The sequence below is a fragment of the Delphinus delphis genome, chromosome 8 (assembly GCF_949987515.2).
Source record: "Delphinus delphis chromosome 8, mDelDel1.2, whole genome shotgun sequence".
Lineage (NCBI taxonomy): Eukaryota > Metazoa > Chordata > Mammalia > Artiodactyla > Delphinidae > Delphinus > Delphinus delphis.
In genome coordinates, this window is record NC_082690.1 from 11,266,406 (window position 1) to 11,338,494 (window position 72,089).

The following is a 72,089-nucleotide window of genomic DNA, read 5'->3' on the forward strand; positions in this document are numbered from 1 at the left end:
AAGGAGAGGAAAGTAATTCACATAGATGTGGAAAAACAAATGTTTGCTGAGCCTGGCAGAGATAATGGGACCCAGAGTGGACTCTGATCCCTGCCAAGTTTCCCATCACACCTAGCCTATATTGTTTGCAGATATCTCTTGTGGTAGCTCGATTCTGGGAACAGGCCCTTTGTCTAAATTCTTTGGGCAGCTAAGGGGGAGGTAAAAAGAAACATTTCTTAAGTCTTCTATTTCTTAACATCATCAGTCTAAAATAATCCTCATGCCAAAGAGACACATTTTGGGGTGGCAGATTTTGCTCCCCTACACAATTAAATAGAGGAAAATAAAAGAGATTTGATTATAAATTCATCTTAGTGGCAAACTGAAAATCCGTTCTCTTAATCTAGTGACTTACCGGGCTTAGCCTTACTGCTAGAAATTTTATGCTCTGCCTTTTGAATACCTAATCCCTTTTTTTGTTTGTTTCCTTGCTTGTTTTCATAGTTAAATACTGTAAGGAAGTCCTTGATCCTCTTGGGTTAAATTTTAAAGTTAAGTTTTGTTAGTAACACACTCCAACCACAAGGGGGAGTGCAAGAAACACACATGCCACCCTCCCTTTCACTTTTACCCTCCCCTCCAGTCACAGGAGGAATAATTAACAAGTTCACTGTATTGCACAATATAGGGGTCACTGCTCACACTGTAGTCTATCATATTTCAAATTCAAGACCTATCAGGGCCTAGGTGTTCTGGTGCTTTGGATTTGATAAGTGAACGAGTTAAAATTTTTGAGTTTAAGAATCCTAGGATTCCTGTCTATATATGGCTGGTGCAGTTAAGAGAAGCCTGTGGTCTCCTACCACTGAAGACAGTGCCCTTCACCAACTATAATTCCCACATTAAGACATTACTGGTATAAGGAAAAGGGGCAGGAAGTTCTTATTGCCGGCCTGGGGCTCTAGGTTTTAGGCACAAATGATCCTTCTTTCCCTGGGGAGTTTCCCTTGGATTTTTTTCCATGTTTCTTCTTTTCTTAATCTTTAAATGCTTTTTTCTTTAATTTAATTTTATTTTTTTATACAGCAGGTTCTTATTAGTCATCCATTTTATACACATCAGTGTATACACGTCAATCCCAATCTCCCAATTCATCCCACCACCACCACTCCCGCCACTTCCCGCCCTTGGTGTCCGTACGTTTGTTCTCTACATCTGTGTCTCTATTTCTGCCCTGCATACTGGTTCATCTGTACCATTTTCTAGTTCCACATATATGCATTAATATACGATATTTGTTTTTCTCTTTCTGACTTACTTCACTCTGTATGACAGTCTCTAGATCCATCCACGTCTCTACAAATGACCCAATTTCGTTCCTTTTTATGGCTGAGTAATATTCCATTGTATATATGTACCACATCTTCTTTATCCATTCGTCTGTCGATGGGCATTTAGGATGCTTCCATGACCTGGCTATTGCAAACAGTGCTGCAATGAACATTGGGGTGCATGTGTCTTTTTGAATTATGGTGTCCTTGGGGTATACGCCCAGTAGTGGGATTGCTGGGTCATATGGTAATTCTATTTTTAGTTTTTTGTTTGTTTTTTTTGTGTTTTTTTTTTGCAGTACACGGGCCTCTCACTGTTGTGGCCTCTCCTGTTGTGGAGCACAGGCTCCAGACGCGCAGGCTCAGCAGCCATGGCTCACGGGCCCAGCCACTCCGTGGCATGTGGGATCTTCCTGGACTGGGGCATGAACCCATGTCCCCTGCATCGGCAGGTGGACTCTCAACCACTGCGCCACCAGGGAAGCCCTATTTTTAGTTTTTTAAGGAACCTCCATACTGTTCTCCATAGTGGCTGTATCAATTTACATTCTCACCAACAGTGCAAGGGGGTTCCCTTTTCTCCACACCCTCTCCAGCATTTGTTGCTTGTAGGTTTTCTGATGATACCCATTCTAACTGGTGTGAGGTGATACCTCATTGTAGTTTTGATTTGCATTTCTCCAACAATTAGTGATGTTGAGCAGCTTTTCATGTGCCTCTTGGCCATCTGTATGTCTTCCATGGAGAAATGTCTATTTAGGTCTTCTGCCCATTTTTGGATTGGGTTGTTTGTTTTTTTAATATTGAGCTGCACGAGCTGTTTATATATTTTAGAGATTAATCCTTTGTCTGTTGATTCGTTTCCAAATATTTTCTCCCATTCTCAGGGTTGTCTTTTCGTCTTGTTTGTGGTTTCCTTTGCTGTGCAAAAGCTTTTAAGTTTCATTAGGTCCCATTTGTTTATTTTTGTTTTTATTTCCATTACTCTAGGAGATGGATCTACAAATATCTTGCTGTGATTTATGTCATAGAGTGTTCTTCCTATGTTTTCCTCCAAGAGTTTTATAGTGCCCAGTTTTACATTTAGGCCTCTAATCCATTTTGAGTTTATTTTTGTGTATGGTGTAGGGAGTGTTCTAATTTCATTCTTTTACATGTAGCTGTCCAATTTTCCCAGCACCACTTATTGAAGAGACTGTCTTTTCTCCATTGTATATCCTTGCCTCCTTTGTCATAGATTAGTTGACCATAGGTGCATGGGTTTACCTCTGGGCTTTCTATCCTTTTCCATTGATCTCTATTTCTGTTTTTGTGCCAGTACCATATTGTCTTGATTACTGTAGCTTTGTAGTATAGTCTGAAGTCAGGGAGTCTGATTCCTCCAGCTCCATTTTTTTCCCTCAAGACTGCTTTGGCTATTCGGGGTCTCTTCTGTCTCCATACAAATTTGAAGATTTTCTGTTCTAGTTCTGTAAAAAATGCAATTGGTAATTTGAAAGGGATTGCATTGAATCTGTAGCTTGCTTTGGGTAGTATAGTCAACCACTGTGCCACCAGGGAAGGCCTCCCTTCTATGCTTCTTTATGCCGTCAGAGTGGTAAGATATCAAGGATCACTATTAGAGTGTGAACTTAAGGTTCACACTTTAAAATAAGTTGGTTGTGTTTTCTATGCTATCAGTCTTTGTCCAAATGTACAATGGTGATTCTCAATGTCAGGGAGGGGAAAATTTCCCCCTCCACCCCTGTCGAGTTCTTATGGCTGCACTAATAATAAAGCTACTTTTAGTCAGGAATCTTCCTCCTCTAATAGGCAAGAGCAGCCTTGGCATGCCTCACATCATCCAGCTCAACCCATCAAAGAAATACAATGAGATTGGCTTCCAGAGCCAGTAACAAAGAGCTTTCCTTTTCTTGCCTGTATCCTCTAGAGACTTATGGGAGAGGCTGCAGCTGCTGAAGACAGCTGGTCACAAAATTGAGAATTGGGAATCATGGGTCCCAGCCATCTCTCTTTCTATTGATTTCCAACTTAGACACAAATATTAAAATTCTGACGGAAGTGTATTGAGCAAACATGAGTAATTAATGTTTTTATTGTTTACAGATTGTGTCCTGAACAAAAAGAATTTAGTGAGGAAGACTTTAGACTTTAGTTTAAAATAGGTGGCATTTGAAAATTTTAATAACTCACATAGCAATTTATTCCCAACTTCCAATCTAGAAGTGTCCTGGTTTTGGAACAGAATCTGAGTCACAGAATGGAAGACTGAAATTTCATTTAACAAAGCATGATTTTTAAGAAATTGAAAGACAGACATCTTGGGACTTCCCTGGTGGCCCGGGAAGACTGGGAGTTAAGACTCCAAGCTCCCAGTGCCAGGGACCCAGGTTCAATCCCTGGTCAGGGTACTAGATCTCGCATGCTGCAACTAAAAAAAAAAAGAGCCCACATGCCGCAACTAAAAGACCCTGCATGCCGCAACAAAGATCTCGCACACGGCAATGAGGATCCCGCGTGCCGCAACTAAGACCTGGTGCAGCCAAATAAATAAATATTAAAAAAAAAAAAGAAGAAGTCTTCTATATCAGATGTGACAAGGAGGTCATGCATGAGCCAATCCTATAATCTCCTAGAAGTATTCTCATTTCCATGAATATCATTAAGGTGTAGGTTATATAAACTTGGAATTTGGTCCTGGGTCATAAGGCATGTTGATAGGAAGTCTAACTGTGCTCTCTGTTCTTCATGCATGAGAACATACTGCAACTAAACAATGCCAAAAAAGGTGCTGGCAGAAGAAACACACAGCTGTCTCCTACATATGAACCAAAACTGGGATTGACAGAAATAAGAGCAGCTGACAGGAACAGCTGAGGCTGGTGACAAACTGATGCAGATTAAAGAAGTAAAAACCTGACCAGAGATTAACTCTGGGAAACCTGAAAATGACAAACTACATTGTGGTTTAGAAATAATCCTTGAATAAAAGTCAGTTATCCTGGGTTCCAACCATGGTTCAGCCACAAAGTAGATCAGTAGCTTCATGCAAGTCACTAAATTTCTATTTTTCTCAGTTGCCTCAATTATAAAATAAGTTGGTTGTGTTTTCTATGCTGTCAGTCTTTGTCCAAATGTACAATGGTGATTCTCAATGTCAGGGAGGGGAAAATTTCCCCCTCCACCCCTGTCGAGTTCTTATGGCTGCACTAATAATAAAATTGGCAAAGGACAGAGTAACAGGAGAAAGAGAAACAAGTTTAATCCATGTACACAGAGGTCTCATAAATACAGGACCTAAGAAATGGCCAAAGGAGGCAATTTTATACTTTTTTAGACAAAGAAAAAATAAATTTGAAAGAAATTGCCAGGACAAAGAAACTTAGGTTTCAGTGCTTAATTAGTAAGAAGCTTAAGCAAAATTTGGGCTTGGGTAATAAATTAGCAAAAAAGTAACCAGATTTGCTTATACAGGCTTCTTGGCCTGAAATTATCTATCTCTGGTGATAAGAATGTCTTTCTACTGCCCAGTACAGGGAGGGCATCTTTCTATAGGACATTTATTTCCTGATTTCAGAGATACAGAAAGCCAAATTGTTCCTCTTGTATTGGCCATTTCTCAAGTAACTTAATTTCAAAATAATAAATATGCCATTGAGTCCTATTTTGGGATGGCCTGCCCTAGGCCCCAATGTCAAACTAAAATATGCATACAAATTTTCTAAAGAACTTGTTAAAAATGCAGGTTCTAATTCACTGATTTTGAGTGGGACCCAATGTTTTGTATTTCCAATCAGCTCCCATCAGATTTGATGTTATTTATTTGCATATCACACTTTGTATAGTAAGACTCTTGAATTTGTTGGTTCGGTTTTCCTGGTAGGATCAACCAAAAAGGAAACAGAGTTGTTTGATTGGCCCTTTTAAACTATAGGATGGCCCTTTTTTTTTTTTTTGCAGTACACGGGCCTCTCCCTGCTGTGGCCTCTCCCATTGCGGAGCACAGGCTCCGGACCCGCAGGCTCAGCGGCCATGGCTCACGCTCAGCGGCCATGGCTCATGGGCCCAGCCGCTCCACATCATGTGGGATCTTCCCGGACCGGGGCACGAACCCGTGTCCCCTGCATCAGTAGGCGGACTCTCAACCACTGCGCCACCAGGGAAGCCCCCCTTTTAAACTATAAAGAGTCAAGTGAGTAGAACAGAGATTGGGCCAGGAAATGTGAAAAGGACGCAAGCACTACTGAAAATTATAAACAACTGAAATCAGGGTTTACCATGCAAATTGTGTCAAATATCTAAAGATATGAGGATTGCTAAAACTTTTGAGTCAGAAAAGAACAACAGCCCTAGGGAAAATTCATTTGTAAAGTGAATTATACTGCTAATGATAAAGAAATTAGCAAACCTATAGACAACATCATGCTAAACAGGGAAAGCTGAAGGCATTTCCTCTCAAAGACAAGACAAGGATGCCCACTCTCACTCCTTTTATTCAACTTAGTATTGGAGGTCTTAGCCACAACAATCAAACAACAAAATAAAATTCTACTTCAAAAAACAAAGAAACAAACAAACTCATAGAAAAAGAGATCAGATTAGTGGCTGGGGGGACAGGGGAATTGGATGAAGATTGTCAAAAGGTACAAACTTCCAGTCATAAGATAAATAAGCATTAGGGATACAATGTACAACATGACTGATATAATTAACACTGCTGTATGGTATATATGAAAGCTGTTAATAGAGTAAATCCTAAGAGTTCTCATCATAAGGAAAAATAAATCTTTTTTTTTGCCACACTGCGCAGCATGCAGGATCTTAGTTCCCTGACCAGGGATCAAACCCACACCCCCTGCAGTGGAAGTGCAGAGTCTTAAGCACTGGACGGCCAGGGAAGTCCCTACTTAGTGGTAATTATTTCATGATGTATGTAAGTCAAATCATTATACTGTGCCCCTTGAACTCATACAGTGCTGTATGTTAATTATATCTCATTAAAACTAGAAGTGGGGGCTTCCCTGGTGGCTCACTGGTTGAGAGTCCGCCTGCCGATGCAGGGGACACGGGTTCATGCCTGGTCCAAGAAGATCCCACATGCCGCAGAGCGGCTGGGCCCGTGAGCCATGGCTGCTGAGCCTGCGCGTCCGGAGCCTGTGCTCTGCAATGGGAGAGGCCACGGCAGTGAGAGGCCCGCGTACCGCAAAAAAAAAAAAAACTAGAAGGGAAAAAAAAAGAAATTAGAAAACCAGTTTATCATGATAGCTCTGAGCATAACAGATAATCTGATTAACAGGGTATCGTTGAAAACATCCAGGTTGATCAGGAAGCTCTGTTTCTTTTTTCTTTTTCCCCCTTTCTTCCTTCCTTTCCTTCATTTCCTTTTTCTGGCTCTCAGGTGGAGAGAATTAATGAACTATACACCTCAGGCCATGACACACTATCAGGATTGATCTAGGCAAGGCCCTCATCTCTCTTAATCCCTTTGATTCCTCTTCCCCACCACCATTTCTTGCCTCTCCCCACAAACAATAATTATTTGTGTAAGTTTCTGTATAATGTGTATTGCTATTTGGTGTTGACCAAGATGACCTTAATTTTCTCAGCTTGATCAAACTTTACACTGGGGGTTGGGACGTTTTCCTAACTCTTGACCTCTGACTTTTCTTAGAGCATTTATTTAAGAAAACTTGTAACTGTACTTTCTTTCTCTGCCCCTTTGAAAAATGCAAATCTTTTTTTTCTTTTATTATTCTTTCTGTTCTTTTCATCTTTTTTTAAAAATTGAAGTACAGTTGATTTACAAAGTTATGTTAGTTTCAGGTATACAGCAGAGTGCTTCAGTTATACATATATATGTATATGTATATTTTTCAGATTCTTTTCTATTATAGGTTATTACAAGATATTGAATGTAGTTCCCTATCCTTGTTGTTTGCCTATTTTATCTACAATAGTGTGTATCTGTTAATCCCAAACTCCTAATTTATCCCTCCACCCACTACTTTCCCCTTGGTAACCATAAGTTTGTTTCCTATGTCTATGAGTCTATTTCTGTTTTGTAAATAAGTTCATCTGTACCATTTTTTTGGATTCCACATGTGTGACATCATATGATATTTGCCTTTCTCTGTTTGACTTATTTCATTTAATAGATAATCTCTAGGCCCATCCATGTTGCTGCAAATGGCATTATTTCATTCTCTCTTTTTTTTTTTCCATTATCTTTTATGGCTGATGTGTATATATATATATACCACATCTTATTGATCCATTCATCTGTCAATGGACATTTAAGTTGCTTCCATGGCTTGGCTACTGTAAATAGGAGATGCAAATCTTTATAAAAGCCTCTTGCCAATTTTACAACCCAGGAAAGTCTTTCTCAAGGACATGGGAGCCATCCCTTTGAAGTGTAATCATCAAAGAACATAGCTTCCCTTTCTCCCAGTCTCTGTGGAAGGGTAGGAGTCTAATTCAATGAGGGCCAATTAGCAAACACAGATGGCATAATCACAGAAAGGACATTTGCAAACTCAGAAGTAACTCTATATGCTTGACATAACCCATTGACCAGCCTCCCCAAAAACACTTCCTATCATTTGTCCACTAGCTCACCCTAGTGCTTAAAACACTTCCACCCTTTGTTTCAGCAGAGTTGAGTTCAGACAGGGTACTGGCCTCTCTCTCCTATGGTAATAGCCTTGAATAAATTCTTCCTTGCCTGTTTAACTTTGTCCAGTATATTTTTTTTTCTTTGACAGTGTGCATATTTTTAATTTACTTAAAGGGAATTATTTTATATATCATATTGCACTTCTCACTTTTTTTTTAACTGAGAACTATATTTCATGGATGTAAGCATGTTTTTATAAGTATATCTAGTCTAGTCCTCCTAACTGTGGCTTCATAATCTGCAGTCTGCTTTACCACCACTTTCCTATCGACGCTTACTTGTTTTACTTTGCATTTCTCTAAATACTGACTAATTGGACAATATCTTTAAGTGCACATTGTTCTCTGGGTTTCCTGTAAATTACCTGTGCCTATTTTCCACTCATTTTTCTATCAGGATCTCTGTCATATTCTTGTTGATTTGTAGTAGTTCCATAATTACTCTGGATATTGATACTTTCTTGTTTATAAAAACTACAAGTATCTTCTCCCAATTGGTCATTTGTTTAGTCAACTTGTTCATAGTGTACATTGTTTAGAAGAAATGCTTAACTTTGAGGTAACTCAAATTTATCAATTCTTTGCCTTGTGGTTTATGATTTTGAACTTTAGTTGAACATCAAAACAAAAGCACCCACTCCAGACTACAAAGTCATTCTCCTATATTTTCTTCTATTGGCCTTACAGTTTTATTTTTCACATTGAGGACTTTAATCTCTCTGGAGTCTTCCTTTATATGAAATGTTTCATATGGATACAGTCTCGGTGTTCTCTTCTGTTTGGTACTCTATAACCCCATTCAATTTGAGATTTTTTTCCCTAATTCTAGGAAATGTCTCCATTATTTCCTCAAATACAACCACTTTCCTTTTTTTCTCTCTCCCACTGGGACTCGTCCATATCTCTGGGCTTTTTATTTTTAATATGTTCTATCTTATGACTTCCTCTTGCCTTCTGGAGGATCCTCAGCATGGTCTTTCAACTCACTAGTGGTTTTCCAGTTACATCCATCCTACAATTTACTGTGTTTTTTATTTTAATTACTATATTTTACATACTAACATTTCCCATTTGGTTCTTATTTGTGATTTCCTCTGAATTTTTTATTTTTCTAGTATTTTCCCTTATCTCTTTGAATATTCTTTTTTATTTTGTTTTTATTTATTTATTTTTTATTTTTTTTAACATCTTTATTGGGGTATAATTGCTTTACAATGGTGTGTTAGTTTCTGCTCTACAACAAAGCGAATCAGCTATACATACACACACGCTCCCACATCTCCTCCCTCCTGTGTCTCCCTCCCTCCCACCCTCCCCATCCCACCCCTCCAGGCTGTCACAAAGCACCAAGCCAATATCCCTGTGCCATGCGGCTGCTTCCAACTAGCTATCTACCTTACTACGTTTGTTAGTGTGTATATGTCCATGACTCTCTCTCACCCTGTCACAGCTCACCCTTTTTCCTCCCCATAACCTCAATCTTTGAGTATTCTTATTTTGCACATTTTAAATTCTCACTATTAGTAATTCTACTTCAAGTGATATATGGTGTTCGGTTCGTCTTTTTTTTTTTTTTTAATAGAAAGTTTAGTCCTCATCTATTACTTACTTGTGAACTCATGTACCCCTAGAAACATCAACTGCTCTTCTGGTAATTCATGGTGGTGAAGAGCCAAATGTCAGGTACTAGTCCACACCAATCTGATTAAGGTAAGGAAGTGGTCTGCAAACTATGGCCCATGGGCCAAATCAAACCCACTATTTTTGTAAATAAAGTTTATTGGAGCACAGAAACCCCCATTTGTTTACATACTGCCTATGGCTGTTAGCACAACAAGGGCAGAGTTGAGTAGTTTCAGGAGAGACCAAATGGCTCACAAAGCCTAAAATATTTACTACCTGACACTTTACAGAAAAAAGTAGTTGACTCCTGATTTAAGAAGTAGAGAGGGTTTAGACCAAGTGTGGAAAAGGGCCAAACTACCATGATTCCCTGTCATCACTTCTAATTGCTGCTGCCCCATCAGGCAACACCTCTGATCTGGATTTCATCTTTGAGCTGGCTCTCCTAGGCTGTAATGCACAAGCCTTGATGGTTTGCCAGAACAGTGAAGGCAGGAAGGCCTATGTTTTGCCGGTCAGCTCACACCTGTTTCCATCAGCTCATCACTCAGTCCAGGTTTTTGCACTGCCCTGGTATTTCATGGTTGAACTGCCGCTACTTATTTCTGTCATGATAGAGCAGGCAATGATTGTTGAAAGGCACTGCAGGTGAAAAGCAAAGGGAATTTACAAGTGATCCTCCAATCTAGCTTCACAGTGCCTCCTCTTCCTGACCCAGGAATGAAGTTGCACCTATCCACCCACCTCCTCCCAAGAAAAAAAAAAAAGACAACCTTCTATTTCCCTGGAGGTTTTCATGCATGATTTTTGTTGTTCCATGGTAATTGTTGTTTGATTCTGGAAGCCATGCTTCCCTCTTGCTTCTTTGGTTTCTCCCAGATTGTTTTTCTGTGAGGGAGCCAACAACCCATGTTGACAGAAACCAGAAGTCTCCAACATTTATACAGATTAAGCTGATCTCCATGGCAACATCTTTTCTAAGTCCTTCTCCACTTATTCCTAGTCCCTCCCACCATACAAAACCCATTAATCTAGAAGGAGTGGAGCCAAGAGATAAGGAAGAGTAAAACTTTCAGTGATTTTTCTTCAGGAGTTTCGTCTAGTGATCCTTCCTTCTCATGGGCCCCCGACAGCTTATGAAATATGTCACCTGCTTTTATGGACTGAATTGTGTCCCCCCCCAACCCAGAATTGGTACGTTGAGGTCCTCAATCTGACTATTTGGAGATAGAGCCTTTAAGGAGGCAATTAAGGTTAAACGAGGTAATCAGGGAGAGACCTAATCCAATGGGACCCGTGTCCGTAAGAAGAGGAAGAGACTCCCAGAGCATATGGACAGAGAGGTTATGTAAGAAAGGCACAGGAAGAAATGGCCGTCTACAAGCCGGGAAACAAAACCTCACAAGAAACCAACCCTGCCAGCACTTTGACCTTGGACTTTCAGCCTACAGAACTATGAGAAAATAAATTTCTGCTATTTAAGCCACCCATTCTGTGGTCTTCTGTTATGGCAGCCTGAGCAGACTAAAATACCTGCCAGTTAGCACTAAAACGTGCCTAGAGGAATCTCGGAGCTTATAACATCCTGATGGCAAGGATGCTGCTTATAAAACATGTCTTCCCCAATATCTGGCATATACTTATCATACCAAATTTCATACATCTTACATCACAAATGCAGAGAAGGGGGGAATTCCCTGGCAGTCCAGTGGTGAGGACTTGGCGCTTTCACTGCTGAGGCCCGGGTTCAATCCCTGGTCGGGGAACTAAGATCCTGCAAGCCCCGTGGCACAGCCAGAACAAACAACAACAACAAAATGCAGAGAAGGAAAAGAACTCCGTTAAAGTATTCGAGGCAAAAGAAGAAAAAACAACTTCTCTGTTAGAGAAACGGACGGACGCTAAATACTTACCTCCACATACCATGACCCCACCTTGCCAGATAAGGAATGTCTTAAACATAGATAAAGAAGGCAAGTTAATGGAAAAGAATTATTCACCCTTCAAGCACAGTTAGGGAGTACCATTAGAACTTGTGAGACATTTGGGGGAATCCATCCTGTGCTTTATCACAGATAAAGAAAGGCAAGACATTAAAAAGCTTGGAAAGAAGAAAGAGACAATGAGCACAGTGAAGAGAGGCTTACATAACCATTTACATGTGGGTGTCTCCTGTCCAGTCCTCTCAGTATATTGCACATAAAAAGATAATATCCATGAATCATCTTGAATTTTCTCAAATCCTTTAAATGAAGAGAAAAGTAGTGTGGGCTCCCTAAATATATGACTTGATTGCAACATAAGAGAAAAAACTAGAAATCAAGCCAGATGAAATTTTCTTACCTGGAAAATAAAAGTCAGCATACAAATTGCCTATATTGCACCATACTACACCCATTCTCCTTTTAGGTTTCAGTTGACGTGACTGTTACACTCAGAAATTCTCCTCTGATAAAGAAAGTGGGGTGCTGAATGGCTACCTCCACCTGCAATGCAAAGCAAATGCCAGGGAAAGGAGTGTCCCTTGCCTAAATACATCCCTCCCCCATACACAAAACAATTCCCTACCCATAATTTGTGGATCATAAGTACTTGTCAAATGACAAAAATAAATAAAACTAACTATGGCATAAGAGACAGATGAAAGTGGAAATGTCTCCTTTACTGCTGATCGAGTTGATAGGAGAACATGGCTTTGACTTGCCTATACTTCATCCAAGAATTAGAGGTCACACGCTCTGGTTATGAGCAGTGCTGCAAACGGAGATGGGTACCTCATCAGACATAGAACTTGTTCGACTAAGCTTACACATGATGAGAACACAGCCTGAGATCCAGTGCACCCTCTCCAGAGAGAGAAAACTCCAGAAAGGCTAGGTCAAACATGTTCAATCTTTACTCCCAAACATGTCAATCAGATAAGTCAGTTCTAATCCTTCTGTTAAGCATGGGTGACAGTCTCTTTACAAGATAACATGCCTCCAGGAATTCTTTGTTCCTTTTTGCTCCTTAACTTATTAAATTGGATGCTTGCCACATTAATTTTCAGTCTTTCTGCTTTTCTAGGGAGCAATTCTAAGCATTTTCTAGGGAGCAATTCCAGGCATTTAAAAAAATCCCTTTGATTATACTACTTTAGCTATATTGCGTGTATTTTCATATATAGGGGGGCAAATTTTGCCACCACAAAATGTGTCTCTTTGGCATGAAGATTAATTTAGGCTGATTATTTTTAAGAAATAGAAGATTCGGGAAGTGTTTCATGTTACCTCCCCCTTAACTACCTAAAAGAATTTAGATAAAGGGCCTGTTCCCAGAGTAGAGTTATCACCAGAGATATCTGCAAAGAATATAGGCTAGGTGTGGTGGGAAACCTGGCAAGAGCCTAGAGATCGGAGTCCACTCTGGGTCCCACTGTCACTTCACAATCCAGCAAACATTTGTTTACCAAACATTTGTTTTTCCATCTCCATGTGAATTACCTTCCTCCTCTTCCGGGTCACAAACCATTACCCCCAATGTCCTCCTTTTTTTTTTTTTTAATATTTATTTATTTATTTATTTTGGCTGCACCGTGTCTTAGTTGCAGCATGTGGGATCTAGTTCCCCAACCAGGGATCAAACCCGGACCCCCTGCATTGGGAGCGCGGAGTCTTACCCACTGGACCACCAGGGTAGTCCCCCAGTGTCCTCTTTTGTTTTTAGATGAAGATGGGTATTTGAGGTGAGGGCTTCAGCTATTTTGGCAAGTTATTCAGTTTTCCTGGGTCTCTCCCATGTATGTGTGTTAAACTTTGTGTCAGGGAGAGGAAAATATCCCCCATTTACTTCTGTTGAGTTCTTGTGGCTGGACTAATAACAAAATTGACACAAGACAGTTAAAGAGGAGAAAAAGAAACAAGTTTAATTCATGTTCCTGGAAGTCTTATAGATATGGGACCTAAAAAGTGGCCAGAGTAGGCAACTTTGTAATTCTCAGACAAAGAAAAACTAAATTTGAGAGAAATTGACAGGACTAAGAAACTTATGTTTAACACTGGTAAATTAGTAAAGAAGTTACAAGTGTTGTTTATATAGGTTTCTCAGCCCTGAATTCCCTGTCTCTGGTGATAAGGATATCTTTCCACTTCCCTGTACAGGGAGGGCACCTTTCACATGGGAGACTTATTTCCTGCTTTCAGGGAGAGAGAGAGGAGGGTAAAAGTGTCCCTCTTGCATTGGCCATTTCTTAAGTAACTTTACTTCAAAATAATCAATATGCCGTTGAAGCATAGGGTGTCCTGTCCTGAGCCCCATTTGTTTTTCTCCTATTAATCTGTTTCATGTCAATTTAATTCTTAGATCAGCCAGAAGCACCCAGAAGGGTAGGGGGGAGGTTTTTGTCCTCTTCCAAAGATGCATAGTATTTTCATTATCATTCAGTTCCAAGCATTTCCTTTTTTGGCGGGGGGCTGTGCCACGTGGCATGTGGCATCTTAGTTCCCCCAGCCAGGGATTGAACCCACGCCCCCTGCAGAGTCTTAACCATTGGACTGCCAGGGAAGTCCCAATTTGTATTCTTTTTAGATTCCATATATAAGTGAAATCATATGCTATTTGTCTTACTACATCTGACATTTCACTTAGCATAATACCCTCTAGGACCATCCATGTTGTCACAAATGGCAAGATTTCATTACTTTTTATGACTGAATATTCCATTTTATGTATATGACACATCTTTTTTATCCATTCACCTATTGATGGGCACTTAGGTTGCTTCCAAATCTTGGCTATTGTAAACAATGCTGCAATGACCATAGGAGTGCATATATTGTTTCACATTAGTGTTTTTGTTTTCTTTGGAACATTACCCATAAGTAGAACTGCTGGATCATATAATGGTTCTATTTTTAAGTATTTGAGAAACATCCCTACTATTTTCTATAGTGGCTGCACCAATTTACATTCCCACCAACAGTGCGTGAGGGTTCTCTTTCCTCTACATCCTGACCAACACTTGACATTTATTGTTTTTTTGATAATAGTCACTCTGACAGGTGTGAGGTGAGATCTCATTGTGGTTTTGATTTGCATTTCCCTGAGGATTAGTGATGTTGTTCATCTTTTCATGAGTCTGTTGGCCATTTGTATGTCTTTTTTGGAAAAATGTCTGTTCGGGTACTCTGTCTAATTTTTTTTTTTGGCCACGCCACACAGCTTGTGGGATCTTACTTCCCCAACCAGGGATTGAACCTGTGCCCCCTGCAGTGAAAGCACAGAGTTCTAACCAGTGGACTACCAGGGAATTCCCTGTCCATTTTTTAATCAGGTTGTTTGTTTTTTGATATTAAGTTATATGAATTGTTTATATATTTTGGATATGAAACCCTTATTGGGTATATCGTTTGCAAATATCTTCTCCCATTCAGTAGGCAGACATTTCATTTTGTTGATAGTTTCCTTCACTGCATAAAATCTTTTAGTTTGATGCAGTATCATTTGTTTATTTTTGCTTTTGTTTCCCTTGCCTAGGAAGACAGATCCAAAAAAATTGATATGACCAATGTCAAAGAGTGTACTGTCTATGTTTTCTTCTAGGAGTTTTATGGTTTCAGGCCTTACATTTAAGTCTTTATTCCATTTTGAGTTTATTTTTGTTTATGGTATGAGAAAGTAGTACAGTTCAATTCTTTTGCAGGTAGCTGTCCAGTTTTCCAACATCATTATTGAAGAGGCTGCCTTTTCTTCCTTGTATATTCTTGCCAATTTTGTCATAGATTAATTGACCATATAAGTGTGTGTACATTTCTGGACTCTCTATTCTGTTCCATTGACCTATATGTCTCTTTTTCTGCCAGTACCATACTGTTTTGGTAACTGTAGCTTTGTAATATAGTTTCAAATCTGGGAGCATGAGACTTCCAGCTTTGTTCCTCTTTCTCCAGATTGTTTGGCTATTTGAGGTCTTTTACATTTCCATACAAATTTTAGAATTATTGGTTCCAGTTCTGTGAAAAACGCCATTGGTGTTTTGATAGGGTGCATTGAATCTGTGGATTTTCCTTGGGGACTGTGGTCGTTTTAACAATATTAATTCTTCCAATTCTTGAACACAGTGTACCTTCAAATTCTTTCATCAGTGTCTTATAGTTTTCCAAGCTCAGTTCTTTCACTTCCTTGGTTGGATTTATTCCTAGATATTTTTTTATTCTTAATATAATTATAAATCATATCACTTTCTTAATTTCTCTTTCTGATAGTTCATTGTTAGTGTACAGATTTCTGTGTATTAATTTTGTATCCTGCAACTTTACTGAATTCATTTATTAGTTCTAATGTATTTTGGTAGCATCTTTAGGATTTTCTACATATACTATGTCATCTGCAAACAGTGACAATTTTACCTCTTCTTTTCCAATTTATATTCCTTTTATTTCTTCTTTTTGTTTGATTGCTGTGCTAGGACTTCCAATACTATGTTGAATATGTGTCTTGTTCCTGGTCTTGGAAAAAATGTTTTCAGCTTTTCACCATTGACCATGGCTGTGGGCTGTCATATATAGTCTTTATTATGCTTAAGTATGTTCTCCTTATATCCAGTTTGTTGAGAGTTCTTACTATACATTGATGTTGAATTTTGTCAAAATTCTGCCTCTATTAAGATGATCATATGATTTTTATTTTTCAATTTGTATTCTGCTGCTTTTGGATGGAGTGTTCTATATACATCTATTAAGTCCATCTGGTCTAATGTGTCCTTTTTTTAATATATAAATTTATTTATTTATTTTTGGCTGTGTTGGATCTTCTGTGCAAGGGCTTTCTCTAGTTGCGGCAGGCGGGGGCCACTCTTCATCACGGTGCGTGGGCCTTTCACAGTCGCGGCCTCTCTTGTTGCGGAGCACAAGCTCCAGACGCGCAGGCTCAGTAGTTGTGGCTCACAGGCCCAGTCACTCCACGGCACGTGGGATTTTCCCAGACCAGGGCTCGAACCCGTGTCCCCTGCATTGGCAGGCAGATTCTCAACCACTGCGCCACCAGGGTAGCCCTAATGTGTCCTTTAATGCCATAATTTCCTTCTTGATTTTCTGACTTTGAGGAAACAGAGATGGTACCCACAATAGAGCTCATTGTTGCTCACTGCTTCCTTACCAACACTGGAGTTTGAAGGTACATCTTTCTCCTGGATCTGAGCTCTCCAGGCTTTATTCAGAATCTATTTAATGATTTCATCTTTCTGGTTAAGGCTTTGTTCTGTAATAAATACTCATTTGGCACTTTAATCTGATTTTGATATCAGACTCTTTCAGCCAAAGCTGGCTGAAAATGCTTTCAGCCCAGTTCCTTCAGGAGGGGGCTGCTTCAAATAAAATTGTGCCAGTTTTCAGCCTTTGGTCTCTTCCTTTGGAAGGGCTGTCCTCTGGAGATTGGCTTTAAAAAGACTTCAGCCTGGCTCCTCTAGAACCAAGCTGTCTTCTTAGGACTGGCTGGGATTGGTGTGCAAGCTTTTTAAATTGAGCCTTTCTGCTGTAAGCTGCTTAAGCCATTTGAAAATTGTTCTTTACTCTAGAGGAAAAACCTCTAGAGGTTTCTAGAGGAAATGGGATCCCAGTTGTCTAAGTATGTTGAAGGTGCCTCCCCTACAGGGAGTCCACCTGATTTTATGTTTAAAACCATGGTCATTCCTCATGTGCATTTCTGATTAAATGGACCATCCCGACCAAAGGCAATTTCGAACAGCAGTGGCCTTTATGGGGAACTTTTGCAATCCCTACATTTATTTTCCTTAAAATCGAATTGGACTACAATAGCTCAAAAATTTCCAGAACTGAGTGGAATGCTTATTTCAGTTGGTATTTTGGGGCTTCCCAGTGCTATCAGGAGTCTAAAATTGCCTCTCTAAAAAATAAGATTTTAAGATTAACTGAGGCAAACAAATGATTAAAGAAAGATAAAATGGCTTCCAAAGCCTCAGACTCTTCTTTCTTGGCTTCTTTGTCTGAGGCTCTGCCTCTGGTGCCATCTTCCTCCTTCCCTTCTACTGCCTGTGGCTCCACTACATCTTCAACTCCCCTATACAAATTCTCACCAAATTTCCCCTTTTCTTTGAAACTCTCTCCACTCCCTTTTCCTCTAAACTTGTCAGAACATATCCTTTTAAAATTAAGCCTTCTGAGGATCCAGAGGTTAAACATTCTTAGACTTCCTGGACTAAGGCTGAACCGTGAGCCGTAATCAAACACTTCCCCAAAGAAACCAAAGATCCTCAGCTTTGCTGAGAAATTGAACACAGTCACCCAAACTTATCAACTTGGTTTCTCTGACTTACATCAGCTAGTTCATATGCTTGTTGGTGAAGGCCGGGCCAGCACTGGATGAAAACTGAAACTGGGAATGTTCTGGAATGTCTCTAGAATTACAACCAGGAGACTAGCCCACTAACATACATTGATTGCACCCTCGCAGAAGGTAAAACTGCAAATATCTATACAGATGGCTGCTATGCATTTGAGATAGTTTATGACTTTGGCATGCTGTGGAAACAGAGGATTCTTGACCTTGGGGGAAGTGGGGGTTGGGAGGAGAACCAGATTAAGAATGAAAATTAGGTCAACAGGTTGTTGGAATCATTCAACTTCCATCTGTCCTAACCATCATTAAGGTGAGTGGACATTCGAAATTAAATTCAGATGAAATCAAAGGAAATAATTTAGCTAATAAGACCACAAGGAGAGCTGCCTTATGAGCTATCCAACCTGAAACTGTTAGAGCAAATTTGGACTACATTCCAAAAGAGGACCTAGTGAAAACTATCAAATATGTCCAATCTGGGGCACCACATGAAGAAAGGCTTCATTGGGTTGTATTTTTAGCCTGTTAACTAATTTATGGTATGATCCAAATAGAAGATCTGTCTTGCCAGAGTCCATTCAAAGACCGCTGATGGAAATGACTCATTGGATGACCCACTGGGCAGCAGATAAACTTGTAAGTTTTATGAAACAATACTGGTGGGGAAATATTTCTAAGGCCACCAGAGAAGCACAATTAGCTTGTGCTGTATGTCCTAAATACAACCCAGGGAAAACTACCCAAACTGCCACTGGACACTTTAACTTGCCTAAAGGGCTTTCTAAAGGATGGTGAAGGGATTTTATCCAGTTGCCTCCTTCCCAAAGCTATAAATTTCTTCTTGTTATGGCTTGCGTGTTTGCTTATTGGATTGAAGCATTCCCTTGCTGACAGCCTACCACTTCAGCAGTTGCAAAAATATTGTTAGAAAATAATTATACCCACCTGGAGCATACCCTCAGCACTGCATAGTGCATGACGCAGACACTGAAGTTAGAAACAGCTTTAAAACAAATACTATAAATATAATATTTAACTTTTTAAATATGGCCATAATGAATGAACAGATGGGGAAATTTCTGCAGAAAAATGGAAATATTCAAAAGAACAGTATGCAAACTCTAGAACTGAAAAGGAAAATGTCTGGAATAAAAAAGCCATTGGGTGGACTTAACAATAGAATGCAATGATAGAATAAAGCCTCAGTGACCTTAAAGACAGAACAATAGAGCTTGTTCTAGTTAATGAAATAGATTTGTTTTTAATTTTTTAAAAAAGTACAGAACCTCAGCAACCTCTGGAACAATATCAGGCATACATGTATATTAATTATCCCAATTCCATTTAAATTCCAACATAAATGGACATTCATTATAAAAATGCCATACAAACTATTTTTAGTCATGAAATTTTGTTTAGGGACTTCACTGGTGGCACAGTGATTAAGAATCCACTTGCCAATGCAGGGGACACAGGTTCAATCCCTGGTCCGGGAAGATCCCACATGCCACGGAGCAGCTAAGCCCGTGCACCACAACTACTGAGCCTGCATTCTAGAGCCCGCAAGCACAACTACTGAGCCCACATGCCGCAACTACTGAAGCCTGCGCACCTAGAGCCCATGCTCTGCAACAAGAGAAGCCACCGCAATGAGAAGCCCTCGCACCGCAAAGAAGAGTAGCCTTTGTTCCCTGCAACTAGAGAAAGCCCATATGCAGCAATGAAGACTCAAAGCAACCCAAAATAAAATAAATAAATAAAAATTTTTGTTTAACTGCATTGATAAATATGATATTCTTATTCCACAGAATCTGAGAGATCAGAAACATTTCCAAAGAGAAGTTCAGGTTCTCTATAAATAATGAGAAAGTAAAAAGAAATGCTTCAAAGAAATGAGACACCTGACTGCAGTCCCAGCCTCTCTTTCCCAGTTCCTCCTTTTTCTTTATTTTTTGGCCATTACACCATTGCATGACTTGTTTGTAATTATAAAAGTTAATGTGAGATTTGTATAGCTCAGAATGATAAAGTGTTTCTTGTCCGGGGGGGTGGGTGGAGGGACAGGTAGAAGATAGAAGAATTTAAGGTAATTGCTACCTAAAAACCAATCAACATCTTTTTTTTTTTTTTTTTTTTTTGCCCCGTTGCGGAGCACAGGCTCCGGACGCGCAGGCTCAGCGTCCATGGCTCACGGGCCCAGCCGCTCCGCGGCATGTGGGATCTTCCTGGACCGGGGCACGAACCCCTGTCCCCTGCATTGGCAGGCGGACTCTCAACCACTGCGTCACCAGGGAAGCCCCAATCAACATCTTTGATGGCACCCTGCCATTGAGGGTCTGTCCCTCCATTCCAGTCCCCTCCATTTTCTTGTCCTCCTCCAGTGTATTTTCTCTGAACTTCACTACAGCCTAAAATACTTCTGTGCAGAAACACGCAGTTGAAGATAATATAGGCGATACTTGGTAAAACGATGTGGTCTTTAAAATATTTATTCTGTCCACGGTCTCATATTTTACCTTCCACAATATTCTTGGTTCCATCACCTTCTTCATAAGAGCCCTAGTGCCTTCTCCTTCTCCTAATAGCTGCCTATCACGCACTCTAGAAGAAATATTTATGTTCTAAGTTTAAAAATGCTCTTCCAAAGCTATTTGCTTGTTCAACTTTATTTCCTGGGAAATCCAACCCAATCACATCTTGTATGGTCTCTTAAAGCAAGACCTGAAGATGAAGATTTGAAAAAAAAGGGCTTCCAGAGCCTCATCACCCTGTAAGTCTGCAGCTGCAGGGTAAGCTCGGACAAGCTTGGCTAAGGCAGGCCTGCCTGCAGCTGTTGGGGAACTATTCCCAGGAGTTTCTAGAGCTGAAGGTTCTTCTTGCCAAGTTCTCAGTATGTGATTCCTCTCCTGCCAGAACAGAAATCCACCCAAAACATCCTCTCCCAACAGTTTTCACTCCTCTCCACTTTCCTCAAGGCCCTCTTTACCTCCCTGAAATTTCATGATTCCTTTCTTTCAATGTTTTTGCCAATTTTCATAATAAGGCATACCGTTTTTTTCCTTTTACAACTTTTTTTTCTAAGTATAAATTAATGCATGGTCATCACAAAAATAATTGTAAAATTGAAAAGACATATAAAAGCACTTAACTTCTCTCACCCAGAGACAAATTATTTTAATTTTTTACTGAGTGGTTCCTTTTAGGTTCAAGTCCATTAGAGAGTGTAATCCCAATAAGTGTCTGAGTGAATTAGACACCCAACAGTGACTTTGCATCTTGAATGTAGAGCCTTATGGGGAGGCACTGTAATTAAAGGTATGAGGAATATTTTTTTTTTTGTTTTTTTTGTTTTGTTTTGGTTTTGGCCACACTGCACAGCTTGCAGGATCCTAGTTCCCCAACAAGGGATCGAACCCATGCCCCCTGCAATGGAAGCACAGAGTCCTAACACTGGACCACCAGGGAATTCCTCAAGTTGGTTCTTCTGCAGTAAGAATTTTTCCTTATGATTCCATATATTTCCACCTCCATACATCCCCCAGTCATCTGGACTTTTCTTAATCTTATTTTATTTTTTGAGATGACTCTGAATGCTTAACTTGAACTAACTTCAAGTGTCCTCTTAGAATTCAGGCTTGTTCTGTCATATCTTGAGACCTGGAAGGGATGGTGAAGTCAGGGATTTATTTGCCTGAAAACTATTTGGAAGAAATGTGAGGGGGGCTTGAGTTCTTGTAGAGCAGATATTTATTAAACCAAAGAAAGTTTGCTTTTAGTGACTATTACTTTGGTCCTGTTTATCCAGGATTGTAATCACATGGAATACTTGGCTGAGAAGATCTTTATGCCTTTTTCCTAAGTCATGAAGACTAAAGAACAAATAGTGTATTGGGGGGAATTTGTGAAGGAAATGATTATTGAATAGAATCTTCATGTTTGTAGACTCTTCACTTTGGGGTGAGATAGGGCTTGATAAAGAGGAAGGAGGACATTTCAAGTGGGGTGAATATCGTACCAAAGCTAAGTGATGAAGTAAAAATAAACTTTACATTTTTAAGAAAATTGATATTGCCAACTGAAAAAAATTACACAGCCTAAAAGTTAAGAGGTATGTTTTATTCAGCGGACATTCTGAGGACTTCAAGCCTGGGACACAGCATCTCAGATAACACTGAGAAACTGTTCTGAAGAGGCAAGGGGGGAGACAGGATGTATAGTTTTTGTAACAAAAGACCAGGTAGTCAGACCATCAAAAGATTACTGTTAATTAAAGAAAACCAGACATCTCAATTTCAGGAATTTAGCACTTTTCTATGTATGGGAAGGTGCGAGAGTCTGGGCTCCTTTGATACGCAGCTCAGCTATCTGAGGCTAGCATCCTGTTCCTTCTCATCCTGAGTCTCCTCAAAGTGCACCACCCGGTTGGCTGCAGCAGTTGACGGCTAGGTGGTGGGCATCCTGTTTCTTTTCTTTTTTAAAAAATAAATTAATTAATTAATTTTTTAAACATCTTTATTGGAATATAATTGCTTTACAATAGTGTGTTAGTTTCTGCTTTATGACAAAGTGAATCAGTTATACATATACATATGTTCCCATATCTCTTCCCTCTTGCATCCCCCTCCCTCCCACCCTCCCTATCCCACCCCTCTAGGTGGTCACAAAGCACCGAGCTGATCTCCCTGTGCTATGCGGCTGCTTCCCACTAGCTATCTATTTTACGTTTGGTAGTGTATATATGTCCATGCCACTCTCTCACTTTGTCACAGCTTACCCTTCCCCCTCCCCATATCCTCAAGTCCATTCTCTAGTAGGTCTGTGTCTTTATTCCTGTCTTACCCCTAGGTACTTCATGACCTTTTTCTTTTTTTTTTTTTCTTAGATTCCGTATATATGTGTTAGCATACAGTATTTGTTTTTCTCTTTTTGACTTACTTTTTTCTCTTTCTGTCATACTCTGTATGACAGACTCTAGGTCCATCCACCTCACTACAAATAACTCAATTTCGTTTCTTTTTATGGCTGAGTAATATTCCATTGTATATATGTGCCACATCTTCCTTATCCATTCATCTGTTGATGGACATTTAGGTTGCTTCCACATCCTGGCTATTGTAAATAGAGCTGCAATGAACATTGTGGTACATGACTCTTTTTGAATTATGGTTTTCTCAGGGTATATGCCCAGTAGTGGGATTGCTGGGTCGTATGGTAGTTCTATTTGTAGTTTTTTAAGGAACCTCCATACAGTTCTCCATAGTGGCTGTATCAATTTACATTCCCACCAACAGTGCAAGAGTGTTCCCTTTTCTCCACACCCTCTCCAGCATTTATTGTTTGTAGATTTTTTGATGATGGCCATTCTGACCGGTGTGAGATGATATCTCATTGTAGTTTATTTATTTATTTTTGGCTGCGTTGGGTCTTCTTTGTTGCACCCAGGCTTTCTCTAGCTGTGGCGAGCGGGGGTTACTCTTTGTTGTGGTGCACGGCCTTCTTACTGCGGTGGCTTCTCTTGTTGCAGAGCACAGGCTCTAGGTGCACGGGCTTCAGTAGCTGTGGCGCACGGACTTAGTTGCTCCATGGCATGTGGGATCTTCCCGGACCAGGGATCGAACCCATGTCCCCTGCATTCGCAGGCAGACTCCTAAACACTGTACCACCAGGGAAGTCCCTGGGCGTTCTGTTTCTATCCTGAGTTTCCTCAGGGCTCACCATCTGGGGTGGCTGTAACGTGGTGGTTTGATGGCTGCAACATCCTTTGTTTACTGATATGGCCGGCAGTATTTTAGTTCACAATATTATAATGGTTAAACATTGGGTCTGAGGCTTTATAAAAGGAAAGAAGTTTACCTGCTTGGACCTTGGTTTTCTAGGAAGTTAGGGCTGAAGTCCAATTTACTTACTTATGTAATAGCAATATGGCATCAGTGTCTCTATCACTTTTGAATCCCTGTCACTGCTCCTGGCTCACCCTCTACTGACATCAACTCCACCTGTCCAGTTTCCTTAGCTAACTGATAACATGCTCATTGATGTATCTGCAGGAATAACTTTGTGTTACCCTACTAATTTGGATGTTTGAATTTAAAGGAGAATTATAGGAGACAGAATAATCTAAGGCCAAAAATAATTACTCTGCAATGGTAGATTTTCAGGTAGATAACAGAGGTAGATGATTTTGGACAGGTGACTACCTTGCTACTGCTAAACTTCTGATCAGAACATTTCATTGTCTGACTTCATGCAAGGCAATTCCTGGGTGTCTTTCTACAGTAGAAAACAGTGGTATCCTCAACCATTATAGGCTTATAGATGCTGATTCCTACCATTTACCCTGAATTTGATCACCTGTGCCTAACTTATAGCACAGGACAGTCAAAACCACAAGAAGTGATGATTCAGTGCAAAAACTGCAAAGAGCTCATTTGTTCCTAATGTTTACATATCCTAGAATTACATTAGATTTCTGTCTTATAGAAATATGCACTTAGGACCTTGTTTCCCTCACAAAGTTGTTGTGAAATTAACTAGAGCTATGTCACTTGGGAAATTAAAAGCACTATACAAGTGCTATGAACGTTTTGTCTGTTTCATACAGTCTATTGTGATCCCAAGCTATTTTACTACATATGTGCTAGCTCCTATTCATCTTATTTACCTTTTCTGCCAGACTCCAAGAAATAGTAGTGATTCGTGGTTATTTACAGCAGAGAAGATAGCTGGGGAGAATCTGAAGTTGGCAATTAACATAGCCATTGGAAGAATAACAGATGGAATAAGATAAAACTTCAGAGGACTCCAAGAGATGAGAATAGACCATAACAGAGAATCTGGGGCAGATGATACTCAGGAGCCAAGCAGGTAGGCGCTCAGCATCCAAATTGATCATCAACCAGCAGTAAAGATTCCAGCTACCAGGATGGTGTCGGAACAAGACTCCAACCCTGAGAGGGGATCCTGGAGAAGCCCAGTTACTACAGATTCAAGTTGGGGTTGGGGGGAGGCTGAGGAACGAAGAAAACATGTGGGCCTCAGGATGCAGGCAAAGCTCAGTCTTCAGAACTCACTGAGACTAGGAACTGAACCACTTCAATGTTAGGAGCTGACCACTCTCCTGCTGCAGGTCAGGTTTGATCATGGGAATGAGATGAAGAACGGCATCTAAAGAGGGTCATCTAGCTCTGGCAAAGGGACATGAGAAAGCCAGGAATAGATTTGAACCTAACATTTCCTTCTATTTCATAACACCATTTTGCAGTTCCTTTTGTACCTCTTAATCTAGAAATGCCTCCTCTTCCTCCAGAAATGCTGTTTTCTCAAACCCAAACTATGGGTTTCAAACTATGCTGAAACTATGTTTTCTGGGTTGAAATCTGTCATTTACTAGTTGTAGGACCAAGTTACTTCACTGTTATGTGTCTCACTTTCTTCATCTACAATATAAAATGAAATAATAATAGTAACATTAACACACAGGCTTGTTGTAAAGATTACAAGAACTTAATGCTTGTAAAAAGCACTTAGAATAGTACCTGGCATACAGTAAGAGCACTATGCAAATGTTTGCTTTGATTATCATTTTTTAAATTTTTTACTGAAATATAGTTGATTTACAATGTTGTTTTAGTTTCAGGTGCACAGCAAAGTGATTCAGCTATACATACTCATACATATATATTCCTCTTCAGATTCTTTTCCATTACAGGCCATTACAAGATATTCAGTACAGTTCCCTGTGCTATACAGTAGGTCCTTGTTGATTATCTATTTTATATATAGCAGTGTGTGTATTTTAAACCCAAGCCCCTAATTTATCCCTCCCCCACTTCCTTCTTTGGTAACCATAAGTTTGTTTTCTATGTCCATGAGTCTGTTTCTGTTTTGTAAATAAGTTCATTTGTATCATATTTTTAGATTCCACATGTAAGTGATGTCACCTGATATTTGTCTTTCTCTGTCTGACTTAGTTCACTTAGTATGAAAGTCTCTAGGTGCATCCATGTTGCTGCAAATGGCATTATTTCTTTTTTATGGCTGAGTAATATTCCATTGTGTGTGTGTGTGTGTGTGTGTGTGTGTGTGTGTGTGTGTGTGTGTGTGTATATACACCACATCTTTATTCATTCATCTGTCAATGGACTCTTAGGTTGCTTCACTTTGATTATCATTACCTTTATTTTTTATTTTATTTTAAAAAATGTATAATTTTAAAAAATCTTTATTTTTAACTTTGAGAAATGCATACTTCCATCAGATTTGGGTCCTCTACAAATTTTGTGCTTAAATTTGTAATCTCAGCTTGAAACCATTGCAGAGCAGAAAACTGACACATCAGAATAACACTCTGAATCTGTAAATGTAGTGAAGACTTGATCTGACTTCTAAAAGGGCACTGGGAAATTTTCTAACTCCTTTCTGATTCTGTACACCACTTCTCACTTTTGTACCTAGTAATTATTTTCAAAGCCCAGAAATTTCACCAGCCATTCTGAGGCACTTGAGTTCTGAAACAAAAGATGGCATTTCATGTTTTGAGAGCTAGGAAAAACCAAGATTTTTTTCTTAGTGATGGTTGCCCATTCAGAGGAAACTCTAACATGAGTCATCTTCCTGGGAGATGATGGTTTAATCTTTTCGGTGTTTGCATGATGGACCCAGACTTGTGGTAGCTAAAACACATAGAGGGAGGCCATCTTTAAGAAAAACATAACATGTATACCTTTAGATTTCCTCTAACACGGTTAACTGAAATGTATTTTTAATTTATTTATGTTTTAAAGAAGTCACTTTTAGCTTCACAACATATTATTTGTAATGCATAAATGTATATGCTTCTGTCAAATTTAAGATAAACTGCTACAGTGCCTTTGTGATAGTGTATGCTGCATTGCAGAGAATACGCCTGATGGTAGAGAATTTCTGCCTTGAGTAGACATCATTGATACTGTCTGCTTATAGTTTCATGTGACCAATTATGGGAAGAATTTTTCACAGACTCTCTCTTGCTCTTGTTTCTGGCTCTGAACATTTTAAATCTTGCCTCTCCTCCATTATCCATTGTTGGGGAAATATAATTAAAAACAAAATCTCCCAACCCAGAAAACCTCTCCACAAAGGCAGTAGAGAAAGAAAATACTTTTATTATTAAGTAAGCATTAAACCAGAATATGATGCGTATCACAGGCAGCCCGCTGCGAGTTTGCTAAAACAGAAAGAAACCTCAACCTTTCATATAACCAAGCAAACAAAATCCGTTACATACATATTTTCAAGATAAACAATAACTAGTCTCCAAGTAAGAGGATTGGATAGCACAATTTGTAAGACACAGTTCATCCTAGATTCATCTGGTAATTGGAGTGACCATCTGTGTTCGCTAATTGGATTTATCCAGAGGAAAAACAAACTTCTCATATCTTTATGACAGGAGAGAGTTTTGCAACTTGGAGGAAAACACCCAAGTAAGTTAGGCTTCTACCCTCCCACAGAAACTGTGAGAGAGAGCTCTATCTCCTTTGCAGTTTACATTTCAAAGGGATGGCTCCCAGGTCCTTGAGAAAGACAGTTCTGGGTCAGAAAGCTGGCAAGAGGCTTACTTAGCTTCTAAAAAATGTATATACATTTCAATGAGACAAAGCAAAATGTTACAATTAGAAGTGTTCTAAAGTCTGTGCTCCAAGAAAAGGGAGAAGAAAGAAGTCTCTTTCCTTATTTTCGACAGGGAAAATTAGCCTCTTATATTTGTATTTGTCCTCACACCACATATTCCAGTGCTTGCTAGAAAAACCTCTAGTCCTGTTCTCTCAGATCATGACACCCAGGTGAGTCAGCCTGGAGAGTATTCTGTAGGGGAGCAGAATTTATCGCCCCAAAATATAGTAAGTCCCCAGCATACAAACGAGTTCTGTTCCAAGAGCATCTTCGTAAGTCCAATTTGTTCGTAAGTCCAACAAAGTTAGCCTAGGTACCCAACTAACACAATCGGCTACATAGTACTGTACTGTAATAGGTTTAAAACACTTTTCACACAAATAGTACATAACAAACAAACACAAAAAATAAACATTTTTAATCTTACAGTACAGTACCTTGAAAAGTACAGTAGTACAGTACAACAGCTGGCATACAGGGGCTGGCATTGAGTGAAGAGGCAAGAAGGGTTACTGACTGGAGGAGGGAGAGGAGGTGGGAGATGGTAGAGCTGAAGGGTCGTCAGCAATAGGAGATGGAAGGCAAGCTGCAATGTCACTCACACCTGACAGTGATGGCACAGGTTCTGGTTCCTTGCTGGATTCAATTCTATCTACCCTCTTGAAAAAACGATCCAGGGATGTCTGGGTAGTAGCTCTTTTTTTCTCATCATAGATGACACGGTAACACTGGATAGCGTTCTGAACGGCTGCTGCAACCTTCAGGTACTGTGCTATGTTCAGGTCCTGTGCCTCAGAAACTAACAGTGCCTCCTCAAATAAAGAAAATCCCCTTGCCATTTCCTGCATCATGAATCTCTTCGGTTGGAGACAGGAGATGGGCGGGCTGCAGGTCAGGCATTTACAACTGGCCTCCCATTCCCATTTCATGGGGCAGGAAGAAGGTGGACTTCAGGCCGGACACTTACAACTAGCCTCCTGTTTGCATTTCCTGAGACAGGAGATAGGTGGGCTCCAGGTTAGGCATTTACAGTCAGCCTCCTGTTTGCTCTTTGAAATAGAAATAACAACAGAAACAGGGTAAATAGCCATGCTTTGTCTCCTGTGGACACCTTAAGATAACAGTCATGGTAGGAACAGAGAGGGGCTAAACCCTGTAGGAGTAAAGGACCAAGAGATCACATATTCCCCCTCCTTGGGGCAAAGGAGACACTGCACATGCGCAGAATGGCTACTTGGGGGTCAAAAGGCAGGGGACGCCAGACCACGATAAGTCTTGCTACTTTCCTCCCAGATGCCCTTGCACTAAAATCCATCTTGGCTGAGGGGTGTGTGCACACTTAGGGGACGGTCCTGAGACAAATTAGCAAGGGAGGCAAAACAAGACGATTGGCCAGAGGGAAGACAAAGACCCAGAAAACTGTCCCCTTACAAATGCTTTAAGCTTTCCAAAGGCACCACTCTCACAGCTCTCTCGCAGAGTTCGCCCATGCGTCTCTCTGCACGGACTCTGCTTTTCCAATAAATGCTTTACTTTTCTCTTTACCTTCCACCTCCTTGTCAGAATTTTCTTGTCAAGGCAGGCAAGGACTGGGGATGTAGGCTTTAGCCTCTGGCCTTCGTGGTCTAGTGGTTAGAACTCCTGGTTTACACCCAGGTGACCAGGGTTCGATTCCCAGTCAGGGAACTAAGGTCTCGCTTCCAGCTACTGCTCCCTGCTGTTGTTTACTGCAAGCTATGGCTCACTGCTGTGTGTGTCCAAAATCAGATTCTTCAGTTGCTTCTTCTTCCTCTTGTCTCGCTTCATCCTTTCTCTGGGCCTCCAATGCCACCTTTTCGCCTCGCTCCACTCTCTCAATTATTTTCACCTTTGTTTCCATCGTTATCCCTTGGCACTTCTTAGCAGCACCAGCTACATCGCCGCTGCTTTTATACTTGCTTTAGGACATCCTGCGCTTGAAATAAAGGTACTGTATTACTGTACTCCTCACCGTACTGTACAGTAAAGTACACAAAAGCACAATCACTTGTGTAGAGGGTGCACGCATGTGACAATGTACGCCAGACACGTGAACTAACTTACGTGATTGGACATGTGAGTGCATGTTTGCATCTTTGAAAGTTCGGAACTTGAAGGTTCATATGTAGGGACTTACTGTATGTCTCTTTGGCATAAGGATTATTTTAGGCTGATTATTTTAAAGAAAGTGCAGATATGGGAGAAGCTCTGAAAACTAAGTAGAAGTTACCCTTTTGTAAGAGACATTTACATGTGTAAGGGAAATGTTCGTTTGGAAGGGTCTCCATCCCTGTACCAGGAAGAGGGAGGATGACCTTCTCTCTAGAAACTCTTATCAATGCAGAAGGCAAGAACTTAAATTTGTGTAACAATTTTACCCTCCTTTACTCTGCTTTTCCTGGTAACCTCCCTTAACTGGCTCCACCCAATCCCAACAACTTTTGTCTTTAGCTGAAGATGGTGTTTTAGGTGGTGGTGAAACAGGAGGGAAGGGGGCAGGGCACAATCTTTAAAGGAATGACATAGGACATGACAAAAACTGGTTAAAACCAACTAAGTCCAATATGGTGGAAGATTGGACTTCCAGTAGACCTTGAACCTCATTATACACATATTGTAATACATCAGCATGCTAAATGACATATCCATAGGTGCCATGACAGTTCTGAAGCCAACCATAAAAGGTCAAAAAGTGGGCAGTGGCCCAATTCCTGGAAATCCCGCCCCTTCCCTGAAATAGTTGGAATAATCCTCCCACTCATTAGCCGATGAAATTACCCAGCCGGTAAAAACTAACCACTCCATATTTCGGGACCTCTTGCCTTCTGAGATGGCCCACACTCTGTCTGTGGAGTGTGTTTCTCTCTAAATGAATCTATTTCTTACCTATCACTTTGTCTTTCACTGAATTTTTTCTGCAGTGAGACATCAAGAACCTGAGCTTCATTAAGTCCTGAGACCAGGTGTGTGATCTCAATTAAAAGACCTTGGGTTCAAGTCCCAATCTGGGTTGCACAGTTTCAGTGACTTTGGCCATTTTGATGAGTTACTCAGTGTCCTGGGTCTCTCCCATGTATACGGAAGGTATACATGTTATTAAACTACTGGTTGTTTCTTTCCTGTTAATCTCTCTTATGTCAATTTGATTATTAGACCAGTCAAAGAACGTAGAAGGGTAGGAGGAACATTTTCCTTCCCCAACAATTCCTAGTAACAGTTCCTATGGCTATTTCGTTCCTTCATAATAAAGTTCTCCATTTAATCCTGGTCCTCTCATTCCCCAAGCGCACAAGCATACAAGAAGAGAACATGAAGGGGGCAAGGGAAAGATGGCTGGGTCAGGACAGTGCACAGGCGTCACTTTATCCTGTACCTGGAACATCACTGTATCTGTCCTGCTGATAAGCCAACCCTACCTTACCAGATTTCTACCAATCACACGTGGTGATTTTTCTCTCAGAGTTTATGGAGTGATTTCCTGTAATTCACGTCATTCAAGGACCACCTCAGCTTCCAACTATATTTATAAATATTCTATTATGAATGGGCTTTGTTTCCCATTACAGCTCTCAGACCTAAATTACATCATGATATATGCTCTAGCAGTCTGATTTAAATATCCAAATACTACAAGATAGATAAGAAGTTTGCTGAATACCATATAACAAGAGGATGGCCTGATCAAAACATATAGATGAGTTCAGTACGGTTTTATTATTTTATTCCACAATGGATCAAAAGAATTCTTATTTAAGCAGGATATCTAATTGAATATATTCTGGTCAGTACTGGGACTGAGTAGCTTTACACAAAAGAAAGAATAAGTTAAGAAAAACTGAGGTTCTCCCCTTAAGAATAAAAGACATCCCACATGCCGCGGAGCAACTAGGCCCGTGTGCCACAACTACTGAGCCTGCGTTCTAGAGCCCGCGAGCCACAACTACTGAGCCCATGAGCCACAACTACTGAAGCCCGTGTGCCACAACAAGAGAAGCAATGAGAGGCCCACGCACTGCAACAAAGAGTAGCCCCTGCTCACGATAACTAGAGAAAGCCTGTGCGCAGCAACAGAGACCCAATGCAGCCAAAAAAATAGATAAAAATAAAATAAAATAAATTTAAAAAGTAAAGAGAATTGTAACATATGGAGAGAAATGCCAGTCTTCTCACTAAATTAAAAAAAAAAAAGGAACTGTATCCATAATTACTGATGTAAATCAGAGCTACAAACATTCCCAAAGGAGACTTTGCAATCCTCTTCTTAACCAATTAAATGATGGCTTCATTACCATGCATTATTTGTGCAAAACTTCTCCTTATCCTAGATCTAGCCTGTCCCTTTTTAACTCTGTGTGGGGTTGCACCCCACAGGCCTACAAGGCCTGCACTTGCCTAGCTTTAAGAACAACCAAAGAGCCCAGAGTCAGCAACAGAGACATCAGTGGTTTAATGGATGGGAGAATCTTACACATCTGAAACAAGGTCCTAGAGGGACACCCCACAGTGTGCAGAGAGGTGGGCAGGACAGACATGGTGGCAGTCTTCGTTCCCGGAGGAGAAGGCGAAATTACCAGTTACAGAGAAAGTGATGTCAGGTGGACTCATTAGTTACCAGGGAAACCAGCAGAGGGGCACGCCCCTCACTGCCACTTTGATAAGAACAAGCACTAGCGGGGGCTTGGGGCAAGTGGGAAGGTCAGTCTTGTGCATAAGATATAGATGAAGCAGGCACTGGTCGGGCAGGGAGTGCACAGAGAGCAAGAGAACAGCCATCTTGAGTGGCCTGACCATACACTCAGAAAGACAGAAGTCACGTTTGAGTGATACAGCTCTCTCTTACTTGTCAAGCAATAAATTCAACTTGACTTTTTCAGTTCTAATGATCCTCATATGCACTACAAAACCCCAAGAGGAGGACAGAGTATATGCCTTTCCCAAGCTTATCTGGCCACAGACCACTTTTCTCAATGTGCCTTAGACTGAAGATTCCCTGCTCTCTTCCTTGAGGTATATCTCTAAATTCATCTGTTTTTATCAGGTATTCACAATACCCAACTAACTTAGAAATAAAATTTTAAAAATCTAAGACAAGAAAATCTGAAGTATACTACAGAAGAATTTGGAGATAATTATGTATGTACCACAGTATCTAGTGCCTGAAAAATTGGTTCACCATGCTGTGAATTAAAATTGCTCCTTGCAAGTTTAAATGACTCCAACTATATATATAGCTCTTTCAGAGCCATCCACTTTGTGTACTTGGTATTCAGCTAGTCTTGGACTGAACAACTAAGTAAGTAGAACTCCAAGAGGAGGACAGCTGAACTCATTCTTTGATTTTTTTGGAAAATAATCTCTCTCTATCCTATGTGCAGAAGCAGCTGTTTTCCTAAAAATTAGTTTTTTGCTCTCCATCAAATATTATTAAAGAAATAACCTCCTCGTCTCCACACTGAGGCTTTAGTCCAAGCCCTTGACCTTGTCGGGGAGGAAGTGATTTTCTTCTGCCCTTCTAGGTTCTTCTGGCTGGTCTAAGAAACAGATTGACATGAGACAGATTAAAAGGAGAAAATCAAACAAAAGTTTAATAACATGTACACATGGGAGAGACCCAGGAAAACCGAGTAACTTGCCAAAAAGGCCAAAGCCCTTACCTTAAAAATCATCTTCAGCTAAAGACAAAAGAGGTTGGGGGTAGTGGTTTGGGACCTCAAAGGGGAAGAAGGCAATTCACAAGGAGATGGAAAAGCAAATGTTTAGTAAACAAATGTTTGTGGACCAAGCAGAGACAATGGGACCCAGAGTGGGCTCCGATCTCTAGGCCCTGCCAGCTTTCCCCACCATACCTAGCCCATAATCTTTGCAGACATTTCTGGTGATAGCTCTATTCTGGAAATGATGCCAAAAGCTTGGCTTCTCTGCCCTGGTGCTGGATTGAATCTCGGAGACAAGAGTTTTGGGTGAAGTAGAAAAGGATAGCTTTATTGCTTTGCCAGGCAAAGGGGGCCACAGCAGGCTACTGCCCTGAAAAATTATGTGTCCCGACCCAGGAGGATCTGATGAGGGTTTTATAACAACAGTTCCAGGGTGGGGCTGACCATAAGATCAGGTGTGCACAGGGCCTGCCCTCCCTTAATCTCATCTCAGGTGGTCAGGTCTCCTAATCTTGATGTTTCTCTGGTCCCTTTAATCTTGCCTTTAATCTTGGAACTCAGGGAAGGTCATGGAGGCTGGAGTCTGGCCTACAAGAAACAGGGGACAAAAAAAGCCCTCTGTGTCCTGGAACCCCACAAGCCCTTTATCTAAATTCTTTAGGCAGCTAAGGGGGAGATAAAGAGAAAGACTTCTTGAGTTCTCTGTTTCTTAAAAATCATCAGCCTGAAGTCTCCTCATGCCAGAAAGTCACATTTTGGGGGTGGCAAATTTTGCTCCCAATACAACTTACAATAATACAGCTTCCTAAATTACCTCTCCACATCCGCTCTTGGACCCCTTCATTCTCCTCAGTGGCCAGAAGAAACTTATGAAAATATGTCAATTAATTAATTATAACCCTTCTATGACTGCCCATCACCTTTAGCAGTTAATTTTGGTCTATAAGACCATTGGTCTATCAGATCTGATCCCTGTCCACAATACGAGGCCCACCTCACACATTTCTCTATTACTGTTTGGCCCCAGACACACTATTCTTCTTTCAGTTTCTCCAATACCCCGAACTCCTTCCTTCCTGCCTCAGGGCCCTTGCACACACACTATTCCCCATCACTTCAAGTATTCTCTCTTACTCACCCTACCTCCCACCCCACCCCCAATCTCAGCCTGCCTGGTCATTCTTCAGAGCTCTGCTCAAAGGTCACTACTCAAGGAAGCTTCCCCTAACCCTCTCTACCAGCACTTCCACCAGGACTGGGTTTGCCTCTTGGTGGGTGTCGTGTCAAAAGACAGAACGAAACCAAAGATTAGAAGCAGGAAGGATTGATTACTCCCAGCAAACAAGGAGAACACTGGGGATCTTTCCCAAAGCAGTATCTCCCTGAACAGCAAAATTGGGGGAGGTTTAAGCTAAGGGTTCATGCATATTCATGAAGAGGCTTGGAAGGTGAATGCATACTTATGAAGGGGTTTGGACCATGCATGCATATTCATGAAGGGGCTTGAGCAGAGGAGAATTCAGCATAGAATTGGGGCAAAGGTTGACAGAGTCCAGGCTCTAGGTGACCAAAGTCAGAAAAGGTCAGCAAAGGTCAGCACCATTCCTTAGGTTCCAGTTAATCTGGTGGTTGAGTGCTCCAGGGGGTTTGAATTCTGCAAAACAGCTCAAGAATGTGCTTCGGGCTGATATTTACCTTTGAAACAGAACTGGGAGTCTTTACAGCTGATACATTGTCTCTGATACGCTTACCCTGGCCTGGTAATAGCTGTTTGTTTTTACCTTCTTTTGTTCCCTTAAAATCATTATTACTGAGATCTATTCTTTTGCAAGGGCAGGCATTGTGGTCAGGCTTAGATCACAAAGTGGTTTAGGCCTAAAATGACTTCTCGGGAATTCCCTGGCGGTCAAGGTTTAGGATTCAACTCTCACTGTGGAGGGCCCGAGTTCAGTCCCTGGTCAGGGAACTAAGATCTGGCTAGATGCGCGGCACAGCCAAAATAATAATAATAAAATAAAATGACTTCTCTTATGTTATGTCTAGTTTTCTTCCTCCAGGGACCCCCTACCCTATCTGCTTTACAGGACCTTTAGTTATAAGCTCTCACAGCACACTGTACTTCTCCTCTGTAGAAATTAAATCATGATTTATAATGTAAATTATTTAAATTTCTTTCCTTCCAAACTCCTTCATATCATACACACACACCACATGAAAAGTTAGCTCCAGGGGAAGTTAGTTAACAGGGGTTAGCATCGTCTTATTTCAGTAGGTCCCGGGGCTATGTGCTCTTGGTCATCAAGTAGCTAACTTCTTCCATTTAATGGGGGTTTTAGCATCTGTAAAACAACTCAGTAAATGTAACAATATCAGTGCATCAGATATTGTTATCTAGGTACTTCAGAGTGGAGCTAAAGCACAGGACCTGGGGGAAGGGTTCTGTCCCGGCCAAGGCTCCATAATGTCCTGCGCCATTACAATATGAGGGACCAGATAACTGGACCGACAGAACACGTTACATCATGCATGGATAATATCCTCTGTAGTTCTATTCTGTAAATATCCCATACTCCACGTCTTGAAAGAGGAATTTAATTACCATAGATAATATTAGATTAGAATCCCCAATTTATACCATCCACAAAAATACTGTACAAAGAACAAAAAAAATAGAAAAAAAAAAAATAGGAGGAAGCCCTGATGACTTTTGTGTAGAAAAGATGTTCTTAAATAAGACACAAAATTCAAAGCCACTAAGAGAAAGTGTGTATTGAGAAATGGAATATTTCCTGCCATATCAGTAAACAAAGGATGTCACTGTCATCAGCGATTGTAGCCACCACCTGCAGTGAACTGGTGAGCCCTGAGGGAACTCAGGAAGGAAACAATGAATACCTGCCATCCAGCGGCCCTCAGACTGCAGTCACTCCCTGCAGTGAGCCCTGAGGACACTTAGGATATGAAAACATGGGATACTGGCCCCAGATAGCTGAGGTACCCATCAAAGGAATGATTTCAGTGAGCCCAGACTCTTGCCTCTTCCCATACAGAGAAAAGCGCTAAATTCCTTAACTTGAACGATGTGGTTTTCTTTAATTAACAATAATCTTTTGAAGTTCAGACTACCTGCCCTTTGCTGCAAAATTCCTATATACCCTGGCTCCCCACCTCGCCTCCTTGGAGCAGTTCTCTCAGGGTTTCTTGAGATGCTGCCTCCTGGGCCGGAAGTCCTAAATATTTCCGCCAAATAAACATAACTTTCAGCTTTTAGACTGTGAATATTTTTTTTGGTCGACAGTATCAAATTTAAAATGTTAATACTGGGAATTCCCTGACAGTCCAGTGGTTGTGTTTCAGGAAGGGGGACCCCTGCCAGGGCCCAAGAGTGAGCTCTTGTCCAATACTCAGAAATGAACTGAGGAGACACAAGTGCTGACAAAGCAAGAGACTTTATGGGGAAGGGGCACCTGGGTGGAGAGCAGCAGGGTAAGGGAACCCAGGAGAACTGCTCTGCCATGTGGCTTGCAGTCTCAGGTTTTATGGGAATGGGCTACTTTCCAGGTTGTCTCTGGCCAATCATTCAGACTCAGGGTCCTTCTTGGTGGTGAGCGCGTTGCTCAGCCAAGATGGATTCCAGTGAGAAGGATTCTGGGAGGTTGGTAGGACATATGGACTGGCATCTCCTCTCTCCTTTTAACCTTTCCCAAATTCTTCCGGTTGGTGGTAGCTTGTCAGTTCTGTTTGTTACCAGGACCTCCTGTGGTAAGATAATTCATGCAAGTTGCTACTGTCCTGCCTGGCGAGGTCGGGCGGTTTTGGTCAGTGTTTCCCCTAACAGTTGGAATTCCACGCTTCCACTGCCGACGGCCTGGGGTTTGGTCTGTGGTTGGGGAATTAGGATCCTGTAAGCCACCTGGCACTGCCAAAAAATATATATTTTTTTAAATACTATAAACAAAGATAGAAAATAAGCTATAGAGTTGAAGAAAATATTTTCAACATATATACTAAATGATTAGTATCTAGAATACATAAAGAACATCTAACAATAAGAAAAAGAGCAGGACTTCCCTGGTGGCACAGTAGTTAAGAATCCTCCTGCCAATGCAGGGGACACAGGTTCGAGCCCTGGTCCAGGAGGATCACACATGCCGCAGAGCAACTAAGCCTGTGCGCCACAACTACTGAGCCTGCACTCTAGACCCCGCAAGCCATAACTACTGAGCCCGCAAGCCACAACTACTGAAGCCCTGGTGCCTAGAGCCCATGCTCCACAACAAGAGAAGCCACCACAATGAGAAGCCCGCACACCACGACGAAGAGTAGCCCCCACTCGCTACAACTAGAGAAAGCCCATGCGCAGCAGCGAAGACCCAATGCAGCCAAAAACAAATAAATAAGTAAATTTTTTAAAAAAGAAAAAGAGCAAAAAACCCAATAGAAAAATGGGCAAACTCATAGGAAAACTACAAGTTACCAATAAACATACAAAGGATGTTCAGTGTCACTATTGTTAAAAAACAAAATTCAACCAAGTAAATTTGAAGATCTAATTGGCTTTATTCAATGATTCATGAATCAGGCAGCATCTCATCCAGTAAATAGAAGGGCAGTCTGAGGGGTTGTACAAAATGGAAGGTTTTTTTTTAATAAATTTATTTATTTTATTTTTGGCCGCATTGGGTCTTCATTGCTGCACGCTGGCTTTTCTCTGGTTGTGGAGAGTGGGGCCACTCCTCGTTGCGGTGCGCAGGCTTCTCATTGCGGTGGCTTCTCTTGTTGCAGAGCACGGGCTCTAGGCACGCAGGCTTCAGTCGTTGTGGCACACAGGCTCAGTAGTTGTGGCACACGGGCTTAGTTGCTCCACGGCATGTGCGATCTTCCCGGACCTGGGATCGAACCCGTGTCCCCTGCATTGCCAGGCAGATTCTTAACCACTGTGCCACCAGGGAAGCCCAAAACGGAAGGTTTTTATAGGCAGAAGGAGGGTGCAGTTGGCCCTCCATATCTGTGGTTTTTGTGTCCATGGATTCAACCAACGCAGATGGAAAATATTCAGAAAAAAAATTCCATAAAGTTCCAAAAAGCAAAACATGAATTTGCTGTGCCCTAGCATCTATTTACATAGCATTTACATTGTATTTAAAACTATTTACATAGCATTTACATTTTATTATATGTTATAAATAATCTAGAGATGATTTGAAGTATACAGGAAGATATGCATAGATTTTATGTAAATACTACACCATTTTATATAAGGGAATTGAGCTTCCATGGATTTTGGTATTTACTGAGGTCCTGGAACCAATCCCCTCCCCAGATACATGGACAGCTGTATTAGCAAAAGAAAAAAAAAGCGTTCTTTCGGGCCAAGCTATCTTCTTTGGGGGTAAGGGAACTGCAGGGGTCTTTATCATACAGATCACCTCACTAGTGTTGATGAAGTAATTTCAGATTGATTATTTTAAAGATCACATTTCTGGGAAGAGTTGAAACTTCGATTAAGTCTTAGTTTGCTGTACTGGAGGCAAATGACGCTCCATTGGGCTTATTTCTTTTTAACACTATTAATTATGGAAAAGTAAAGTAAAACAATAAGACATCACTTTTACCCAACAGATTGACCAAGATATACAAATTTGGCAACATGAAATAATGGCACGGATGGGGGGAAATAGTCTCATACACAGCTATTATGTGTATACATTTCTCAGCATTTGTCTCCTAGTGACATTTGCATGTATGCATGCAGAGTATGTTTATTATAGCATTGTCCATAATAACAACAATTGTAAACAACATATATTATCACTAAGCGAATGGCTATTCAGACTGTGGAATGTTACGCAGAAAAGTAGAAGGAATAAGGGAGAACTGTACGTACTGTGGACAGATCTCCAAGGCCCTTTGCTAGGAGAAAACAGCAAACTGAGGACTCCAACAGGAACACACACATACACGTATGCACACACAAAATACTATATATTTTCTATTAATACATATATGTATTGTATGTAAAAGTACAGAAAAATGTCTGGAAGATAAATACAGGTTCATAAGAAACTTTTGGTGAGAGAGATGAGGAAGCCAGGATTAGTAAAAAGTCATTAGCTTTATCTGTAATGTTTTAAACGTTTAGAAGAACAAATTTATGTATTACTTATGAACTTAATACTTAAAAATATTAAATGAGATACAAAGAGAAAACATCTAGCACAGCAGGCTCTCATGAACTGTAAATTCGTCTCCCTCCACCAAAAGTGATTAATACCTTGGGTTCAAACACAATAACCAGATCCCACCAATGTGTCCCATGAAAATAAAATGTGTAAGGCATAGTTCAGGAAGAGAAGGCCCTGACATGGCACGTGGAGAGTGGTGACTTAGGGAGTGGAACAGAAGGAAAATTGCAGGTACAGGCAGAAACGTCACTGCCCACACAAAAATGAACAAATGAGATCAGGGAAGATAGTCTCAAAGTAAAGAAACACAAAGAAATGCCCAAGGAAAATACAGGAGAACCATGATGCCATAACTATTCTCTTACTAAGCTTCTACTAAGCTCCAATCAGTTCACATGCAATGTACCATTTAGCCTGCAGAGTAACGGTATTACTACGCCCATTTCAGAAGATGGACACTGAGGTTCAGGTGTGAATTTGTCGGAACCCCTACAACTGACGGCGACTACAAGAGCCGGTATTCAAACCCACAACTGCTCTTTTCTACCATGCTTCGCCGACAATGCAAAGGAAAAAAAAAAATTAAGAAAACCAAGTCAAGATATAGGCATCAAAATTAAAACAAAGACCCAAAACAGAACGGAGCCCCCCTGCAGAAGGTACGTGTGTTAATCGAGGGCCCCCCCACCCATGCAGAGAGGGGCGGGCGAGCGGGCGGAAGCTGAGGCCCCCCGACCCGCTTCCCCTGGGAATACGGCAACTCCACCAGCTAGGGGCACAGAGAAACAAGCAAACCTCCCAAGAGCCTAGAAAGGCCCCAGCGCGGCGAAGAGGCGGGGCGAAGGGCAGCTTCCGGTTCCGGGCGCAAAGGCCCCACGTGTTCCGACCCGCCAGGCCCCGCGCGGCTCGGATCTGGCGGCGCTGCTAGGGCCGGGAGTGGGTTGGGGAGAAGCCGGGGCAGGGGAGGAGCCGCCGGAGCTGTCGGAGCCGTGAGTGCTGGGGGCTGGGCCGGGCCGGGCCGGGCCGAAGCAGGCTGAGCGGGGCTGAGCGGGGAGGAGGGGGAGGGGTCGGAGACCCCGCCCCCCTAGAGCCTGGGGAAATCGTACTGTCCTGTGGAAGGTATTGGCGGCAGTATGTTGAGGGGGCTGAGGCGTTGTGGTCTCCGTGTTTCCTGGCGGCCGAAGCTAGAACCTTCGGGTACGTGGAACGCGCTCCAGGCTTCTTTCTTTGCAGCCACCGCCCTCCGCCCCCTCTTGAGGCCTGCAGAAACGCAGTTAGTTCGTACCGCCCTCCCATTGCTTCCGTGCCAACTGTCCTCCGGGCACCGTGGGAGGAGTGGTCGAGGCCCCTTCATTTCCCGCAGTTTTTTACCCCGCCTCTCAGCTGGCTCAAGAATCCCCCCGAAGGCTCCCTGCCCAGGCGAGCCCCATCACTTGCCACCGCTAACTACGCCGCAACACACGCAGATACCCTCACCCGTGATTTTATCTCCCGTGATTTTATCGCCCGTGATCATGCTAGGCCTTGGAGACCACCTGGCCTGTGGCTTTTAAGCTGCACCGTGACGGACCCGAGCTTCCTCTCAAGCCAATGACTGCAGTCTCCACTTGCAACTTCCCTCCCCCACCCCTAACAGCCAGTTTGGGCACTTTTCTCGACACCACCGCTACCCTCAGCGGGAGTATATGGGGCCTGCTTCTCACCTGGTTTCGCGAAGAGTTTGTTAGTTTGTATGTGTTTTTCAGAAAGGTGCCAGCCCGATTTTTATTTTTCTGGGCCTTGATGTTCTTGTCTTCTAGGCGCCTTGATAACCCTGTCTGCCTTGGTCCTGGGGAGCAGGGCCACATCCAGGCTCTACTTAGAGGCTAGGCTTAGAACTGTTGCTTTTTCTCTCTGTCCACATTCTGCAGGTGACACCCAGGGCAGCCTCACTCAGAAGCCACAAGGAAAGCTAGTGGAGTCCCTCATCCCTCCAACTTCTCTTCCAAGCTGCCCCATGGCCCTTGATCCAGAAAGCCACTTCAGAAAGGTTGTGGGACAGCCATGGGAGGCTTGTTGCTAGGGAATGTATGACAGCGGAACAGTTAGGGTTTGTAGCCATTTGTCTTGGGTAGCTTTTTGCTATTACTATCTAGCCTAAGAGGGTGGGCAGGCTTGGAGGGAGGAAAAATTTTTTTCTCCTAGGACTAAGCACCGGGGATTCATAATCTTGTCCCCTCTCTCCTCCAGCTGTACCCGTTTTGCACTCTTTCTGTATACCATATTGCAGTAGACAGTCATTTCAAGGGCACAGCAAGGTTTACTACGAAGTGAGGGACTCTTGGGCATTATAAACTATGCAGATGAGGTAAGTTACAGGTTTACAACATTTTTTTTCCAGCTAATTTGGCACGGACATAAAACACATATAGCAGTCCTAGACTCCTTTCCTCTAAATTTGGCCAGCACTGGAAAAGTTGGATCCCTTCTGCTCGAACCTCAGATTTATCTCCTTTGCCTTAGGGACTGGTCCTCAGACTTACCAAGCATCGTAAACCCTTGAAGGGCTTGTGAAATACAGATTACTGGGGCCACCCCCAGAGTTACTGATTATAGGTCAGGGCTGGGGCTTGATCATTTGCATTTGTAACACGTTCTCTGGTGCTGGTGCGCTGGTCTGGGTTTCCCCACGTTGAGAACCACTGCCTTTGGCCAGACTTCTTCACACAAACATTGCAGTGGTTTGGACATCAAAAGACCTGTGTGTGAGTACTTCTGTACTTGAAACTAGTACGATGATCTTGTGTGGGTAATTTAACCACTTAGGTCTGAGTTCCTTGATTTGTAAAATTAAGAAAGTGTACTTCAAAAAAACTCAAAGTGCTACATTTTCTTAAGCTGAATTGAAGCTGAAATACTGGTGAGTTTTTTCCCTTGATTTTCTTAATTCTCTTGATAGGAGCTTCTATTTTTATCATATAGCTTATACCCATATTCTAGGTTTTTGCTGTGAGTTCCTAGTATGCCAAAGTCCCAGCTATTTTTTAACTACATGTTAAATTCTTTAAGGTCAGGGCCTGTGCTTTTTTCATCTTTCTTTGCCCAGCACCTTGACTTGTGTGGGACACACAATTGATGCTCAGTAGATACTTCTGGGATGAATGAACTCCATCCCCTGCCTTCTCTTGGAGAAGTTTTCCTCCACTAATCCTGTGTAACATAGTAAAGTAGTATATGGCTGTGCCACCTGATTCCCTCAGGGGACTGGAATAAATGCTAATGCCAAATTCCTGTAACTGTCCTCAGAAGCCCTGGCACCCACTGATTCTGAATTTCAGTGTCTGTATTCAAGTTGGGGGAAGAGAAATCAACAGCTTAAATAAATACAACACACATTTATCGAGCATCTTTTTAACCAGGTGTTTGACGAAGTGTTAGGAACAGGGAATATAAAAATATATAAGGAGGTCCTTGCTTTCAGGGACAGGGCTCACAGTGGGAGACAAAAGACACTAAACAGTGGCCCAGAGCAAGAATGGCATCTACTTTGGACCATGATTTACTCTGCAGTGGAAACCTGATACCCCTCAGATTCCTGTGGTCCAGCAGGCATGGATCCCATCCTTCATCTCATCATACGCAAGGGAGCCTTGGGCAAAGCCAGAAGGAAGTCATCTAGATACAGAACAGGGAGTATCTTGACAGAGAATATTAATTAAAAACTAAAAACATAGTGAATGACTTTTGAAGTAACTTCTGAATTATCCACATTTATACCTCAGGTCAAGCTATATTTATAAAATATCCTTTTTTTTTTTCTTTCATTAAATAATGTTTCCTCTGTGTGATCGGCATTGACCGTGTTCACTGTAGTGAATTAAGTGTATTTGGCTAGTTTAACTCTGGCTTCCAGATAAAAGCTGCTACCCTCATCAGGGTGGGTGTCAGGTTTGGTGATCACCCTTTTCCTACTTCAGATTAGTTTGTGACATTCTGTTTTAAACTGAGGCATGTAGATTGGCCTGCTTTATTCAGGCCATTAACCACCCCTGGGTAAAAACCTGTAAGTTTAAAAAACCTAGTTTCATGTTGGAGGTTACCCAATATGATCATGGTGGCAGGATATTTAATTCTGGTCTCAGAACCTGTATTTGGCCTCTAGCCCTTCTCAACTCTTGAGTAAATTCCTCTCACCATCTTCAGGCTAATACATTATGGCCCAGGTACTCAGTAAAGAGGCCACATATCCTTGTACCCCTCAAAGCCCCTCTATTACCATCAAAAAGCTGGATAGTTTCTCAAAAAATGATCCAGCTCTCTGCCTTTAGGTAGAAAATCATCCCCATTTTCAAGATGATTTGATGTGACTTGTCCCAGATGACACACCTCTAGGAGGTGGAACACAGCTCATCCACCTCTGAAGGGAGAACTATCAACAGCGATCCAGCACTGCCTCCTGGGCCTGTGTACGTACTTGTAGGAAACATTTTAATTGAAAATAAAGTGAATTGTTATGATTTTTATAGCTTTATTTAAATTCTTCATGTTTATATTTACTCTCAATTACATTTTTATACCTTGATCCTAACTGCAAAGTCTATAAAATTTAGTGGCAGAAGATATTTATGTCTTAGCCTCCTCTGACTCCCTGTACCACCCACTACTTATTTGGCCTCTCCTTTTATTTCTTCCTGTCTTCCTCTTTTTTACACCTTATAATAACCTTTGAGCTACTTCTCCCGTTGCTACTCAAATCTAGTGAAGAATCGCTGAATAGAATCTTAACTAAATCTATGTTGACTCTAACGAAGGAAGAAAAAATATAAATGGCAAGAATATCTTAAATAGTTTTTAAACATGGTTTGAAGCACACTGATCATGATGTGTTAGAAGGCAAGAAGTCAGTGAAGGTATTCCCTTTCATTTCTTCTGCCTTTTGGGTTAGGTTTTCAGAGGACCTCTTGGGTATATGGGCAGACCTCGGAGATATTGCGGGTTCAGCTCCGGACTGCTGCAATAAAGGAAATATCGCAATAAAAACAGGAATTTTTTGGTTTTCCAAAAAACTGTTTACACTGTACTGTAAAGTTCTCTTTACACTGTACTGGAGTCGATTGATTAAGCAATAGCATTGTGTCTTTAAAAAAAAATGTATATAATTTTAAAATACTTGTTGCTAAAAAATGCAAACCCTCATCTGAGTCTTTAGTGAATCATAATCTTTTAGCTGGTGGAGGGTCTAGCCTTGATGTTGATGGCTACTGACTGAAGAGTGGTGGTTGCTAAAGGTTGGGGTGACTGTGGAAATTTCTTAAAATAAGACAGCAATGAAGTTTGCGGTATTAATTGACTCTTCCTTTCATGAAGAGTTTCTCCGTGGCAAGCAGTGCTGTTTAATAGCGTTGTACCCACAGTAGAACTTCTTTCAAAACTGAGTCAGTTCTGTCCAACCCTGCTGCTGATTTATCAACTAAGTTTATGTAATAGTCTAAATCCTTAGTTGTCATTTCAGCAATCTTCACCAGTAGATTCCGTCTCAAGAAACCACTTTCTTTGCTCATCCATAAGAAGCAGCTCCTTATCCATAAAGTTTTTATCATGAGATTGCAGCAACTCAGTCACATCTTCAGGCTCTACTTCTTAATCTAGTTCTCTTGCTATTTCTACCACATCTGCAGTTTCTTCCTTCACTGAAGTCTTGAACCCCTCAAAGTCATCCATGAAGGTTGGAATCAGCTTCTTCCATACTCCTGTTAATGTTGATGTTTTGACTTATTCCCATGAATCACTAATATTCTTCATGGCATCTAGAATGGTGAATCCTTTCCAGAAGGTTTTCAATTTACCTTGCCCAGATCCATCAGAGGAATCACTGTCTATGGCAGCTATAGCCTTACAAAATGTATTTCTTAAATAATAAGACTTGAAAGTTGAAATTACTCTTTGATCCATGGGCTACAGAATGGTTGTTGTGTGAACAGGCACGAAAACATTAATCTCATTGTACATCTCCATCAAAGCTCTTGGGTGACAAGGTACATTGTTCAATGAGCAGTAATATTTTGAAAGAAAATTTTTTCTCTGAGCAGCAGGTCTCATCAGTGGGCTTAAAGTATTCAGCAAACCATGTTGTAACAGATGTGCTGTCATCCAGATTTTGTTGTTCCATTTATAGAGCATAGGCAGAGTAGATTTAGCATAATTCTTAAGGGCCCTAGGATTTTCAGAATAGTAAATAGCATTGACTTCAACTTAACGTCACCAGCTGCATTAGCTTCTAACAAGAGAATCAGCCTGTCCTTTGAAGCCAATCAATCATTGACTTCTCTCTAGCTGTGAAAGTTCTAGATGGCATCTTTTTCTAGTAGAAGACTGTTTTGTCTGCATTGAACATCTGTTGTTTATCTTAGCCACCTTCATTAATTAGCTAGATCTGGATAACTTGCTGCAGCTTCCGCATCAGCACTTGCTGCTTCGTCTTGCACTTTATGTTACAGAGATGGCATCTTTCTTTAAACCTCATGAACCAAACTGTTAGCTTCAAACTTTTCTTCTACAGCTTCTTCACCTCTCTCAGCCTTCATAGAATTAGAGAGAGTTAGGGCCTTGCTGTGGATTAGGCTTTGGCTCAAAGGATTGTTGTGGCTGGTTTGAGCTTCTATCTAAACCACGAAAACTTTCCCCACTTTCTTATCATTTGTGTATTCACTGGAGTAGCACTTTTCAGTTTCCTTCAAGAAACTTACCTTTGCATTCCAACTTGTCCAACTGGGGCGAGAGGCCTAGCTTTCAGCCTGTCTCATCTTTCGACATGCCCTCCTCACCAAGCTTAATCATTTCTAGTTTTTTATTTACAGCAAGATACACGCGATTCTTCCTTTCACTTGAATACTTTCGGCCCTTGTAGGGTTTTTAATTGTCTTAATTTCAACATTGTTACGTCTCAGGGAATAGGGAGGCCCAAGAAGAGGCAGAGAGACGGAGGAACATCTGGTCAGTGGAGCAGTCAGAAAGCACACATTTATTGATTAAGTTTGCCATCTTATATGGGCACAGTTTGTGGCACCCCAAAACAATTAGAATAGTAACATCAAAGATCACTAATCACAGATCACCATAACAAACATAGTAATAATTAAGCTTGAAATATTGTGAGAATTATCAAAATGTGATTACATCAAGTGAGCAAGTGCTGTTGAAAAAATGGCACTGATAGACTTGCTTGTTGCAGGGTTGCCACAAACCTTTAAGCTGTAAAAGAAAACAAAACAGAAAACACATTATCTATGAAGCGTGATAAAGGTGAATCACAGTGAAATGGGGTATGCCTGTACTAACTGGGTTTGCCTCAGGTTGCCTCTTCCCAGTTAGAGGAAGGGGACAGGACTGTGATATTGGTAAACAGAAGTATCACTACTCTGGTCTTAGGCAGGAAAACCTATCTTTAAGTTTTCATCCCATCTGGTTCCAAGGATCTTGTTTAATCTTAGCTTATAAGTGCTTTCAAAGCAAGAATTCTCTCTTGGTTTAACACTTTACTTTTTTTTAGGGGGTCTGCACCACGCAGCTTGCAGGATCCCAGTTCCCCAACCAGGGATTGAACCAAGGCCACAGTAGTGAAAGCGCCGAATCCTAACCACTGGACCACCAGGGAACTCCCTTAACACTTTACTTTTGATGTAACAGTAAACAGACCAAGATTTTCCCTGTGCATTAAAAAAAATTTTGTTTTGAATTATGATGAAATAAAGGACTGTTTGATTATCATGTAAATCTTCTTCCCAAAAGGATTTAAAGCGATTTGAAGGAAAGAACAGAATATATAGAGCATCTACCATATACCAAACTCTGTGCTGAGCGATTCTATGCGTTACTTCATTGATCCTTAAGACCACCATATGAGGTAGGAAGTATTTGCCACATGTTGGAGATTGGACTGAGGCTTAGGGAGTGTCACCTGGCTAATAGGTGAGGGGAGGGATCCAGACTAAGGCTCCAGAGCCCCTAACCATTATGTGGAAAGTATGGGTAAACGTTTGTGTAAGGATCAGTAACAGTAAAATGAAAGAATCTTTCCTGTAGGAGGATCATAGTGGGTAGTCTTTAGTTTTAAAGAACACTACAGGAGTAGAAAAGGGCAGTTAACAATTTTTATTAGCTGATTATTTTTTCTAGAGCAATGAGAGGAGCAGTTGCAAGCGTCTGGTTAGTCCCAGCGATCATTGATTCAAATCTCCAGGCTCTGGGCCCGCGTTAGAGTCAAAGAGGAGAAGGGAGACTGGAAAGAATTTAAATGTCTGCTGAATATCATCATTCGAACCTCTCTGATCACTGTTTTGTTCTGAAGATTAATTATTTGCCAGTAAGTAGATCCCATCTCTCCTTTAGGAAGATGCTATAAGACTACAGACCTTGTCATTTAGGGTCCAGAAAGATCACTCCAAGTAGGAACAACATTTTAAGATAGAGACCCAGGTATCTTTTCACTGCGTGCAGTTTTCTCTTCTGGTCTTTAGGGTTGAGTTAGGGCCTTAACTGGCATGGGACCCACTCAGATATGGACAGAGACAGCTGGACCACAGACTGGAGAAAGGTCTTGCCTTTCCCACATCTCCTCCGCAGTCCTGCCCCAGACGTCCTAGAAACACTGAAGAGGCTAGGTGGTGGGGCCAGCCCAGGCCGAGGCATCTCTGCAGACATTATTTTAGAGCCTTGTGAAGCGTCTCTGCAGACATTATTTTAGAGCCTTCTGGAAACAGGTCTTTCACTTTTCCTGGCCTGGCCTCACGGTCTCTCTATAGTATCCTGTTGTTGGGTTTTTGTCTGTCACTGTGGAACCCTTCCAAGGACAGACACTGAGGGAAGGCGTTAGAAGGCAACGAATTGCAAGGCAGACTTGCAGGGTAACCCATCCCATAAATGGCAGAATAAAATGCAAAGCCCATTTTCTGTCTCTAGTACTGACACCTGACATTTGCACAGCATGCTCTAGTTCACAAGCTCTCAGAGGTCTCAGCTAACCCTGAGAGTTAGGAGAGTTGTTGTCTGAAGAGGGCTTCACCCTTTACAAGGGCTCTTGTGTACCTCGTCTCAGGAAGCCCTTAGAGCGGTTCCAGGTTTGTGGGGATGTGGGCTGGAACGTACACCTTTGGATACCTAATCCGGTGCTCTTTTCACAGCACTGCCCGCCTTCTCTTCCTTCCCATCTCTTGCCCCAACAAGGATGACTCTGCCGCCCCTCATTCCGCTGTTGCTGACCTTTTGTCGCCATCTCATCTTCCGAGGCTGCCAAAGTAAATACAAAACAAGCGAAGGAAATCTCAATCCGTGATTTCTGAAGAGCATTTTAAAGCAGCAGGTTCTATGTGATGCTGTTACGTTCTTTTTTTCTTTGGAGAGCAAAGCCCTGTAAAAGCAGGAACCCTCTGTCAGCGCATACTTTATAGAATCTGTAGTAGGGCATCTCGTGGACTGTGCTACGTGAAAACAGTGAGAGTTCCTAGCCTGCTTCGCTGGGCAAGTTCTCCCATTTTTAAGTTAATAGAAATCCCTTCATTAAGCCAGAGACCCTGAGTATCAATTCCATCTTCTTTTCCTGCCTTGCAGATGTTGGGGGGATTGTCTGGATAAATAATCAGTGTTGTGTACTTGTGTTAAGTTACTTGATGTCCGGTTTTGTGCATATTAAGGTTCATTCACATCTTCAAAGGAAAATGATTTTTTTTTTCAAATGCACAGCTTTGTGTGACTTGTATGTGGATCCTCCCAAGGCAGCCTGAAGATTCCTTGTGATGAGTTGTGTTTTCCTCACGTCAGGAACCACTAAGAGTATTCTGTTTTACTCGCAATCCAAATAATAAGTGTTTTTTCCCTTATTTATTCATTTGTCTGGCACACAGTTAGCTGGACAAATGAGTGAATAAGAATTAATAGGATATTGGATCTGTCCTTCCAGAGAATTAAAAAGACTTACCATGGTCTCTGCCTGAGAACCTGTTGTGTGACAGGCCTTGAGCTGGGTGCTGTGTGGCCCTGCCCTCGGAGCTTTATGGTCTGGTGAATTAAACAGGAGGATGAACAATTCTTACCACACAAAAAGTAGATATATGTGTGTGCTGCGATACAGGGTCCAAGTTCCTGTGGAAACAATCTGGGAGGACCAGGGAAAGCAGATCTGAAGGATGAGTAGAGTTAACCAAGTAAAAGGGGTAGAAAGGGTATTTCAGGCAGAGTCGACAGCATCAGGAACACCTAGTGAGGGCGTAGAAAAGAGATACAGCAGTGTATTTGAGCAGCAACTTTTAACGCAGTAGCAGTCGTTGGAGAAGAGAGGTGGGCAGGGGCCAGGTCTTGCAGGGCCTTGGGAATCAAATTGTAAGGGGTTTAGATTTTACCCTGTGGACAGTGTGAAGCCATTGGCCGATTCTGTATGTTAGAAGGGTCACCACTCAGACCTTACCGCAGCACTGCAGGTGGTATTGATGTGGATATGGCTCTTGCCCATTTTTAAATGCTTGCACTCACCTGCCTCCCTGACCCCAAACTAAAGGTAAATGTCTACGTTCCAGAAATAAAAGCTGGAGGAGTGAGCACAGTCTAACTCCACCACAGCCCGAGGAGATTTCAAACCAAAATAAAGACTTCTAAAGTTTGGGGTTCTAATACCTATACTCCAACAAGGAGATATGAAAATGGGGCACTGGTGGGGATGGGGGAGGGATATAGAGTTGAGTATCTGCCAGCCTGGAGCCTTGAAGAGCTACTCCTTCCGTGAAAATCTGTCTACTGATCAAGCAAAAGGGCAAGGAATTGTAGGCCTCCATAGCCTTGGGTGGGACAGAAATCACTCACAGGCTTAGGCCTAAGTAAGACACTATTGGCATAATTCAGGAAGACTGAGAAATTAAGATACTGAAACCACTAGTACTTGGATGGAAGCAAAGGAAATTTCATTCAAAGGGCTCACTTTTATAACCTAGGGCTCTCCCAAAGAAAATGGGCATAAAACGTAAAAAAATTACAAACCACCTGCAAAAACACCACCATGAGATAGAGCAGATGTAGTAAGTAGGTAAATTAGCCCAGGAAGATCTGTAAATTACAGAACTATAGATCATGAGATTATGTAGTGAATGTTTGCGGGTAATGGAAAAATGAAATAAGCTTGAATGAAAAGTGATTTGAGATACAGATTTAAATAATGAATAATTTGGTGGTTGATGGGCAACAGCATGTTAGACAGCATGTTACAGCTGTTAAGAGTGGATCGTTGACCTTGAAGGTGGACCTGAGGCAGTTGTAGTGAAGCATAAAAAGATTGGAAAATGAAGAACCCTCAGGTTGCATGTGGAGAGTGGTCTGGAGGCGGTGGCACCTGGAAGCCCACTGGTAAAATTTGAACCAAGTGGTTCGTTCCACATGTAAGTGCCAGTGCAGTCGTAGGGGCCGAGGATATCGTCACTTTTTAAGAGGTCCTATCAGTGCCTTTTAGTGGGTCATAACGGCTTCACTCGGGGAATGGCAGTGGAGATGAGATGCATGAATTTGAAAGATTTAGAAGGTAGGATTAACAAGATTTGGTGAATAAAAAAGAGTAGAAACTTATGGAGGAAAAGATTGATTCTTACTGTTAATGTAGGAAGAAAACTTCAAAGTGGAGGTATTGGAGGTATAACCTATTGTTATAGGTATTGGAAATTGATTGAAGGACAGTCGCCTACTTCAAGGGGTTTCAGGGGAAAGATGAACGACGACTGTGTGATGTGGCAGATTTTGAGATACAGATGTGTCCAGATAGCTGGGGAAGCAAAGTGATTTCTAACCAGGTCTAAGGGCAGGGAGAATGGGATCAAAGAAGGCATCTCAGGAGACATGAAGCCTTACCTATCTATGTCTTGAAAGATAAGTAAGTTTAACCTAATGAAGGGTAAAGAGTTGGAAGGAACGGCATGTTCAAAAGCCAAAGACCATAGACCTTTTGTGTGCTTTACATGCACAATGTGCATGTGTGTATGTGTGTGTTTGAAAGGATTGGAGAGGAAGGCAAAGGAATAACAAGATGAAGGGACTTCCCTGGTGGTCCAGTGGTTAAGACTCCATGCTCCCAATGCAGGGGGCCCGGGTTTGATCCCTGGTCAGGGAACTAGATCCCACATACTGCAACTGAAAGATCCTGTGTGCTGCAACTAAGACCTGGTGAGGCCAGGTAAATAAAATAAATATTAAAAAAAAAAAAAAGAAACCCAAGATGAAGGTCAACCTAATACATAATACTTAGAAGTTTGTATTTCACTTCCAAGACAGGAGTGATTGAGGATCTTAAATAAGGAAGGGACAGGACCAGGTTTGCCAAGAGCAGTCACTCTTGTGATATGATGAATGGTGACGAAGGTAACAAACCTGGAGACAGATAGCTCACATTTAGAGGCAATTGCAGTAATCCAGAGAACTGATTTAAGACCGAAACTGTAAATCCTGGGAATGAAGAAGAGGGGACCTGTCGAGAAGAAGTAGGAACACACGTGAAGCATTGGTGGTGGGAGTTTTCCATACAAAAGGAACAGACTTTTACAGACTTGGAGGCCTGGAAAGGCACCCTATTGTAGGGAGGTCAGCAATGCATTCGTTATAGCAGGTGATACAGAGAAGAGGGGAGGATATGAGGCTTGAAAAATAAATTGAGGGCTGGTTGTGAAGGGCTTCATGTACCATGCCAAGGATTTTGGAACTGATCTTACTAACAGTATGAAATTATTTTTAAATGTTGAGTGATGCAGTTGGAACTATTATTCAGAAAGATAATGGTTAACATTGGGGCACCATCACTTTTAGGCACTACACAGGTATTCCTCATAGTAACCCTATTAGATGGATTCCATCCTACCTCCATTCTGTAAAGGGGAAACAGGCATAAGGAGAATAAGAACTTGACCATGACCCCGTATCTAGTAAACAATAGAGCCAGGATTCAAACCCTGGCAATCTGACTCCAGGACTCTCTCTTAACCTTACATGCACTAAGCGTTTCTCAGCTAGGATGCACATCAGAACCACATGTAGCATTTCTAAAGATACAGTTCCCTAGGTTGACTTGACTCAGAATATCCAGAAGAATGATGTGTGATGCTGTGTTTTGCAGAAGCTCCACAGCTGAGTCTGTTGCGTTTTGCTCATAGCTGAGCACTGCGGGGATCCCAGTTAGGAAGTTATGGCAGTAGTCCAGGCAAGAGATGGGGGCCCCAACTAAATCAGGAGGAAACAGATTTAGAGGCTTAAGAGGTACAATTGGTTTAGTGAGCTGTAAGCAACGGGTAAGATTCAAAGTTGAATCCAAAGATGATAAGGTTGAGTGTTTACTTAACAAGTGATGATCTCAGCGAAGAGGATTACACGAAGAGGGTGGATTCGGGAGTAGGAATCGTGAATTTAGTTTTGAGGGTCTGTAGGTCTTCCAGTTAAAGATGTCTTAGGAGGAGGATCGCTTTTGGGGGTGCCTATGTGCCAGCCACTGTGTGTAAGTGGCTTTCTTCGCTGTTATCGCATACAATCCTCTCAAATCTCGGAGAGTCCCCAGTTTACAGAATAAATTAATACGGAGTGTGAATCAGTTCACAGTGAACCTCCACAAAGCCTTCTCTGTCTAATTCAGCCCTGTCAATGTGTCTCTTCTCAGAATATATATCCTAATATATATGTCAGCGTGTGTGTGTGCGTGTGTGTGTGTGTAAAACAGATTGTGGTCAGTACCGCATTTTTAGCAGGCAGTTATGACTGTCCTTTCTCCTAGCCATTTTCCTTTTAGGTTCCCATATTTCATGATGTAGAAATGCAATGTTTTTCTGTTTTTCTATGGGGTGTGAACCTTGCCTAGGAAAAGGAGTGGGAGAACATACCTTCAGGCATAGCTTATCCTATTCCAACTAGATCTATTTACAACATATGTTATGGAGATTAGGGGAAAGGGGATTTAAGTTTGGGAGTGTTATGTGCACAGGATTATGATTGAGCTCAGAACTGTTATTCCTGTGTATACTTTCATGCTCATAGTGTTGTCTGTCTTTACTTCTCTACCCAGGTCCCTTGGGAGAAACTCCTCGAGGTGCCCAGGCTGAGACGGGGGGAACGACAGTGTGAGCTCTCGATGGTGTGAGACCACCCCAGAGCCAGACGATGGCTACAGCCTTGGAACCGGAGGACCAGGATCTTTGGGAAGAAGAGGGGATTCTCATGGTGAAATTGGAAGATGATTTCACCTGTAGGCCAGAGTCTGTCTTACAGAGGGATGACCCTGTGCTTGAGACGTCGCACCAGAACTTCCGGCGCTTTCGCTACCAGGAAGCAGCAAGCCCTCGGGAAGCTCTCATCCGACTCCGAGAACTGTGTCATCAGTGGCTGAGGCCAGAGAGGAGGACAAAGGAGCAGATCCTAGAGCTGCTTGTGCTGGAACAATTCCTTACTGTCCTGCCCGGAGAGCTGCAGAGCTGGGTGCGGGGCCAGCGGCCAGAGAGTGGCGAGGAGGCCGTGACGCTGGTGGAGGGTTTGCAGAAACAACCCAGGAGACCAAGGCGGTGGGTGAGGAGGGGGAGTCCTGATCTGTGTGATGTGGAGGGGGTCTATTTGCTGGGAGCATGGATTTAGGGGTAGGGCTTACGTAAATTACCCCATAAATGGAATTGGCTCTGCCCTTGGGTTGTACCTAGATCCATAAGCTCCATGGGACAGAGGAGTGTGTGTGTGTTTGTGTGTGTATGAGTGTGACTTCCTGGTTCTTGAAACACCTGCCTAGGGACCATCTTTGTGGCCTCAGCACACAAGGTGATACGGCTTTGGTTTTCCCTTTGGATGTTGAACCTCCATTTCCTGGGGAGGAGAATTCCGTGACTTCCTCAGAGGTTCTCAGCCCCGCAGTGACAGATCCCCCTTTCAGGACGACAGACAGGGAAGCACACAGCAAGGCGAGCCGCAGGTGGGGTAGGCGAAGATGGGAAGGATGGGACCTCAGAGCCCTGGTGACAGGCAGGGTTGAGGGAAATGAGAAAGCAGGGCAGTATCTGAATGTCCCCCCTTGTCCTGGCGAGGATAACCTCGGCTCCTCCTCGCACGCCCCAGTGGGACTGGACTTTCCCCTCCTCGTCTGGGTCCCTCTGGGAGTTTTCCTGTTGGCAGCTTCTCCTAACATAAGCCCTGATGACAACCAAGACTTTCCTCCTGACTCCATGGTGACTGGAAGTTGGAATTATTCCCAGGTGACTGTCCATGTTCACGGCCAGGAAGTCCTGTCCGAGGAGACAGTGCATCCAGGAGCAGAGCCCGAGTCACCTAGTGAGCTTCAGGATCCTGCACACACCTTGACCCCCGAGGAGTCCCATGAGGAGACCACACAGAGCCCAGATCTGGGGGCACCAGAAGAGCAGAGCCTGTGCCAGGAGTTGGAGTTCCAGCCCCTGCAGGAGAGCGGTGGGAGCCTCAGCAGGAAGGGGGGATCGTGGCAGAGTGAGGGGAGGGGGATATTGCTCCCATACCGAGGAGGCTGGCTAGATCATAAGGGGAGGAAACCACAGAGTACAGGGTGTTGAGAGGAGGCAGTACTAGCTAGAGTACCCGTAAGCAGGGCTACCTTGGATAGCACTTTTGTTGGTTATTCTCCTGGCATTCCCGTAGTGTTACAGGTGGTGGCGTTGGGATGACTCAAGCCGCCCTTAGGCCTGTGTCTTGACTCCCACCTTCCCACCAGAGACCATGGGGGATGCTCAGCTCTTTGCCAGTTTTAGGGCTGCCCTGCACACTGCTGATCTCTGCCTTCTTTTCTTCTTAGAGGTTCCAGTGCCCCAGGACCCAGCCCTTCCTGAAGAGAGGAACCCTGGAAACCCAGAGATGGTTGCCCTTCTTACTGCTCTATCACAGGTGCACCCTAGTTTCTGTCTATACCATGGAGAATTTGAGGAACCGTTGGGCATATACACTGAACAGGTCAGACGGGACACAAGTTTCCACTCTCCTTTGCCAGTTTAAGTTCTCAGTTCTGCATGTGTCTGGAAGGGGAGGAACTGCAGCTAATGAGATCAGTTATAACATCTCAGTCGGGTCTACAGGCTCCAGAGCCTTTTGATTTGCCACCAAGCAGAGGGACTAACAAAGTGGGATTATTTGGTAACACCCCAGTACAACTTTGAAGTTGTCAAGTGAGGGTTTGTTTTTGGTTTTAAGGAATAAACTTGATCGTCATTTGTAAGGATAACTGACTGTCCTGCAAAAACGATTTCTGATTTTGGGTGCTATCCTCTTCCAGGGACTGCATTCAGTCAGGCCATGGCATTCATGAAGACTTCACCATGGTCAAGAGCCCCACAACTAAGCTATGTGGCTGGAGAAAAAAGGAATAGAATTCATCCTTATTTTTATTTTATTTATTTATTTATTTTGGCCGCGCCGCGTGGCATGCGGGACCTTAGTTCCCTGACCAGGGATCGAACCCTTGCCCCCTACATTGGGAGTGTGGAGTCTTAACCACTGGACCGCCAGGGAAGTCCCCATCCTTATTTATTTATTTTTTAAAATAAATTTATTTCTTTTTGGCTGCATTGGGTCTTCGTTGCTGCATGTGGGCTTTCTCTAGTTGCGGCGAGCGGGGGCTACTCTTCCGTTGCTGTGCGGGGCCTTCTCATTGCGGTGGCTTCTCTTGTTGTGGAGCACGGGCTCTAGGCACGCGGGCTTCAGTAGTTGTGGCTCATGGGCTTCAGTAGTTGTGGCTCGCGGGCTCTAGAGTGCAGGCTTAGTAATTGTGGCGCACGGGCTTAGTTGCTCTGTGGCAGGTGGGATCTTCCTGGACCGGGGCTCAAACCCGTGTCCCCTGCATTGGCAGGCAGATTCTTAACCACTGCGCCACCAGGGAAGCCCCCCATCCTTATTTTTAGATTGTAGCCTAGCTGAAGAAGAAAGTCCTGTTTATGCTGTATAGACTATGTAAGTGATGTGTGATTAGGTAAGGTCAGTTAGGGAAAGTTTCCTGGAAAAGATGAATTTTTGCAGAAATGTAGGTGGCACTAAAGTGTAAAATAGGGAGTTGAATGGTGACTTCTAAGACCTTTCTTGTATTTTAAACAATATCCTCAGAAAGGCTAGTGCTGAGGGAAAGTAGTGGGATTGGAGGGAGCAGGAAGCGGGCCAGTTGCAAAAGCAGAAACTTGGGAAGCAGCGACAGGATGAAACTCAGATGTCCTGAAAGGGAACCAAGTGTCGCATTTGAGTTTCTTTGTCTCCTGGATGGATTCTGCCTGTACCAATGACCTTTATTCCAGGAACAAAATATGAGGCTCCATAAAGCATGCCATTTTAGTAGAATCTTTGTGTTGTTTCAGGGATTGGTAACTTTCAAGGATGTGGCTGTATGCTTCTCCCAGGACCAGTGGAGTGATCTGGATCCAACACAGAAAGAGTTCTATGGGGAATATGTCTTGGAAGAAGACTGCGGAATTGTGGTCTCCTTGTGTAAGGAATTTCAAGTGTTTCTAGAGTGTCCTGAGCACAGAGATCTTTTTCTTGTTGGAAATTGAGGGTGTCTTAGACCTTAGATTGTACGTACTACACTTCTCTAATGCCGACCCCACCAGTGACACTGAAGGACAGCCGAGGAAGATGGTGTCCTTCGAAGTTAGAGGGAAGAGAAAATGCCTAGAAAGTAGTTGGAAACCTCTAATAAGAAAACAGCTGTAATAGTATAGTTTTAGTATGAGTTTAAGTTTAGTGTGAGTAGGTAAGCACATAAGTTATGAAACAAGCAATAAAGGTTGGAGACGATCTACTTACTTGAATCTGGGAAAAGAGGGTAACATTGACAGCTGTGTGATTATTGAGTTGCTGGTGAAAGGCAAGAGATAGGCAGTACTCGTCAGAGGTGCTCAAGCTAAAGAGACTGAAGGTTTGATGGACTGACCTGCCTATGTGATTGTTCTGCAATCTGCCAAACAGAAAAGATCTGCTCTTGACATGGGGAACAGTTGAACCAATCGTGATGTCCTGTTTTCCCTCTCTTGAGCAGCGTTTCCAATCCCCAGACTAGACGAGATCTCCCACATGGGAGAAGAAGAGCCTTTGATCCCAGAGATCCCAGAGGTGCAGGAGCCTCAAGAGCCAGAAATCCTGAGTTTCACCTACACAGGTGAGGAGTGACAAAGGGAATCCGTCCCCCGAGCTGGCAGTTCCTCTGGGGAACCCCTCTCACTGGTTCTTCTAACATGTCAGCCGACAGCACTCTCTCTGAAGCCAAATTCTTCTATCCTTTTCCCCTCTTCACGCCTATCATTGGTTTGAGGGATCTGTACTGCAAAATGGTGACAGACAAAAAAGGGGAACTTTTGGAATTGCAGCTATACCATTTTTTAAGCATTCACGTAAACCCTTGATCCCCAACCTCCATATTTGTGAAAGGAGGATAATAATGTTTGTCCACACGAAGGCTGCTGACAGCGTGAGAGAGCGTATAAGAAAGTGCCTGGCACACGACAGGCATTCAGTTGACTGGTTATTTCCTTCTTCCCAACCTCTACACTTAAGAAACATGGGTTTCTCTCTTTACAGTCTTGCCCTCCCAAAACTGTTTAAAAAATCTCTCCATGGTGTGCAAGGCGTCATTACCTCTATAATTTCCCCTTTTCTCCTCTCTCCCTTTCTACAGGAGATAGGAGTGAAGATGAGGAGTGTCCTGAGCAAGCAGATCTGAGTTTGGAGGAGCTACACAGGTCTATCTTGGGAGATGCAGAAATTCACCAGACTCCAGATTGGGAAATAGTCTTTGAGGGTGATCCAGGCAGACTTAATGAAAGAAGATTTGGCACAAATATTTCTCAAGTTCATAGTTTAACGAATCTTCAGGAAACCGTGCCTGTCCACCCCCTGTTAGGGAGACATCATGACTGTACTGTATGTGGTAAAAGTTTCACTTGTAACTCCCACCTTGTTAGACACCTGAGAACTCACACAGGAGAGAAACCCTATAAATGTATGGAGTGTGGGAAAAGTTACACACGGAGCTCACATCTCGCCAGGCACCAAAAGGTCCACAAGATGAGCGCTCCTTATAAATATCCCCTAAATCGGAAGAGTCTGCATGAGACCTCCCCTCTGGTCCAGGTTGAGAGAACTCCACCTGTTGAGAAACCCTATAGGTGTGACGATTGTGGAAAACACTTTCGCTGGACTTCAGACCTTGTCAGGCACCAGAGGACACATACGGGAGAGAAACCCTTCTTCTGTACTATTTGTGGCAAAAGCTTCAGCCAGAAATCCGTGCTCACAACACACCAAAGAATCCACCTCGGAGGCAAACCCTACTTGTGCGGAGAGTGTGGAGAGGACTTCAGTGACCACAGGCGGTACCTGGCCCACCGGAAGACGCACGCGGCTGAGGAGCTCTATCTGTGCAGCGAGTGTGGGCGCTGCTTCAACCACAGCGCCGCCTTTGCCAAGCACCTGAGGGGACATGCCTCAGTGAGGCCCTGCCGCTGCACCGAGTGTGGGAAGAGCTTCGGTCGGAGAGACCACCTCGTGAGGCATCAGAGAACACACACTGGTGAGAAGCCGTTCACGTGCCCGACCTGCGGGAAGAGCTTCAGCAGAGGCTACCACTTAATCAGGCACCAGAGGACCCACTCAGGAAAGACCTCCTAGCCCGGTCCCCACGTGCGGACACCTGCCTTCGACTCTTTCCCAGGGGTGATCTGGGAGAAGCCATCTTGTCGGCCTGGGAAGACCTTTTCTAGGGAGTCTCCCTCACCTGCCCAGGTGTGCGTTAGTAACCTCTTCCCACAACTAGATCACCACCCCCCCACGCAGAACCTCTCAACTTTGTTCTACACCTTGAGGAGATATTCTTTCCAAAGTTTGCCTGAATTGAGGCCTCTCCGTGACTGGAGTGCGCCTGCCTCCACCTCACAGGTGTGAAGTAGGAGAATTAGAAGACTTAAGAGGTTGTGTTTACTATATTTGCCCCCAAATAAGCTGTTAACTATCCTAAAGACGCCTAACGCCCTCAAGTTTAAAGTGGCCCAGGACAGGTCCTTAGGTTTGGTAAGGGACCAGCCTTTAGGATTCTGTCCTTCCTGGGCTCAAATCTTAAAGCACACAGCCCTGAACTCAAGGCAGGAGACCTGCATCCTGATGGCTCTGCCACACTTTCACAGGTTAACTGTACAACTCTCTCACTGATACACTTCTTCACCATGCACTTTCCTTTGATTCTCGGGAGAGATGCGAGTAGTGGTTGATGGGCAAAAACATCGAGGCGGCTTCATGTGGACCTTGTCAGGCTGCTCCCTTCCCCATTGTCAAAATGACACCAGGTGCCAGACACAGCTTGAAAGGGGGGCCTAGTCAGAAGCCTCTTTCCTTGTGGGTCTTTTCCTGTTAGAATGCCCCTGCCCAGCCCTCCTACTGTTCTGCCAGGCTCTCGGTTTTGTCCCTAGTGCTACATCTGTGAGATGTAGCATTTGGGTGCTGAGGGATTCAGTAACGCCTAATTAAAACCATGTTGAAGTCATTTACATTTCCACATATATACACGCCCACCCACCCGACCCTCTTCCCATGAGTCTGTGAGGGGGTTTGGAAGTGGTGTCAGCTTACAAAGGCACTGTCATGATTGTAGAATCCTGATCAATGGGGTCACTACACTTACGTGAAGAAAGCTGGAGAAGAGCTGAGCTCCAATTGTGGAAACTTTAAGCAAAAGCTGCTGCTGCTGGCTAAGGCCATCCAGACTGTTCTCCTGACGCCCCACCCCATCCGCCCTGCTCATTCTCTGATGTCAGGGAGACCTGGGACCCTGAAGAATTTACCAGGAGTAAAGGCTTTCATGTATTTGCGTTGTTTGCTTTTTCTTACGTGATTTCATTCTCATGTAATTAAGAACTAAGGAGTAGAATCTCATGGCCCAAGGATCTCTGTTGCCTGGTAAAGGTTCCATGGAGGTGAGGCTGAATAATCATGAACCTCACCTGCTCTGATTGTGTGGGAGCGGCAAGGACTGGGGAGACCATCCTCCAAAAGTGGAGCACGGGGTATGGGATTAAAGCATGAAAAGGGAGACTGCCTTCTGTGCTGGTTTCTTCTGCTCTGTTTCTCGACCTGTTGTATGCCAGCGTTCACCAGAGGAATGCGGGTGGGATGACAAAGCCGCAGCTTAACGGCTCAACAAGGGGATTCTCGTTCTGGTCAGTAATGACGTTCCAGCTGACTGGTTTGGTTTTAACTCCAGTCATCCATTGTCCTTCTGGAAGTACGCACACATGAAATTTTAGAAAGTAACACGGGCAGCCAAGTTCCCTGGTTTCTAGGGCTTTCCATTTAACCCGTTCACTCTCCAGAGCCGCAGGTTCCTGAGACTTCTAAGGATCATCCACACAGAAGAATCTGGGAGGACATGATGGTTTTCCATGAAGATAGAGAAGGCCTGGCATGGTCAGCAGAGCCATAGGTGGAACTGAGGTAAGAGCTGAGTCTGGAGTTTGCCAAAGAGACTATCCTAACATGCAGACACTTCTGAGCCACTGATCTAAGGTTTAAGCACAGTTTGTCCTGGGTGAAATGGCACAGCATCAGAAAATAATTTCCCCTAGATTATAACATTTATGGAAGTTGATAAAATTCTGGAGGTAACAACAAATTACTTTTCATTCACTGATTTGTCTGCATTATTGCAATAGGTGAAAATCTGTCAAGAGAATTATACATAAAGGAAAGTTTGAGAGACAGTGCAGTGTGTTGAAAAATCAAATAGTTCTTTTATTGCTGATCCTCCTGCAAAGTTTCATATGCTGACACTAAATCTCTGGTCTCTTGTAAATGACTGTATTTTCTGAGGTTCCTGAAGGAATATGCTGTCTCCTGAATCTAAACACGAGCAAAACCATTGTTTGTAGCAGCAGGGCCAGTACGAGAGCCTGGCACGAGCAAGAAGCAGTACAGCTGAACACAAGATGCTGGAGCCCTGGATGCCCTACCATTCCTGAGGGGTCCTTCAGAATTCTGTGAACAGATGAATCCTGGCGTTCCCTAACACCTTACTAAAAAAACGTTTCAGAGGAAGAAAAAGGCAAGATTTTAAAAGATTATTTGGAGGAAGATATAAAGTAGTCTAAATGAATTGACAACTTAAAAAATTACTAGATTGTTGGAAATGAAGTGATTTGCTAACAAAGTTAAGAAATTAAAATGATAATATTAAGACCATTTGGCCACTAGTTTAGGAATACCAAGTAATATTCAGCCTCTTCTCCACTGCTGAGTCCCAAGAGAAGTAAATGGAAGGAAATAAAGGCAAAATATATTTTTATTATCTGGAACTGAGGGCTCAAACTCTAGAGCAGAATCTAGTGAATTCAGGATACAAAGGTACACAACATAATTTAATAACTTGTGGGCAATAAAGATTCATGCTTCACAGTAATAGAATACATATTCTGAAATGGATGTAAAACAAAATAATTGCTAGTGTATACTGTAATAAAGTTTTAAATACCAAGTGAGTATTATATAGATTAAGTTCTCTGACCACAATATTTTTTATTGGAAAATCCACAACAAAAAGTTTAAGTTATATGTTTGGAGACTTTAAAATGTCCATATAGGGACTTCCCTGGTGGCGCAGTGGTTAAGAATCTGCTTGCCAATGCAGGGGACACGGGTTCGAGCCCTGGTCCGGGAAGATCCCACATGCCGCGGAGCGGCTAAGCCCATGTGCCACAACTACTGAGCCCATGTGCCACAATTACTGAAGCCCACGTGCCTGTGCTCCACAACAAGGGTGGCCACCGCAGTGGGAAGCCCGCACATCACAACGGGGAGTAGCCCCCGCTCGCCACAACTAGAGAAAGCCCGCGTGCAGCAACAAAGACCCAATGCAGCCATAAATAAATAAATTTATTTTAAAAAATGTCCATATAAATAACTTTTCATTTTAATTAATTTTTGGCTACATTGGGTCTTCGTTGCTGTGTGCGGGCTTCTCATTGTGGTGGCTTCTCTTGTTGTGGAGCACAGTTTCTAGGTGCGTGGGGTTCAGTAGTTATGGCTTGTGGGCTCTAGAGCACATGCTCAATAGTTGTGGCGCACAAGATTAGTTGCTCTGCACCATGTGGGATCTTCCTGGACCAGGGCTCAAACCCATGTCCCCTGCATTGGCAGGCAGATTCTTAAACCATTGCACCACCAGGGAAGCCCAATGTAAAGAACTCTTGCATCAAAGGACAGATCATGTGGAAATTTACTAATGCTCAGAACTAAAACAAAATGTAAATGCTGCATATCGATATTTATAGGATGCACTGAAAATGTTACTGAGTGGATAACAAAAAAGGAGAAGCTTAAAACAATGAGCTAAATTATCAGCTTAGGAATTTTTTAAATAACAAAATATAGAAAGGAGCTACTGCAGAAAGTAATGACAAAAAATTACATTAACAAAGGAAAAAGCCTGGTTTTTTTAAAAGACTGCTAAAATCTTTGGCAATATTGATTAAGAGATAGAAATATAGAAATACAGTACGTAATAAGCTACAGAAAGATAACTGTAGATAAATACAAATCAGTAGTAGTGGTATAAAACAAAGAATGCCTTTTGAAAATTGAACTACACAGATGGCCTCTGCCAGAGGGCAGAAAGCAGAAGCAAGAACTACAATCCTGCAGCCTGTGGAAGGAAACCCACATTCACAGAAAGACAAAATGAAAAGGCAGAGGACTTTGTACCAGATGAAGGAAGAAGATAAACCCCCAGAAAAACAACTAAATGAAGTGGAGATAGGAAACTTTCCAGAAAAAGAATTCAGAATAATGATAGTGAAGATGATCCAGGACCTTGGAAAAACAATGGAGGTAAAGATTGAGAAGATGCAAGAAATGTTTAACAAAGACCTAGAAGAATTAAATAACAAACATTTAGAATAATTAAAGAACAAACAGGTGAACAATATAATAACTGAAATGAAAAATACACTAGAAGGAATCAATAGCAGAATAACTGAGGCAGAAGAACGGATAAGTGACCTGGAGGACAGAATGGTGGAATTCACTGCTGCGGAACAGAATAAAGAAAAAAGAATGAAAAGAAATGAAGACAGCCTAAGAGACCTCTGGGACAACATTAAATGCAACAACATCTGCATTATAGGGGTCCCAGGAGAGGAAAGAAAGGACCCGAGAAAATATTTGAAGAGATTATAGTTGAAAACTTCCCTAACATAGGAAAGGAAATAGCCACCCAAGTCCAGGAAGTGCAGAGAGTCCCAGGCAGGATAAACCCAAGGAGAAACATGCTGAGACACATAATAATCAAATTGACAAAAATTAAAGACAGAAAAATTAATGAAAGCAACAAGGGAAAAATGACAACATACAAGGGAACTCCCATAAGGTTAACAGCCAATTTCTCAGCAGAAACTCTACAAGCCAGAAGACAGTGGCATGATATATTTGATTAAAGGCAAGAACCTACAACCAAGATTGCTCTACCCAGCAAGGATCTCATTCAAATTAGACGGAGAAATCAAAAGCTTTACAGACAAGCAAAAGCTAAAAGAATTCAGCACCACCAAACCAGCTGTACAAAACATGCTAAAGGAACGTCTCTAAGTGGGAAACACAGGAGAAGAAAAGGACCTACAAAAACAAACCCATAACAATTAAGAAAATGGTAATAGGAACATACATATTGATAATTACCTTAAATATGAATGGATTAAATGCTCCAACCAAAAGACACAGGCTTGCTGAATGGATACAAAAACAAGACCCATATATATGCTGTCTACAAGAGACCCACTTCAGACCTAGGGACATATACAGACTGAAAGTGAGGGGATGGAAAAGGGTATGCCATGCAAATGGCAATCAAAAGAAAGCTGGAGTAGCAATACTCATGTCAGATAAAATAGACTTTAAAATAAAGAATAGGGCTTCCCTGGTAGCACAGTGGTTAATGATCTGCCTGCCAGTGCAGGGGACATGGGTTTGAGCCCTAGTCCAGGAAGATCCCACATGCCACAGAGCAACTAAGCCCGAGTGCCACACTACTGAGCCTGCACTCTAGAGCCCGTGAGCCACAACTACTGAAGCCTGAGTGCCACAACTACTGAAGCCTGCACACATACAGCCCGGGCTCTGCAACAAGAGAAGCCACCACAGTGAAAAGCCTGTGCACCAGAACGAAAAGTAGCCCCCGCTCACCGCAACTAGAGAAAGCCCATGCAGAGCAATGAAGACCCAATGCAGCCAAAAATAAATAAATATTTTAAAAAATAAAATAATAAAATAAAGAATGTTAACAAGAGACAAGGAAGGACACTACATAATGATCAAGGGATCAATCCAAGAGAAGATATAACAATTATATATGCACCCAACATAGGAGCACCTCAATACATACGGCAACTGCTAACAGCTCTAAAAGAGGAAATTGACAGTACACAATAATAACGGGGGACTTTAACACCTCACCTACACGAATGAAAAGATCATCCAGACAGAAAATTAATAAGGAAACACAAGCTTTAAATGACACAATAGACCAGATAGATTTTAGTTGACATTTACAGGACATTCCATCCAAAAACAGAAGATTACACTTTCTTCTCAAGTGCGCACGAAACATTCTCCAGGATAGATCACATCTTGGGTCACATTCAAGCCTCAGTAAATTTAAGACAATTGAAATCATACCAAGCAGCTTTTCCGACCATGATGCTATGAGATTAAAAATCAATTACAGGGAAAAAAAAGTAAAAAACACAAACACATGGAGGCTAAACAATACATTACTAAATAACCAAGAGATCACTGAAGAAATCAAAGAAGAAATCAAAAAATACCTAGAGACAAATTACAACGAAAACATGACAATCCAAAACCTATGGATGCAGCAAAAGCAGTTCTAAGAGGGAAGTTTACAGCAATACAAGACTACCTCAAGAAACAAGAAAAATCTCAAGTAAACAATCTAACCTTACACCTAAAGGAACTAGAGAAAGAAGAACAAACAAAACACAAAGAGAAGGAAAGAAATCATCAAGATCAGAGCAGAAATTAATGAAATAGAAACAAAACAATAGCAAGGATCAATAAAACTAAAAGATGGTTTTTTTGAAAAGATAAAGAAAACTGATAAACCTTTAGCCAGACTCATCAAGGAAAAGAGGGAGAGGATTCAAATCAATAAAATTAGAAATGAAAAAGGAGAAGTTACAATGGACACCGCAGAAATACAAAGCATTATAAGAGAATACCACAAGCAACTCTATGCCAATAAAATGGACAACCTGGAAGAAGTGGAAAAATTCTTAGAAAGGTATAACCTTCCAAGACTGAACCAGGAAGAAGCAGAAAATATGAACATATCAATCACAAGTAATGAAATTGAAACTGTGAGTTAAAATCTTCCAAGAAACAAAAGTCCAGGACCAGATGGCTTCACAGGTGAATTCTATCAAACATTTAGAGAAGAGCTAACACCCATCCTTCTCAAACTCTTCCAAAAAATTGCAGAGGAAGGAAGACTCCCAAACTCATTCTTTGGGGCCACCATCACACTGATACCAAAACCAGACAAAGATACTACAAAAAAAAGAAAATTAAAGACCAATAACACTGATCAATGCAGATGCAAAAATTCTCAACAAAATACTAGCAAACAGAATCCAACAACACATTAAAAGGATCATACACCATGATCAAGGGATTTATCCCAGGGATGCAAGGATTCTTCAATATATGCAGATCAATCAATGTGATACACCATATTAACAAATTGAAGAATAAAAACCATATGATCATCTCAATAGATGCAGAAAAAGCTTTTGACAAAATTCAACACCGGTTTATGATAAAAACTCTCCAGAAAGTGGGCATAGAGGGAAACTACCTCAACATAATAAAGGCCATATATGACAAACCGACAGCAAACATCATTCTCAATGGTGAAAAACTGAAAGCATTTCCTCTAAGATCAGGAAAAAGACAAGGAGGTCCACTCTCACCACTATTATTCAACATCGTTTTGGAAGTCCTAGTCATGGCAGAAAAAGAACCAGAAGGAATACACATTGGAAAAGAAGAAGTAAAACAGTCACTGTTTGCAGATGACATGATACTATACATAGAGAATCCTAAAGATGCCACCAGAAAACTACTTGAGCTAATCAATGAATTTGGTAAAGTTGCAGGATACAAAATTAATGCACAGAAATCTCTTGCATTCCTATACACTAACAACGAAAGATCAGAAGGAGAAATTAAGGAAACAATCCCATTCACCATTGCAACAGAAAGAATAAAATACCTAGGAATAAACCTACCTAAGGACATAAAAGACCTGTACTGAGAAAACTATAAGACACTGATGAAAGAAATCAAAGATGACACAAACAGATGGAGAGATAAACCATGTGCTTGCATTGGAAGAATCAATATTGTGAAAATGATTATACTACCCAAAGCAATCTACAGATTCAATGCAATCCCTATCAAATTACCAGTGGCATTTTTTACAGAACTAGAACAAAAAATCTTAACATTTGTATGGAGACACAAAGACCCCAAATAGCCAAAGCAGTCTTGAGGAAAAAAAAACAGAGCTGGAGGAATCAGACTCCCTGACTTCAGACTATACTACAAAACTACAGTAATCAAGACAGTATGGTACTGGCACAGAAACAGAAATATAGGGCTTCCCTGGTGGTGCAGTGGTTGAGAGTCCACCTGCTGATGCAGGGGACATGGGTTCATGCCCCGGTCCGGGAAGATCCCACTAGCCACAGAGCGGTAGGCCTGTGAGCCATGCCTGCTGAGTCTGCGCGTCTGGAGCCTGTGCTCCAGAACAAGAGAGGCCACAACAGTGAGAGGCCCGTGTACCGCAAAAAACAAACCAAAAAAAAAAACAGAAATATAGATCAATGGAACAGGATAGAAAGCCCAGAGATAAACACATGCACCTAAGGTCAACTAATCTATGACAAAGGAGGCAAGGATATACAATGGAGAAAAGACAGTCTCTTCAATAATTGGTGCTCGGAAACTGGACAGCTACATGCAAAAGAATGAAATTAGAACACTCCCTAATACCATTCACAAAAGTAAGCTCATAATGGATTAGAGACCTAAATGTAAGACTGGACACTATAAAACTCTTAGAGGAAAACATAGGAAGAACACTCTTTGACACAAATCAGAGGAAGATCTTTTTTGATCCACCTCCTAGAGTAATGGAAATAAAAACAAAAATAAACAAATGACACCTAATGAAACTTAAAATCTTTTGCAAAGCAAAGGAAACTACAAACAAAACGAAAAGCCAACCCTCAGAATGGGAGAAAATATTTGCAAACGAATCAACGGACAAAGGATTCATCTCCAAAATATACAAGAAGCTCATGCAGCTCAGTATTGAAAAAAAACAAACAACCCAATCCAACAATGGGCAGAAGACCTAAATAGACATTTCTCCAAAGAAGACATACAGATGGCCAAGAAGCACATGAAAAGCTGCTCAACATCACTAATTATTAGAAAAATGCAAATCAAAACTACAATGAGATATCACCTCACACCAGTTAGAATGGGCATCATCAGAAAATCTACAAACAACAAATGCTGGAGAGGGTGTGGAGAAAAGGGAACCCTCTTGCCTTGTTGGTGAGAATGTAAATTGATACAGCTACTATGGAGAACAGTATGGAGGTTCCTTAAAAAACTAAAAATAGAATTACCATATGACCCAGCAATCCCACTCACTACTGGGCATATACCCAGAGAAAACCATAATTCAAAAAAACACACGCACCCCAATGTTCATTGCAGCACTATTTACAATAGCCATGTCATGGAAGCAACCTAAATGCCCATCAACAGACAAATGGATAAAGAAGTTGTGGTACATATATACAATGAAATATTACTCAGCCATAAAAAAGAATGAAATTGGGTCATTTGTAGAGACGTGGATGGATCTAGAGCCTGTCATACAGAGTGAAGTAAGTCAGAAAGAGAAAAACAAATATAGTATATTAACGTATATATGTGGAACCTAGAAAAATGGTACAAATGAACTGGTTTGCAGGGCAGAAATAGAGACACAGATGTAGAGAACAAATGTATGGACACCAAGGGGGGAAGTGGCGGGTGGTGGTGGTGGTGGTATGAATTGGGAGATATACACTATATCTGTTATAGTGTATATACATATATACACTATATATATATAGTATATATACATATATACACTAATATGTATAAAATAGATAACTAATAAGAACCTGCTGTATAAATAAATAAATAAAATAAAATTTAAAAAAATAGACATTCAAAGCAAATTCCTTATTTGTTCTCCCCTTCCTCTTCCCAAAACAGAATCTGAACAGACATGAGCTCATTCCAGGAAAGACGAGCACAGGCCTGTGGAGAGGGACCCATGGGCTGAGCTGCCTCTGGAAGGAGTGGAGGGAGTGGGCCTGCCCAAGACCATACGTGTGGGATGTGGCACCTGCTCTCAGCCTTCCTCCCCAGCCACCACCTCCTGACTGCACCCCAGGACTGCATTCCAGTTATCCCACTCACTAGCTGCATGACCTTGTGCCAGTAACTTAACCTCTCTGAGTCTCAGCGTCCTCCTCTGTAACTCAGGATAGCACCAGCTGCACCCCATCGAGCTACTGAGAGGATTAAATGAAATGCTGTCCTAGATGCGTGCCCTCCGTATCCAGAGGCCAGCCATGGGAGGGATGGCGTCACATCAGCCCCTTCTCTGAGAAAGGAACAGGTCTTTGGAACCTGGAATCCAAGACTGTCCAAGGTGGTAGGGCCTGTCCGTTATTGAGTCTGGTCCTCCCAGTGTGCAGGGGGTCTGAGGCCCAGAGAGGGGAGCTGCACAGCGGATCAGCACGAACCCCAGGTCAGGACTCGAGCTGCAGCTACTCAGGACCAGGAAGTCTTGCCCAAGGAGAAGGCCCCCTCGGCATGTGTTACAACGCTCTCTGGATCTCAATTTCTTCATCTGTAAATAGGGACACCCAGGCAGCTTGTGCGGGGCCTGCTCTGGCGCCCCAGTACTCCCCTTCTCTGTTCAGAAACTGCTTTAGCCGAAGAGAGAAGCAAACAGCCAGTGAAAGCAAAGGGGTTGTTAACTTGGTAGATGGTTTTAGAATGTTTACTTTTTTATTATGAAAAGAATCATGCTCATAAAATAATTAAAATGTTATACAAGTGAATAAAGCAGAAAATGAAAACGAAATTAAAATACATGTCAATAATAGCAGGTAGGGCTTCCCTGGTGGCACAGTGGTTGAGAGTCCGCCTGCCGATGCAGGGGACGCGGGTTCGTGCCCCAGTCTGGGAGGATCCCACATGCCGCAGAGCGGCTGGGCCCGTGAGCCATGGCCGCTGAGCCTGTGGGTCCAGAGCCTGTGCTCCGCAAAGGGAGAGGCCACAGCAGTGAGAGGCCCCCGTACCGAAAATAAATAAATAAATAAATAATAGCAGGTAAGATGGGGAGAGTAGATGGAGGTAAAATACTTTAAGGTTCAAGCATTGTTGGGAAGGTGAAGTACTATGTTTTTTAGATGGTAATAATCAAGGATATATGTTCAACTCTGGGGTAGCCGCTAAAAGAATAATAAAAGAATGTACAGCTGACATCTTAATAGAGGGAAAATAATAAAGTAGTGAAAAATAATGCAAGTGAAGGCAATAAAAGGGAAACAGGAATATAAAATAGGTGGGTCAAGTACATAACAAATAGATGGTAGCTAAAAACCCAAATATATAAATAATTATAAGTGTAAGTGGATTAAATATACCAATTAATGATCAAGTTAATAGAGAAATGCACACATATGTATATGGGTGTGCACACACACGAGACATACCTTAAAGAACACAGGAAGGCTGAACATAAAGCATAAAGCACTCTTTAAAATGAATCGTCCCTAGAGAATAGATACAGCCAAGGAGGGAATGAGACAGACTATATATATCACTGCGCTCGAGGCAGCGCGAACACACCATGGGAAGAACTGAGCCTGAGAAGAGCAAACCTCAGGGAAATGAATAGGATTGAAGGTGGTGACTCTGTTCGATATTCACTAATTCATTCAAAAAAACTGAATGTACCAAGAGCTGGGGGATGAAGCAGAGGATGCAAAGATGAAGAAGACACAACATGCACAGACAGCTGTGGGGATCTAGGTGAGAGTTGGCAGTACTCAAGTTAGACTCGCGGAAGAAAAGAAAAAGCATGAGAGGAAGATGGTGTGCTCAGTTTTGTCTTATTGAGTGTGAGACAGTTCTAGTTTATCCAGAAGGTAGAAATGTATCTGTTGTGAATAAAAAGGTCTGAAAGGAGAAATGGCTTTGGGGGTAATCTGCAAACAGGTGTAAGTTCAGGGCATGGGTGTGGATGAGAAAGAAGGTGTGCACATTAAAAAGGAAAACTTGGGACTTCCCTGGCGGTCCAGAGGTTAGGAGTCCACGCTTCCACTGCCTGGGACATGGGTTCAATCCCTGGTTGGGGAGCTAAGGTCCCACATGCCATGCGGCACGGCCAAAATAATAATAATAATGATAATAAAAGAAAAACTTGCTAAGGACAGAAATCTGGGCTTTTTCAACATTTAAGGAAGAACTGGTGGAGGCAGAAGATTACCCACCAACAAAAAGTGAGGAAGAAGAATTAAAGAAGAGACTCAGAAGAGAAAAAAAAATCCAAAAAAGAAGAAAAATTTAAAAGGAGAAAGTGGTCAGTGTTGTCAAATGCCATAGAGGAGTCAAGCTGGATGAAGACTGAGAGAGTGTTTGATTTCTTTTTTTAAAATTATTTATTTATTACTTTTGGATGTGCTTGATCTTCATTGCTGCACGTGGGCTTTCTCTAGCTGTGGTGAGTGGGGGCTACTCTCTTTGTTGTGGTGCGCTGGCTTCTCATTGCGGTGGCTTCTCTTGTTGCACAGCATGGGCTCTAGGCGTGTGGGCTTCAGTAGTTGTGGCACGTGGGCTCAGTAGTTGTGGCTCGCAGGCTCCAGAGCACAGGCTCAGTAGTTGTGGTGCACAGGTTTCGTTGCTCCACGGCATGTGGGATCTTCCCCGACGAGGGATCGAGCCCGTGTCCCCTGCACTGGCAGGAGGACTCCCAACCACTGCACCACTGGGGAAGTCCCCATTTGATTTCATAATTAGATTGATTATGAAATGTGGTGAAAATTGGACGAGCAGAAGGAGTGGAGGAAGAGACTGGGAATACAGGATGTTTTTGTAAGAAGCTTGAGAAGGAAAGAAAATAGTGTGGCAGTTTGGGAACGTTCAGTGTCAAGAAAAGGTGTCAGCCTTTCTCAGGATAAGGGAAACTTGAAGCATTTGAGTCATATTTATTGACCACCTGCTAATTTCCAGACACTGTGCTAGGAGGTGTATTTATACATATTGTCAAGTCATAGAAGCTGAGGAGAAGGGGCAAAGGAGACTGAGACATTAAAAACACAAAAAAGGGGATAACTGAAGAAGCAAATCTTTAAGAGAATGGGATCAAAAGGACAGTGGATGGATTTTGCATTGAAAAATATTCTGAGACAAAGGAAAAACATGTTCAGGTGAGTACAAAATCTGATCAGCTTTTAGACTGG

At 42.2% G+C, this 72,089-nt stretch overlaps 1 protein-coding gene across 2 annotated transcripts; it reads left to right on the forward strand.

The window, feature by feature from the left end:
* The first annotated feature begins 40,347 nt into the window (after nucleotides 1-40,347).
* ZNF202 (zinc finger protein 202) lies at nucleotides 40,348-60,599 on the forward strand. Of its 2 annotated transcripts, XM_060017758.1 has the most exons (11): nucleotides 40,348-40,445; nucleotides 41,367-41,545; nucleotides 41,686-41,803; nucleotides 43,764-43,901; nucleotides 46,985-47,797; nucleotides 53,510-54,006; nucleotides 54,681-54,891; nucleotides 55,250-55,338; nucleotides 56,793-56,922; nucleotides 57,473-57,592; nucleotides 58,109-60,599. In XM_060017758.1, the coding sequence occupies exons 6-11, from the start codon at nucleotides 53,605-53,607 to the stop codon at nucleotides 59,098-59,100; spliced, it is 1,944 nt and encodes a 647-aa protein (XP_059873741.1). In that variant the 5' UTR covers nucleotides 40,348-40,445; nucleotides 41,367-41,545; nucleotides 41,686-41,803; nucleotides 43,764-43,901; nucleotides 46,985-47,797; nucleotides 53,510-53,604; the 3' UTR covers nucleotides 59,101-60,599. The 2 variants fall into 2 exon arrangements, 1 of the variants encoding a protein (XP_059873741.1); XR_009520348.1 differs by lacking the exons at nucleotides 53,510-54,006; nucleotides 54,681-54,891; nucleotides 55,250-55,338; ... (1 more) ...; nucleotides 57,473-57,592; nucleotides 58,109-60,599 and adding an exon at nucleotides 48,615-48,739.
* The last annotated feature ends 11,490 nt before the right edge of the window (nucleotides 60,600-72,089 follow it).

Coding starts and splice junctions, on each gene's coding strand:
- ZNF202 (XM_060017758.1), top strand. CDS start 53,605: ATGGCTACAGCCTTGGAACCGGAGGACCAGGATCTTTGGGAAGAAGAG. Junction 54,007..54,680: donor CCAGGAGACCAAGGCGGTGG/GTGAGGAGGGGG, acceptor AATTATTCCCAG/GTGACTGTCCATGTTCACGG. Junction 54,892..55,249: donor CCAGCCCCTGCAGGAGAGCG/GTGGGAGCCTCA, acceptor TTTTCTTCTTAG/AGGTTCCAGTGCCCCAGGAC.